Raw genomic sequence first — 72,089 nt, 5'->3', positions numbered from 1 at the left:
GATATGGGATTAGCTGATGTTATACTTGGAATTAAAATCTCACGAACATCAGATGGGATCATTCTAAGCCAGTCACAATATGTGGACAAAATTTTAGAAAAGTTTAGTAAGGATGATTCTGGGATAGCTAAAACACTAATAGATACAAGTCAGCATCTATCCAAAAATAAAGGTGAAAGTATTTCTCAAGTAGAATACTCGAGAATTATTGGAAGTCTGATGTACTTGATGAGTTGTACAAGATAAGACATAGCCTACGCAATTAGTAAACTAAGTAGATACACGAGTAATCCAGAAGCTGATCACTGGAGAGGAATAATAAGAGTACTGAGGTACCTTAGATAGACTCGTAATTTTGGACTGCACTATACCAGATATCTAGCGGTCATTGAAGGATACAGTGATGCTAATTGAATATCTGATATAAAAGATTCAAGGTCCACCAGTGGATTTGTATTCACATTGGGAGGTGCTGCCATATCGTCAAAATCCTCTAAGCAAACGGTTATAGCCAAATCTACGATGGAATCTGAGTTTATGGCTCTAGATAAATGCGGTGAAGAGGCCGAATAGTTGCGCAACTTCTTAGAGGATATTTCAAGATGGTCAAAACCTGTGCTAACAATTTACATATATTGTGACAGTCAATCAGCAATAGGAAGGGCACAAAGTAACATGTACAATGGTGAGTCTAGACATATATGTCGTAGACACAATACCATAAGACAACTACTCTCAACTGGAGTTATCACTATTGACTATGTAAGGTCAAAAGATAACATTGCCGATCCGCTAACTAAAGGGTTAAATAGAGAGTTAGTTGGAAAATCATCGAGAGGAATGAGACTTAAGCCCTAGGAAGGATAAGTCAATACAAAGGAAACCCAACCTAGTTGACTGGAGATCCCAAGATCTAGGTTCAAAGGGACAACCTAATTGTAAAGATTTGATTGAAGCATTGTGGGGGATGTTACCTCATGTCCATTCCGATGATGTAATAGTGATGCCCGTAAGGATGAAGGATAAATAGTAGGCTTTTAATGATTTTTATGCATCATAAATCGAGCCAAGTAATGCGGGTTACTTGTAATAAGAAATCACCTTTGTGAGAAAGAAGTGAGACCACTTCTAAGAGAATTGTGTGGGGCTCAATTCTTAGAAAGTCTCACAGAGCCAGGCGTATGTTCATGGCCAAAACGAACATAATAATGAGAACTGAACTGTGTTAGGAAAAATTCTGTGTGGAATATATCATCGTTTACACAAACGGTAGAACAGTTCAAGGACAACGCGTTTACTGGTCAGCTAGTAAAGTAAATATACTTTCACAAGGGAAGGTTCAAAGGGTAATACCTACCTATTCTATGCACGTTTCAACCGTTGAACTTTATCACCAAATCTCTCGTGTCACGTTTTCGTGTCTCTCCCAATTTTCATTCATGTGGGGGACTGTTGGAAAAATGAGTAAATGGGTCACTTTTGGCATAAGTTTGAGTGGGACCCGTTGGTCCGATTTGGAAGATCAAAGTTGATTTGTGTTCTTCTCCATGAGAGCATCGAAATCATATATTTACTTGCCAAAATTGATTAACGGATGAATGAGAAATTGGAGCTCAAAGTTGGCCAATGGAAGATGGTTTATGTGGGAAAAGTGACATTTGTCCAACATAAGAAAATGAAGAAAGCATGAACCACTTTATATATGCCTATACTTTGGAATGGTGTAATCATGTGTAGCATAGAGGCTCTATCCACGTGCGCTCGCAGGGGGGTGCAAATCTCGGATCAAAATAGCTTTCGAACCTTGAACTTGGGTGCAGACGTGACCTGCTCATACGAATGTCGGACCGAACAAGGCAAAATTCGCTCCTTCGGAGAGCCCACGTTTTGCAATTTTATTTTTTTTTGCTTTCACCAATGACTTTTGAGTTTCTGAAATTGTAAAAAACTCCAATGGACTCCCAATAGTCACAGTATTAATGGGCAATAACTCCAATAGACTCTCAATGGTCACAATGTTAATGTGCAGTATGCCTATAAAAAGGCTCATTCTCCAGTAATCTAACACACTCAAAAATCTCACCTACATTCCTACATACACAGTTTCTTTTTTTCTGCATTCCTTGTTCAGTAAGGTCTTATTCTTGTGGTGATATTGTTCGGATACTAGATCAGTTCACCACAGTAGTATCTGCAATGCTCAGATTCTACTATATACCCTTATATCCTGGGAAACAGATGCTCGGATTAAAACTCAAGCACGTACGGTGAGAGGGCGAATCTGTTTTAAGGACACTGTGTTTACACAGGCCTCGGGTTAAAAGTTTATATGAAGTTATAAGCATGTCGTTAAATTTTTTTTAGTCTCTGGAATTTCTGTTAATTTTTAGCTTTCCCGTTTAGATTTATTAAATTAACGTATTTTACATAACTTAATATAATTTAGTTGTAAATTAGATTAATATATTGTGGTTTATGATAATTTAGTTAATTGTGTAATTAACTAATATTATAAACCGGTATGAGAAAACCCGGTATCAGTCCACCAACATTATTTCCAACAATAAGTCCAATATCTTTGAAGGCCTTCATAGTACCTGCAATTGCAAGATTCAAACAAAGTAACACTATGCTAGGCCCTGCTTAACAAAGAGAGAAACATAAAGAAAGCCAGATTTTTCTAGTAAGCAATCTCGTACAAGTGCATTTTTCCATGACCTCAATAAAATATGCCAAGTCACGCATTTGTGCCTGTAAAACAGACCGGTTGTGTAGTAATTCTAAGTTGCCTGACAAGTTCATATGCTTTCAACCTCCTTTTTTACTGTTTTGTCTCGTACCTCTTTATGAGGAAGCTTATCACCCTTTTTAGATACTGCACACGAGAGAGAGAGAAGATGGATTTGTAAGAGAGGGGGATTAGAGCAGTGGATTTGAGTTCTTCATAAACCGAGTGTATAGGGCATCCCAAAAGCATGTTACATAGATCAATTTCATGCCTCTTAATTATGTTTCGTCATATTCGAATTACATTTTTAATCATCTTAGAATGCACTAGGCAATGAAAACTCTCAAAAGAATAAAGGTTATGATAGTTTTTCTTCGCATTTATGTTCTCAATACCAATGGTAAGATGGAACACGCCACACGTCATGCCACACATGTGGACAACATGCACCTTAACATATCACCCATGTGTCGAAAATTCATAAAATTTTGAGAAAATGGAAGTCCAACATGGCGTGTTGGATATGTGTTTTGAGATCTCTAAATCCCATAATGGTGAAAGAAGGAATACCGGTAATCGCTCTAGACTTCAGTTATTGTTCTCGATTACATTTATCTTCAATTCTATCTTTATGTGCGAGTGGAAAAAGTTTGGGCAGATTTTTGAAAAATGTGTAGTCGTTTGCGGACCTTCATGAAATTGGGAGCTTAATACACTGATTTAACGTTAGGAACGTTAGAAAACATCTATTCATTGCAAATGTTGGTTTCTTTTATTTTATTTACAATGTGTGTGTAGGCTACTCAAGGTGTCCGATAGGCGTACGAAGCCGACACCCCAACGCCAACGCCAACGCAAGTTCCAGTGCCAGTGCTAGAATCATGTTGGTGCTTCCTAGGTTTCGAGGGTGATGGAGGATTGGAAGTCAATGTATCAAGGGGCCAGCACGAAAGGGCCAACTGATTTCTATATAGTGATGAAGGTAATAATGGACGATGAGATTGTGAGCTGTATGGCATGGGGATTCATAAGAGATACCTATCATTGCTTCTTCTACAGGAAAAGAAGTTCATAACCAGAGGCCTTCTACCTCCATGAAGCATTGCTCTGTCAGGCTTTCACCCAGCACGGAAAACTTTCCACTGCTGCCTTCGCCTCTCGGACCAGCTACTTGTCCTGTTTGTAGTAGTTGTCACCAATTGTCGGCTCATAGAAGTAAGAAACACACCACTTCCATAAATCAGAGTAAGACAAGGTTAGGACCAACGAAAATAAAAAAAAAAAACTATCTCACTCTTGCCGCTTTGCATTTACTTAGAGTCTGTTTGGCCTCCAATATTTGAATTTATAATGGAGGGAATAGTATTTTTCTGAAGATTGTGTGGTTGAAAAGTTTTTGATTTAAGTGTAATATTATTTTATTAAAGATTGTATGGTTGAAAATAGGAGAGAGAGAAAATTAAATTAAATTGAAGAGTTTTAAAGGGACTTATTGAGAGAAAAAACCTAACAAGAGGATAGGAGGTTGGTGAGTTGACTTTCATTAATTATGTTTCTTTCTCTTAGAATGTAAGTAATTTACATGCTGAAAACTCTCACGAGATAAAGCTTGTGAGAGTCGTTCATTAAATTCCATCGCCCTAGTTCTCAATACAATTGGCAACATAGGACACGCCACATGGCTTGTCGGACATATGTCTAACATAAAGGTTGAAACCCAGTCCTGAGGGCCCTCACCGTCCCGTTCCTAGAGCTTTGTGAGGGAGGTAAATCAAGGGATGTACCTCAGCAGGTCAGGGAACAAAATCTGCCTGTACACTGCGCCTCCAAGGAGTCCAATTCCATGTCTCAGGAATCGAACCCCCACACTGCGGCTGCCAGCAAGGCGTGAGATAACCTCACTCCTGTCCTTTGCACCACTAGGCTATGCCCCGGGGGGTGGACATATGTCTAACATGTATGTAGGGCATGTTAATCATGTATATCAATAATTCAAAAAGAAATAAAAAAAAATAGGACATGTGCCAGCACGTGCACGAGGCATACATGGCTTTTTCTTATCACAAATTCACAGGCATATATGTCCACATGATCAGTAACGTTAAATTTATAGAGATTAGATAATTTCATTCTAGAAGATTTATCTGCAATTTTCTCTTTTTTTGGATCAATGACAAATTTCTTCTTGGGGTGATTGGATACTTCCATTTTTGAGATTTATCTGCCATTTTCCCGAGAGGTTGGATTAGAAATTCTTTACTACCTCTAGGGGATGAATTGCATGGTATTTTGTGTTGCTACAAGAAATATCAACCTATAAGACAAACAACAACCTTATGCCACTATATTCATATGAAAGATCAAGAAAATCGAAGATTTTTGTGACACGGCCAGTTTTGTTCTTTATGATAATAATGTTATTAAAAAGTGCAGAATATAGAAAAATATATTTAAGAACAAAACAGGAAATTAACAAGTATGAGGAAAAGGAAAATTTGAATCACTGATGCGAAGAAATTAGAATTGCAAGCCGAGGCCTACATGATGTCCTTAAAACAAATTCGTCCTTTAAAAGTAAGTGTTGTTTGTAGAGACGGATTTGGGGGGGGGGGGGGGGGGGGGGGGGGGGCCCCCCCCCCCCCCCGGTCCAGTCCTAGCCCAAGTCCAAGGTATTTGTGGGAATTTTTTATTTTTTCATTAAAGCAGCCCAGTTAAACATTGAGTCAGCCCAGTTTGCTTCTAGTCCACTCCAGCCAAACTGCCAAAGTCCAAACTCCATTCTTTATATATTCTTTACAGCCCACCAGCCCAATAAATGCCAAAGTCCAAACTCCACCAATTTTTTAAAACCCTCATATAATCATATTGCCTGAAAATTGAAATTGAAAATCTCTCTTCTTCGGTCTTCTCATTCTACGGGTCCCGCCGTGAAGCATCAGGTTTGTCTCTTTTCTCTTTCACTTTTTGTCTTTATATTATTATATATAATTTTCTTCTTTTCATTATTTTATTTTCAATTTTTGCACTATATCATAATATGTTACGGTTTAAGTTGGCAGTGACTTTAGGGCTAAGAAATTGAAATTGAAATTGAAATTGGAGAGTGGAGGGTTTTTTCATTTGTGAATTAATTTTAAATTCTTTGAATGAAACATTTTGCTATATAGTATATATTAATTTTATTGGTTGTATTTATAGAGAGTTAACTTTTTATGCTTTATGTATAATCTTTAGAAAAAATAATTTATTCTTTAATTTTTTTTTCTCAATTTACTCTGCCTGTCTACCAATGCCCAATGGGGAATTTTCAAATTTATAAGCATGTTGATTGATGGTTGTAAGTTGTAACAGGTTGTTTACTTGTTTATGTGTAGAATGAAAAATTGTGTTGTTTTTCTCCCTTATTTTGGTTATACAACTAACTTACTTCATTGGTTATACAACTAACTTAGTTAATTATAATTAATTATTCTATTAAGATCTCCAAGAAATTTAATTAACTAACTTAACAAATAAATTATTCAGGTTGAACAATCTAAAATTTGATCAAGTAAAAGTGGACCCGCGTGAAGATTTTGCATTATATTATTGTTGCCTTGTCTCATTCTTTTTGTCTCCTATTTTCAGCACTTACAAATGGAAGATCAACATTCATCAAAGAGAGTAAAGACACTATTTTCATTCTTTAAAAAGACTGACGATCAATCTAGTGAAAGTATATCTCCGAAAATTGAACACCCCTCAACCTCAACTCCCATGCAACATCCTCCAAATTCAACTCCAGAAATACAACATTCGTCAGTCTCAACTCCGAAATTGCAATCATGTACTAGTATTGAACGGGATCTGGGAAAAAGAAAGCAAATATTTGAACATCCTGCCAATCTACGAGATGAGATTAGAATTGCATATATAAAAGTTGGACCTTATCAATTGAAGCTTGAGGAGTATCCAAGGGTAGAAGGAAAAAAACAAGCTCGTCGCTTTCAGAAAAAATGGTTCACAGAATTTTCATGGTTGGAGTATTCTTCTACAACTGAAAAGGCATATTGCTTTTACTGTTTTCTTTTTCAGAAAGAGGGTAATTCTTCTGCCTGTTCGGGATTGGTTACTGAAGGATATAATAAATGGAAGAGGGTGAAAGATGGAAATAAATGTGCATTTCTTGTTCATGCTAATCTTAGATTGGGATCAAGTGGCGGTAAACCTTTTGCTGCAGAAAATCAGTTTACTTTCTCTTTGCGCAATGATGAACATGTTGAATATTCTCGAGGAATATGAACTATAGAAAATATAGTTATTTAAGGCTATACGGATAGTGCATGACGATGGATCATTGAGACATAGTTAAGGACTTTTGTGAAATTTCATATATTTCATTAATATAAATTCTAACTTGTACACCAAAGAATATACAGAGAGAGAACAAAATAACTTCCTAAGGTTTTGATAAGCAACCGACCAGAACAACACGATTAATTGCTGTATTGAGAAGTGTTTCTATTGAATGATTCAGGAATTACAAGAAATTAAAGACTAGTAAGCCTATAGAAGGCTGTAAACAAGAATTAGACCCACAAACTACTCAATTTCTGCCTACCGAGCTCCTGCCTCACTATTCTTATTTATAGACTTTAACTAACAGAAAGTTGTTACTCCATATTCCCTCAACAGAAATTAGTTTACCCTTTTCCCGCCTCCACTTGCGAGACCTGCTTCTTTGCCCTTCTAGAATAAGTGTAGTGAATCGGTGGCTTAACATTACCCCCGCCTTTCAGAGATACCTTGTCCTCAAGGTGGAAGTCGGGGAAGTGTTGCAAGATTGATTCAGCTAATTCCCAAGAGGCTTTAGATTGGGGCAGACCCCTCCACTGCACAAGCACTTCCATACTAGTCGGTCTGTGACGGGTTTCTAAAACCTTTTCAGGTTCCACGACCCATTCCAAATTACCTGAAAGATGTGGGGAAAACTCCTGGCTTGCACCTTGTGCCCCAAGCACCTTTTTAAGTTGCGAGACAAGGAACACAAGATGTATAGCCGTAAAAGGTAGCAATTTCACACGATACGCCACGGGCCCTATCAGTTCTTCAATCTCAAACGGACTGAAGTATTTAGGGCCCAGCTTCTCATTGGGTTTTCTTGCAAGGGAGCAGAGGCAATAGGGCCAGAGTTTGATGTATATCAAGTCTCCAATACTCAATTGGACATCTCGCCTGTGACGGTCCGCTGACTCCTTCGTCTTTTCCTGGGCATGATGCAGATGAGATTTCAGCTCCTCCAACATATGATCTAGGCCTATAATTGCTGCTCTATTGATTGAATTGTAGTGGTCTGGCTATCGTAACGGATGGGTGGGGGAGGGTCCCTTCCATAGACTGCTTTGAAAGGTGTTGTATTTGTAGAGGAGTGGAAGGTGGTGTTATACCAGTACTCTGCCCACGGAATCCAATTGCTCCAGCTCTTTGGTTTGCCATAGGTTGAGCATCGAAGATACATTTCCACACACCAATTAACCACTTCAGTTTGCCCATCTGATTGCAGACGGTAAGCTGTGCTTTGACGGAGGATAGTCCCCTGGAGGCGAAAAAGTTCTGACCATAAGTGACTAAGAAACACTTTGTCAAGATCTGAGATAATGGATCTTGGAATACCATGGAGTCTGACAATTTCCTTAATGAAGACTGCAACTACTCCCTCTGCAGTAAAGGGATGTTTCAGTGGCAAGAAATGGGCATACTTACTAAGGCGATCAACCACCGCCAGCAGGGAATTATAATTTCCAGATTTTGGTAGGCCCTCTATGAAGTCCATTGAAACATCTTCCCATATAAGAGCGAAAATGGTAGGGGCTGCAAGAGGCCTGCCGGGGAAAGTGCAAGACTCTTACTTTGTTGGCAAATCGGACATTCTTCTACAAACTTCTTAATGTCCCGTTTCATCCCCACCCAATATAGCTCACTGGTAAGTCACTTATAAGTGCGGAGGAAACCTGAATGCCCACCGGCCAAGCTACTGTGGAATTCTCTCAAGAAAATCAAAATTAGTGGGGAGGATTGGGGAAGTGCTAGACGTCCTTTATAGAGTAACTTCTCGTGCTCCAATGAGAAATGTGGATACACATCTGGGTCTTCCTGCGGCCCCTTTTTTATTTTAGAGAGGTATGGATCCCTATGTACTTGTGCATCGAGCAACTGATTGTCCACAACACCTTGGCTGGTTAAGGTAGCTAACTCAACCGAGGGATTTAGGCGCGACAATGCATCCGTCGCCTAGTTCTCCATTCCAGGACGATAGTGGATCTCCAAATCATATCCCATCAATTTTGTCACCCATCGCTGGAAATTCTCAGGAATTACACGTTGTTCCAACAAGTACTTTAGGCTTCATTGATCAGTACGCACAACAAATTTTCTCCCCAACACATAATGCCTCCATTTTTGGACGACGAGGACAATGGCCATTAATTTCCTTCATAGATGGATTTATGTAGAGATTTTTCGGATAATACGTGATTGTAATAGGCAATAGGGCAAACTGAACCACCCCTAACCCATGGCCCGAGGCATCTGTCTTAATAATGAAGGGCTTTGAGAAATCTAGAAGAGCTAATATGGGTAATGCCGTCATAGCCAACTTCAGTTTTCGAAAGGCAGTTTCTGCATCATCGTACTTGAAAGCATCCTTCCATAATTGTTGCATAAGAGGCCATGATATTGCACCATAGCCAGCTACAAACCTCTTATAGTAGCCAGTCAATCCCAGAAACCCGCGAAGTTCCCGAATGTTAAGAGGGGTTGGCCATTGTACCATTGCTGCTTTCTTGCTAGGATCTGCTGGTACTCCTTCAGCTGAGACGAAGTGCCCCAAATATTCTATCTGATGCTGCCCAAAGTGACACTTTTTTGCATTAGAGTAGAGATGTTTTGCTACCAAGATTGTCAATACCTCCTGCAGGTGTTGCTCATGGGCTTCCAAACTCTTGCTATAGATCAGAATGTCATCGAATTAGACCAACATAAATTTCCTCAGCTGTCTCCGAAAGACCTGATTCATCAGAGATTGGAATGTGGCTGGTGCATTAGAGAGGCCGAAGGGAATGACCAGGAACTCGTAGTGCCTCTCGTGAGTCCAGAACGCCGTTTTATAAACATCCTCCTTTTTTATCTGGTGGTATCCCGACTTCAAATCCAGTTTGGAGAAAATTGTAGCACCATATAGCTCATCCAGCAGTTCATCAATGATCGGGATGGAGAACTTATCTGGAATGGTTGCTTTTTTTCAGGGCCCTGTAATCCACACAGAACCACCAACTCCCATCTTTCTTCTTCACCAGTAAAATAGGGCTGGAGAACGGGCTGACACTAGGCTGTATAATTCCAGTAGTTAGCATCTCCTGGACCAATCGTTTAATCTCGTTCTTCTGAATATGGGGATATCTGTAAGGCCTCACGTTAATTGGTTCAGTCCCCCCTTTAAGGGAATGGCATGATCAATATCACGGCTTGGGAGAAGCCCTGGTAGTGTAATAAACACCTGTTGATGTTGCTGCAATATCCCTTGTATCCCTGCAGGTGGTACTCCCCCTCCCTTGCTGATTTCGATTTCACCCAAAGGGTCCTTCCATTCTACCAATACTCCCTATCCTTCCTGCTGTAAGGTTTTCACCATTAACTTTAAGGATATCCCTGATTTTTGAAGGCTGGGGTCCCCTTTTAATAGCCTCACTGAATTCTCCAACTGGAACCTCATCGACAAGCGTTTCCAGTTGACCTCAATGTCACCTAAACTTCCTAACCATTGCATTCCCAACAACATATCCGTACCTCCTAACTCCAGCGGTAAGAAATCCTCCACTATAGTTAGCCCTTGGGGTCCCAGAGCTACTCCCCTACATATCCCCTTCCCTTGTACGGATTTACCCGACCCCATTACCACTCCATAATTAGTCGTTGCTATTGTCGGAAGATCTAATTTCTGAACCAGCTCAAGGGATATAAAGTTGTGGGTTGCACCACAATCAATTAATACTGTCACTCCACACCCTCCTATAACCCCTTTTAGCTTCATCTTCCCTGGTGTAGTCAAGCCGACCACAGAGTTGAGTGATAGTTCGACTGTGTCTCTTACCTCGATGGGCTGCTCTTTCTCCACCCAGACATCCCCTTCTTCCTCGTAACCTCTCTTTCTTTCGACCAGCAGAACCCACAACTCATAGTTCCGACATTGATGGCCGGTCACATACTTCTCGTCACACTTAAAAAACAACCCCTTGTCATGCCTGAGCTGTCATTCAGCTTCGGATAACCTCTTCAATAGCCTGGTTGTGGTCGGTCTCTCTCTGACTGTGATGGTCTTCATTGGAAATCTCTCAAATCGCCTCGCATCTGCCCGACTTGAAGGGAAAGTGGGCTTAAAAGACTTATGGTTCATGGGCTCCTGGATTTTTTTAGAATCAGATTTCTATCTTCAATTTTTCGGGCCACCTCCATAATTAGGCCCAACCCCTTTGGACCCAGTAGCCTCACTTCAGCCCTTATATCAATTCTCAGCCCATTAAAAAATGTGTTTTCTAGCACTTCGTCAAAGATGCACTTCAGGGTAGCGGCAAGCAACTTGAATTCTCGATGGAATTTCGCTACTGTCCCCCTTTGTTTTATAGCCAAAAATTTTCCACAGAGGTTTCCCTCTTGCATAGGCCGAAAACGCAACAGTAACGCCTCCCGAAATTGTTGCCATGATTGGATGGGTGATCTCGCTTCTGCCCATTGAAACCAGGACAGTGCATCTCCATCCAAGCTGACCGCCACTGCTCCCAACTTCTCTCGTTTGGTAAGCCCATTTACTTCAAAATACCTCTCTGTTCAAAACAGCCACCCATCTGGGTTTTCTCCACTGAAGATGGGCATCTGCAATTTTCGCACCCTCCTCCAACTATCTTCATCTCTGCTCTGGAAGGTGTTCGTTGAGGGCCTCCCAAAGCTAGCTCCTTCTATTCCTTCCTGCCATTTCTCTGGTTCGTCTACATGCTCGACCTTCTCCACTTCTGATTGCACTGATCCTTCCATCACACTAGCCTTTCCCTCTCTCTTGGAGTTTTGGCTCAGCCCTTCCACTTTGTGTATTAGAGCTGCCACGTTCTGGACAAGCCACGCATCCCTTCCAACGTCTTCTCCAAGCCACGCATCCCTATCCTCATCTCCTCCATGTCCTTCTCTACGGTGTCAACTCTACCCTCTGTCTTTTTCTGTGCCATGGAAAGAAACTGCTCTGATACTAGTTGATAAGAAATTGACCAGAACAACACAATTCATTGTTATATTGAGAAGTGTTTCTATTGATTGATTCGGGAATTACAAGAAATTAAAGATCAGTAAGCCTATAGAAGGCTGTAAACAAGAATTAGACCCACAGACTACTCAATTTCTGCCTACCAAGCTCCTATCTCACTATTCTTATTTATAGACTTTAACTAACAAAAAGTTGCTACTCCATATTCCCCCAATAGAAATTAGTTTACCCCTTTCTCGCCTCCACTTGCGAGACCTGCTTCTTTGCCCTTCTAGAATAAGTGTAGTGACTTGGTAGCTTAACTGGTTTCCTCCTCGAGGCAAGCTAGCCATATGGGCTTTAAGCTCTTAAAATTTTTAACTACGGTACGATAAAATGTAACCATATCCTACTCAAAATTACATTGTTGTTTCTGTGTCCGCGACATGTATTACCCGAGTTGGGATTGCCATTAATAGAATTTCATAATTTTGAGTAGGATTAAAACATAAAAACATTCATTTTATTAGTTTTTCTTCCTATGACAGTGCAACTAATTGATCTTACAAACATGTATAGGAAAAATACTAATAAAATTACTAATTGAAAAAGTGGCTAACTAGCGCACGAATGCTTCACTATATGTCTTGTCTGTTTTCATACATATAAATGGCTTCACTATCTGATTCTGCTATCCTATTTTCTTTCAATTCCTTTCAAGTTGGCTAAGTAAATATGCATTTGAATGAAAGCAACACTAAAATGTGTAAATGAGAAAATTTATAGTGACTTGAATGTAGCTATATTATTTGCTAAGTGATTCATACAAGAAGAGAAACCTTAAGAAATCAAGATTCTTCTAGTAAACAGTTTTTATAGGAGTATTTCTCCATGTTCGCAGCGTTCATTAAAAAGAGGATAGTTATCCTCAAGAGTCCCTTCATAAGCCACAAGAATACCAATCGCCTTTACTCCATTGGAGTTCAAGTGAGTGGCGACAACAACCTTCTGCAACTATATGCTTATGAAAGATCAAGAAAATCAAAGATTTTTGTAACGCATATGGGTACATGCAAGTGAAGACAAAGGTGCTTGTCTTTTCTTCTATTTTTTTCTCAAAAGGAAGAATTTGTAGATTTTGCTGTTGATATGCTCTTCACATTGCACAGTGATTTGAAATTAAACATCCTTAACAAATAATGTGATTATTCAGAAGATTTTAGAGAGCTTAAGAATTTCCAGCATTATTTCTTTCACATTTAGAGAGGCAGTGAATGATGTAGAGTATAAAGGTAGGCTCACTCTTAAATGAACACTTAAATGCAAATATATGATTGTGCACTATGAATCAAAAAAGAATATGTAAAATTTGGTTTCAGGTTATCTTATTCCAAAAGGTTGGAAGGTTATGCCTTTGTTCAGGAATATTCATCACAATCCAGAGTTCTTTCCTCATCTCCAAAAATTTGATTCTTCAAGATTTGAGGTACCAGTTTATTGTACCAACATGTTGGTTAGATCTATAATTTGAAGATTAAGGTTATTTTCATTTATGTTCAATATAGGCTGCTCCAAAACCCAATACATTTATGCCATTTGGCAGTGGAGTACATGCCTGCCCTGGTAACGAATTTGCCAAACTAGAGATGCTCATTATGGTGCACCACCTAGCTTCTCAATTCAGGTGTTCTTCTTAAACTAAAACACGTGACTTCATAATTAGAATGCTGTCTTCTGTTTTTCACAGTAATGTCTTCTTAAGCTAGTTTCAAGTGATGCATTATTTAATATCTGACAGTAGCATTTTGCTGTGTTTGATAATTGTGGTTTTCAGGTATGAAGTGGTGAGACTTGAAAATGGAACCCAGTATGGGCCACTCCCAGTCCATTTACATGGTTTTAATTGGTGGTAAACATTTTGCTTCAGAAAATTAGCATACTTTCTCTTTGCACAATTGATGAAAATGTTGATATTCTCAAGGAATATGAACTATAGAAAATATAGGTATTTAAGGGTATACCGATAATGCATGACGATGAATCGTCGAGACTTGGTTAAGGACTTTTGGGAAATTTCATATATTTCATTGATAACAACTTTACAGCACGAATACTACAAAAAGGTTAGCGTGGCCATGTCTGACAAATGTCAAACATGTGTCGATACTAACACTTTTCGGACATCCTACGGTAATCATTTTTTTTTTTTCTACTAGAAATTGTAAAATTATTTTTAACTTAAAAATTATTTGTAAATAACAAAAAGGAACTCATATTTAAAATGTTTCAACGACAAAAATTAATAACAAGTATAAAGAATTTAATTAACATGTCATGTCAATACGTTTTTGAAAAATTGCGTGTCGATGTGTCTGTATCCGTGCATCATAGGATATCAACAACGTCTATACAGAGAGAAAACAAAATTAGTTTCCTAAGCTTTCCCCTTATGGTAAGCTAGCCATATGATCTTTAAGCTCTTAAAATTTTAACTATAGTAAGATAAAATATAACCATCCTACTCAAAAATATATTGTTGCTTCTCTTTCCGCAACATGTATTACCCGAATTGAGATTACCATTAATAAAATCTCATATTTTGAGTAGGACTAAAACGTTAAAACATTCATTTTATTAGTTTTTCTTCCTATGACAGTGCACCTAATTGATCATACAAACCAGTATAAGAAAAATACTAATAAAACTATTCATTTAAAAAATTTCCTTAAGTAGCTAGAATGCACGAATGGTGCGCTATATATGTATCTTGTCTGTTTTCATACATAAAAATGGCTTCACATTTTATTCTGCTTTCCTATTCTCTTTTAATTCCTTTCAAGTTGGCCAAATAAATATGCCTTTGAATGAAAGCAACGCTAAAATGTTTCAAAATTACGATGAGAAAATTTACAGTGGCTTGGGCGGATATATTGCTTGCTAAGTGATTTATACGAGGCCTCTAACCTATCAGAGGAATACTGGAAATTTAAAGAATTAAGTCCCATACATCTTTGCAGGCCTTCAGAGTACCTGCAATTGTGATGATTGAAAGTAAGAAGCACTCTATACAATTTTTTGCCCTGCTTAACAAGAAGAGAAACCTCAAGAAATACAGATTCTTCTAGTAAGCAGTCTTTACAAGAGTATTTCTCAAGACTCACAGCGTTCATTAAAAGGAGAGTAGTCATCCTCAAGAGTCCCTTCACACTCAACAAGGGCAACAATCGCCTTTGCTCCATTGGAGTTCAAGCAATAGGCAACATTAAAACCAGTCTAATTCATGCGATGATTCAAGTTCAGCATGAGAAATTGTCTTCTTGTCTCAACAAAACATGCCAAGTCACGCATTTGTTATAAAAGAGAGAGCTCTTAATTGCAACAAGAGTAACAATCGCCCTTGCTCCAAGGTGCGTAACAACTTGTAATCACGTGTCTTCTGAAATAAGAACTCCCATGGTCACTCGCATGTCTGTTCCCTTGTAGAGGTTTCACAGATCATACAAAAGTATGGCGCAGGACGATTCCACATATCGTGGTCGGAATGGGATCGGGTGTTTACACATCTTACCATAGTGCTCGGTTTGTCTTGATTTCCACAGGATTATTTCTATGGCAGAATTAGTTGCCCTACTGTGAGAAAGGTAACTGCTTTCATAGCAGCTCAACCAGTAGCCGGTGTAAGCAATTGAATCATCGTAAGAGTTAAGTTAGCTTTTTTCTCCGTCAGACCGGCACATAATACCGCAGACATGCTAGTAAACATGACTCTTAAGATTGTGAATCTTAGCAAGGCAAAACAGTCTGACAAGGCTAGTATTCCAATGAATGAATTCTTTCTAGTGTTCCAATGAATGAATTCTTGCAAACGAAGAATACAAAGATTTAAATAGTCTAACAAGAAAAGTGACTAAGTACCCTAAACAAAATAGGAAGATAACATATTACCCTTCTAGAAATATAATCATAAATACACTAACAAAGATCATTCTCCAAACCAAGCTTAACTAGTTCATATCCTTCTGACTTCCTGCTTGTGCTGTTCAAGGTTAATCCCTTCATTGACAAATTTTTTCCATGACCAGGAAACTTCTTCAGTATAGTACCCAATAGCTTTCAACCCCTTTTTGTATTGTTGTCTCATATGAGTTAACATCTGATCGGCATCTGTGAAGCAAACCCACCTATAAATCAAACAAAAGAACCAATTAATGAAGGATTTGCAAGTGTTAACTTCAAGAAAGTGAAAACCAAAAATTGAAAAATTGAAGAACGACTTTTCCCTTTTTGATTCAGCTCAGAAACTCGATCTACACCATAAAGGTATCTTCAATTTGAAGGTCATTATTAGTCACAAAGACAATTTCACAAAAAAGGCAGAGGAAGATTTGTTTTGCACTAAGCAGGAGGAGAATTTCTTTTGTTTTGAGATGAGAAAAATGAAGGGTGAAGGCTCCAATTTATGGCCCATAGGGGAGAACGGATTTCTCGAAAATCTTGCAAGAATAGGATAGAAAATTTGCAAGATTATGTTAATTAAAAGATAGAGCTCATCCAAGACGAGATAAGGTAGTTGAAGAAAGATATGGATTATATTTATCTATCTTTTCTTGTGATTTCCAAATTACCTCCAAGTTGGGTATTGAACATCTAGCCCAATAGACTAATTACCTCTAAATACCCAACATAATTGGGCTACTTCAATTGTGGTGTGGATTTAATTCTTTAATCCTGGGCTTGCCTCGATTTTTCATCATCGCTCAGGGGATTTGGGCATCACTTACCATACATGTCCAACAACCTCCACCTTGATGCCAAATCATCCTACAAGTCAGATAAGATAACAAATAGCTTAAGGGAAGATACTTAAAGTTTGTACCGATGTTTAGAAGATCAATACAGTTTCTAATCTTTACCAATGTGAACACCTTAGTTTCTATATCTGCAGGATTATATTCTGAAAAGACTTTCTCAAGTTCTTGAGAAACCATATTTCTAATGAAATGCAATCTAACATCTATATGTTTAGTACATTCATGAAAGACCGAATTTTTGCATAGGTGAATAGTAGATTGACTATCAGAATATATTGTCACATTGTCCTTAAAAACACCAAGTTCATTTAATATACCTTTAAACCACAAAGATTCTTTAAAGGCTTCTATAGCAGCAATGTATTTTGATTCAGTAGTGGATAATGCAACAACATGTTGAAGTTGTGATTTTCAACTAACACACGAATTACACAAAGTAAACATGTAGGAAGATGTAGATTTCCTATTATCTCTATTGCCAGCATAGTTAGCATCAGTAAAACCTTTCAATTTTATTTGTTTAGTACTAAACTTCTATATTAAGCCAACATTGCATGTTCCTTTCAAATATCTAAACAACCATTTCAAAGCCTCCTAATGTTTGGGACCCGAGTTGGACATATACCTGCTAAGTGTACTAACAGCAAAGGCTAAGTCAGATCTAGTACACACTATTAGAAACATCACAGAACCTATGGCATTTGTATATGAAATTCGTTTCATATATTCTTCTACTTCTTCATTAGCAGGTGATTGTTCTTTAGATAATACAAAATGATTAGCTAAAGGTAATGTAACAGGTTTACATTCATTCATGCCAAATTTCTTCAAAATTTTCATGATATATGGAGCCTGATATAAAAATAAAATTGATTTAGACATATCTCTTTGAATTTCCATGCCTAAGATTCTTTTAGTATTACCTAGGTCTTTCATATCAAATTCATTACTTAAAGTAGTTTTTACATCATTTAACAACTTCAAGTTGGGACCAATCAAAAGCATATCGTCCATATATAGCAACAAAAACACAGCCATTATTGTTTGCATTACTTTGATAGTACAAGAAATGATCAAATTCACTCCTTTTAAAATCAATTGTTTTAACAAACGAATCAAAACGTTTATACCATTGCCTAGAAGATTGTTTTAAACCATGTAAAGAGCGTTTAAGAAAATACAAATGATCAGGTTTTTGTTTATTTTCAAAACCTTTAGGTTGATCCATGAAAACTTTTGATCAAGTTCACCATGCAGAAAAACAGTTTTAGCATCAAGTTGTTCAAGTTCCCAATTGAAGTGTGCAACTAATGCAAGCATAGTCCTAATTGTGGTATGCTTAACAACTGGAGAAAAGATTTCATTATAATCTACCCCTGCCTTTTGTGTGTAACCTTTGACCACAAGTCTAACCTTAAACCTTAAACACTCTCCTTTGGTAATTCCCTCCTTCATTCTAGAAACTCATTTATACCAAATTATTGACTTGTCTTTAGGTCTTGGGACTAATTCCCATGTTTGATTCTTATCGAAGGAATTTATCTCTTCTTTCATCGCTTTCACCCAATCCTCAAATTGTTCACTCACTAAGTCTTCTTCATACGTGTTTGGTTCCCTATCAACTAGTTCTTCATAACTAGCATAAGAAAGTTCAAAATCAGACTCTAACCTTTGAGATACCCTATGTGTTCTTCTAACTCTATCCCTAGCTAACTGATAATCAGACAAAGGATTTTACTCTTCTTGATATTCCTCTATAACTTCAACTCTCTCAATATTTTCACTCTGATTATCTTCTAATTCATGATTTTGATGCTCCACCTCGATTGAGGTGGTGGGGGTTTGAACACTTGAGGACCTTAAATTTACTTGAGATTCATCATTAATGTTTTCTTGTTGTTTTTCTCTCGAGGTGTCATTTTTTATTTTAGACACGGTATTTCAGATTCATTAAATGTAACATCACGACTTATGATGATCTTAACTCCATTTTGACTTCTATCCCAAAGCCTATACCCTTTAACTCCTCAGGATATCCTAAGAAAACACATTTCCTAACTCTAAATTCTAGTTTTCCCTCATTTTGATGAGAGAAAACAGCACAACCAAAAGTTTTTAGCATAATAATTTATAGTTGTCAGACCCGACCCGGATGCCGACCCAGACAATGCTGTAGGTCAATGGGTCGGTGGTTTGATCGGTGACTTGGTGGTTCAACCGGAAGGTCAATTCCTATCCAAAATATTATTAACAATTTTCATTGAATAATATTTTTTTTCCCATTTTCAACTAAATAACTAAATTAATCTCATATTATTTTGTTAACTAAATTCACAAATTTTAGATCATACATAGTAAAATATGGATCTGAAACATAAAAAAGAACAATCAACGGATTTGTGTCTTATCGAATTCTTCTGTTTCTTTGTGTGTGTGTGTGTGTGTGTGTGGCAATATGTTTATTTTAATGAGGAACAAAAATAGGGGCAAAGTCTTATTCAAATGGATTCGTACTTGGCAATTTTCAGCAGCAGGTTCTTCACTTTTTTCTTCAAATTTATTTATCTTATGTTTTTTCTTCGTATTTCACAACTTCAGGAAGAATCTATATTTTCAGCTTTTTTATTTCAATTGAAGAATTTTGTGGTTACTCCAAAATAGGTGAAATACCCAAAACAAAAGTGACTTTCATTTGAAAAATCAGTATAGGTGAGATACCCAAAAATTGAAGTCTATCACGTAAACAAAAGGGACTACTTCAACCAAAATAAGTAAAGTGAAAGGGGTAATTTTAGATTTTCATCAACCGAAGAACAGGTTCAAAACGGGCCAAAAAAAGGACTTACCTCGGTTACCGGTTCTTCTTTCATATATTGAAACTTGAAATTGGAGATTTGGATTTTCGGAGTGGTTGAATTGCAAAGAAATTGAGAGACCCAGCAGAGATTTTGTAGGTTTGAAAGTTTGAAAAAGCCCTAACATGAGGAAACAGGAGGAGAATGAACTTTATAAAGGGCTGAGACGACCTGAACGGTTCAATCAATAAACGGGCCAGTGGGTTACTTAAAAAATCTTCAGTTCCATGGGTTTGAGGTGGGTCAGCCGTACATGAATAAATATGTCTAACTCGGATCGGACCTGGGTCCGGTTCACCGATTTTCAGATCGAACCGGACGGTCCAATCTGGGTTTAATAACTATGCATAGTAAAGTCAGCACAGTTACCATACCATTTTTCATGTGAAGTATCACCATTTAATGCAGTAGAATGTGTTAAATTAATCAGATAACACGCAGTGATAACAGCTTCACTCCAAAATGATTTAGAAATTTCAGAACTCAACATCATACATCTAACTTTGTCAAGTAAAGTATGATTCATACGTTCAACCACCCCGTTTTGTTAAGGTGTATAAGAAACAATTTTATGTCAAGTAATTCCACATTTTTCACACAAATCATCAAAATCATTATTACAAAACTCTAGGCTGTTATCAGTTCTTAGATATTTTATTTTTTTGCCAGTTTGAGTTTCAACTTGCAATTTCCATATTTTAAAAATTTTAAAGGTTTCAATTTTATCATTTAACAGATAAACCCACACCCTACGAGAGTAATCATCAATTATAGACATAAAATATCTATTGCCACCATTGTAGGATTAGTAGCAGGCCCCCATAAATCAGTATGAATATATTCCAAGACTTTAGTAGTTTTATACGTACCAGATAATAAAGATGACCTATGATGTTTACCAAGTATACAATGATCACAAAAAGGCATTTTAGACACACAGTATTTTCCAAATACACCTTTATCATTTAGCAGTTTAAGTCATTTATATTTATGTGAGCTAATCTATTGTGCCACTTGTGTGTGTCATCAGTGTTGGTCAAATTTTTTTAACAATTTCAGCAGTGGTCACATAAATACCGTTTCTTTTAGTACATTTACATGTGACAAGAGCACCCTTAATCATTTTAAGCATGTTGTTTCCAATTTTACCAGTAAAACCATCAGTTTCTAATGCTTCTATTGAAATAAGATTCCTAACCATTTTAGGAATATATCTAACTCCATATAATTTAAGCACATAACCAGTGTCAAATTTTAATATGATATCACCAACGCCAGCAATTTTATATGCATGATTATTGCACAAAATAGCATGATCACTTTCAGATTCTTGCATATTTTCAAACTAGTCTTTATGTGATGAAACATGAAATGATGCATCAGAATCAAGTATCCATTCATTTAAATGTGATTTCACAGTCAAATTTACTTCAATAGGTTTAGAGTTTAATAACACATATACTTCAAAAAATTCATCAGAGGAAGTAATAACATTTGCCTTATCATGAACCTTTTCCTTTCGTTTGTTTTTCTCAACATAACAATCTTTAATGAAGTATCCAGTTTTACCGCACTCAAAGCATTTTCTACCTTTAGTTTTACTTCTTAACCTAGAAAAATTTCTACTTTTCTTTTTACTACCAGACACGTATCCACTTTGATTATCACGGCTTCTAGACTGAGACTACCCCTCATTATATGAATCTCACCACTTTTTCTCTCGACTCTCTAGACTCGCATTTCCATTTCTTTACTTCTTAACGAGATTATGACAATTTCAGGTGTTAAATTATATCTCCCGTATTTAATGGCAGTTTTAACTTCTCTATAAGTTTCAGAGATAGCATTTAACAAAATTATTGCCTTATATTCTTCAGATACATTTTCACCACAGTTAGTGATATCTTGCACGACATCCAAATTATCATCCAAATCTTTTGAAGAATCGATTTTGAAGCTAAAAAAGTTTTCAAGTAGAAAAAGTTTGTTTGGAGTTGACTTAGACACATAAAGTTCCTCCAATTTTTCCCAAAGTTCTTGAGCTGATTTTAATTTACCAACTTTTCTTAATACCGCATCAAACATGTGTAATACTATAGAAGTGTATGCAAATTCATCCATATTCTCTATTTTTTTTCATTAGTCAAGTTTGTAGGAAAAGAGTCATCAATAGCTTTGGAAATTTTTTGTTGAACAAGAATACCTTTCATTTTTTGTTGCCAAATTGAAAAATCTCCTTTACCATTAAAGACGCCCAACTCAAAGTGACGTGTCGACATTTCACCAAAAAATGCACAGAACACAGAAATTATCTATCTTTTGGTATTCGTTTGGGTGTATCAAACACACCCTTAGGTCAACATCCAAGTACGTCTACCCCAACATAGGAATGAAGTGAAAAAGGCTTTCAAAATTCATTATTTTTCTACTCTTAATGCAAAAGGGAAAATGTGATAGGTAACATAATCTCGAGATATAATTGTAGAAAAGAATTGGGTCAGATATGTAAAAGTCATAGGTCACACAAAGTAAGAAGATTCCTATGATTTCATAATAATACGCTATTCTAGAACCCTAGGGTGTCATGAGAATCGAGTTCTCAGATCAAGGGAAGAACTAGAATATGAGTCCAGGTACAAGTCTAAAATAATACGAGATAACACAATGACGTTCAACAAATTAATCTAATGATGAATAAATAATTTCACTTAGAAAATTAAACAGATAGTGGCAAGTAATCCTGGTTCTATCAACAAGCAATGGTTGTCAAACAATGGCAATCCCCAATCCTAATGATCACCCCACACAATGATCTGCTAGTGCGATAATGTAAAGTTTCAGCCAATTTATCAAGGCGGACTTGTATGAGTCCGTAAATTACGAGAGATATGAATTTACTACTTTAGGGCCACAATTTCGACCTAAAGTAATTCAGTAAGTATGTGGCAATTTCGACCGTTGATCCACCAAGGGCAAAATCGTCCAACTTTTTCCGTCTAACCTGAAACGGAAAACTTCCAACATGAAAAATGTTAGAAATAATGTGAGGAACAAACTACTTGAAGACAACTTTCCCAAAATCGACGCCATGGGCCCTTACGCGCCGTCGCTGGGAACACGTGCTGCACATCCAGCGCCGCCTCCACCTGCACGTCTCAAATGGACTTCTAGATTGACGGAAAATCGAGTTTGTAGTTGTGATTTTTTGTGCAAAAATTGGATAGTTCTATTTTTCTATTTTTCTACCGATTTCTGATCTGTTTTTGGCCGAATTTTCACCACCACCAAGCTTTGATACCAATTGTGAAGCAAACCCACCTATAAATCAAACAAAAGAACCAACTAATGAAGGATTTGCAAGTGTTAAATTCAAGAAAGTGAAAACCAAAAACTGAAAAATTGAAGAATGATTTTTCCCTTTTGATTCAGCTTCGAAACTCAATCCACACCACAAAGTTATCTCCAATTTGAAGGTCATTATTAGTCACAAAGACAATTTCAAAAAGAAGGCAAAGCAGGATTTGTTTTGCACTAAGCAGGAGGAGAATTTCTGTTCTTTTGGAATGAGAAAAATGAAGGATGAAGGCTCCAATTTTATAGGCTCATAGGGGAGAATGAATTTCCTAAAAATCTTGCAAGATTAGGATAGAAAATCTGCAAGATTATGTTAACTAAAAGATAGAGCTCATCCAAGACGAGATAAGGTAGTTGAAGAAAGATATCGATTATATTTATCTATCTCCAAGTTGAGTATTGAGCATTTAGCCCAATGGACTGATTACCTCTAAATACCCAACATAATTGGGCTACTTCAATTGTGGTGTGGATTTAATTCTTCAATCCTGGGCTTATAGCCTATGAAGTTAAAATGGACCTCAATTTTTCATTATCGCATAGGGGATTTGAGCATCACTTACTAAACATGCCCAACAGCATCCCACCCTTTTTTCTCATATCGCTCAGGAACAACTGCAGTGATTCCTCTCTCATGGAAGCTGCAACATTGGAGTTCACAAACAGAGTTTCTGTTCAGGATGATTGCGCCTAAATATCATGAGACATACTGACAAATGCATTGGAGAAGGCACCTGAAGCAGAAGCATGTATAATAAATTAGGTCCTCTTTACTTGAGAAATGAAATTATGGCTTTGATAAGAAATATAGAAAAGGAAAATGAAAAGTGCATTCAGCGTTTTTTTCCTTTTGTTTGAACATTGGCAAAGGTCTACCGTGTCCATCTCTGTGATCAAATGACTGAGATGCATTGTGCGTTAGAAATTAGTGAAAGCCTCGATATGAGCTAATGAAGCTAGAGTAATCCTTGTTATATCTCTTTTCTTCAAATTCAATTGCCCACAACTTGCACATATATGTTTAATTTATATCCCAAGTTTTGCATTCAAAAAGTGTATCAAATTGTGGTACAATGTTTTGTTATTTATAATTTCATTTGTTAATCAGAATTTATCAATTATTACGTAATTGTATATTATGGAGTGATGGTTTTAATAAATTAGGACTTTCATCATAATTGGCTAATTAATATAGGGTATGCCTCAATATGGATCATCTTCAATCTATATCTATTGATATTTGTTGCCACTTTTGCTGTCACTTTTGTATTGTGACTTTAAGTATTAAAATTAAGTCTATGTAATGTTTATTTTTGTTATTAAAGTGTCCATCAAAGCATGGTATTAATCTATCAAAAGTATAGTTGTAGTTGGTAGTCAACAACATGGTTGTAATCCTTTTGTATCTTATATGTATTGGCAGCCGGTTATAATGAAGATCGTAGCTCATTTTTGTCTTTAAGTTTTCATCTTTTTCATCCTCTCTGTGATAAAATTCCTTCAATATCTACATATTTGAATTAGATTTTTGGCATCGGAGAATGGTTTTAAGTGATGGAAAATGTTTGAGTGCAGAAAATCACAGCTTTCTTCTCTTTGCAAAAACAATGGATATGTTGAATATTCTCGAGGAATTTACAAACTATAGAAAATATAGGTATTTAAGGCTATACAGATGGTCCATGATGATGGATCATCGAGACGCATGGTTAAGGACTTCTAGCATGGGAATGATATCTGTGTTCTTATTGGGTGCAAAAGCTGGTGGACTAGGTAAACTTGACAGCTGTTGGCACCGTCTTATTTTATGAAAGCGATTGGAATCAAACTTTAGACTTACAAGAAATGGACAGAGTTCATCATCTGGGTTAAACTAACGACATTTCTATTTATTCACTTGACTTTTGAACATACAGGGAAGGAAGAAAATTTGCGGCGAGCTAGCCAGTAACATGATGCATTGATAGATAGAAGAAGAAAGGAGCTACAGAGGGCATACGAATTGATGCAGAGGGAGATGCATCTTTGGATGAATTAACTGACCAGAGTGATATGGTACTGAATATGAGCCCACCTATGCTGATAAAGCAAAGTTCAATAATAAAAAGGGAAAAACAACCTCGGACAAGAAAACTCAACTGAAACCAAGGGCTCAAAAAACTTCGAAGTGCAGTTTTCGAATGAAAAAGTTAGAAGATAAATTACACCAATTAAAACATACTAGTTCAATCAAATTCAAAGAAGCAAGAGCAAAACTATAGAGCATTATTTATGACTTTCATCATAATTGGCTAATAAATACAGAGGTATTTCTCAATATGCATCACTTTCAATCTATTTCTGTATTTGAATTAGATTTTCGCCATCCTAGAGTGTGTTCCATGTTACGGAAAATGTTTGTGTGCATAAAATCACTATTTTCTTCTCTTTGCACAAATGGCAAAATTATTGAATATTCTAGAGGACTGTATGAACTATAGAAAATATAGGTATCAACAAACTATCCAAGAAGATGGGTCGAGATATGATTAGGAACTTACAGCATAGGAATGATATGTTTATGTTCTTGTTGAGTATAAGAGCTGGTGGAGTGGGTCTAATCTTCATAGCTGCTGACGCTGTCTTATTTCTGGAAGAGATTGAATCCATCTTAAACTTTGGGTTTATGGGTAACAGACAGAGTTCATCAGCTGGGTCAAACTAAGAAAATTTCTATCCCTCCCTTGATTTGTAAAGAGACAGTTGAGGAAAAAATCTTGCAGAGAGCTAGTTAGAAAAACACGGTGCAAAGGGCATATGGATTGATGCAGGGCGATTCATCTTTGGAGGAATTTACAAGCCTAAATTGCAGGGTACTTAATCCGAGCATGCTAATGCAGATAAAGCTAAGTCCAATAATAAAAAGAGGAAAGCAGCCTCGAACAAACAAACTCAACCTAAACCAAGGGCTCAAAAAACGACGACTCCTTGTCTCCTAGAACATTGCCAATTGACTATGAGTTGGATGACTTCCCTAATAACATGGATTAGTGGACACACCACAACAAAGACCGACGAGGTTGAAGAGGCCCAAAAAGAGTGTTAACGAGAATATTGAGGTATTTACAGCTACCCCTACCACTGTTCAAGTCCAGAATCATTTGCTAGAAAAAATGTGTAAATGGCTCAATTTTCGGTGGGATCTGTTGGTCCAATTTGAAATATCAAAATTGATTTGTGTTCTCCTCCGTTAGAACATCGAAATCATATATTTACTTGCCGAAAATGAAGCTTGGATGAATGAGAAATTAGAGCTCAAAGTTGATCATTGGAGATGGTTTATATGGGAAAATTGGATTTGTCCCACATAGAAAAATGAAGAAAGCATAAACCACTTTATATATGACTACACATTAAAAAGGAGTAATCATGTGTAGCATAGAGGCTCTTTCCACGTGTGCATAGGGGGGTGCAAATCAAGGACCGAAATAACTTTCGGACCTTGAACTTGTGTGTGGGCGCGACCTATGTGCATAAATGTCACATCGAATGGAGCAAAAACTGGCACGTTTGGAGTGTTCATGTTTTGCAATTTTTTTTTTTTTTTTTTTTTGCTTTCTCTAACTGACTTTTGAGTTTCTGAAACTGCTGTGAAGTTGGTCTGTCTGCATACATAATCTCATTTTCTGTCAGTATCGTCTTGGTGGTGATATTGTTCGGATACTAATCAGCTCGTCGGAGTAGTATCTGTGGTGTTCAGATCCTACTGGTTTTAAACAGATGCTCGAATTAAATCTCAAACACTTACAGTGAGGGAGCGAATCTGTTTTAAGAAAACTGTGCTCACACAGGCCTCGAGTTGAAAGTTTATCTGTTATTTATTTAATTCCTGGATTTTATCTATTTTTGCAATTTATTCTTGTGCTTTATATAATTTACAATTTTAGTATTTTTGTCATTCTATTTATGCTTTAAATAAAATCAGGTTAACGAAAGAAACGAAATACAGTTTCTTCAAAATTTTCTGAATACTGCATATACAGTAAACTATTACAAATACGGTATGCTATTGCAAATACAATATGCTGTTTCAAATATGGTATACTGCATATACAGTAAGCTGTAACTATGATAATTTATATACACAGTGTGCATAAATACGATATGTTACATATACAGTATACATAAATCCAATGTGTAAATTGCATATGCAGTATGAATGAATATGATTTCATCCACTAACACTTTATTCCAACATCATTAACTGCATAGGCTCGAGCCATAAATACGATATGTTGCATATACAGTATACATAAATCCAATATGTAAATTGCATATACAGTATGAATGAATCCGATTTCATCCACTAACACTTTATTCCAACATCATTAACTGCATAGGCTCGAGCCTTAACTTGGTGGTGGTCTCTGACTATGAGCTGTCAAATATATAGCAAGGAAGGACTCATCAAGTGGTGATAATCAGCTGCAACACGTCTGCCCCGAGTGCTTATTCAAGTTATGCATGGCAGTCGAAAATGGGCACTAGTAGAGAATAGCTGAACTCGAACTACATTGAAGCCCGAGTTGTATAATAGTGATGCGCAGATTATTTGCTTCCATATTCTATACCAGAAATATAGTGCTAATATATAGTTAGAATTACACACACACACACAAATAATAATAATAATAATTTGACAGAATCTCACAAGAGTAAACTCACAACTCCTCATTGCTTTTCATTCTCTCAATTTTCAATACCATGGTTAAGTTAGGACACACCAAATGGCATGTCGAACACATGCAAACATGTGCGTAGTGTGTGCTAGGAAAGTGTTAGTTGCAGTCAGAAATTTCAAATAGGTTACCAATTGTGTCACACAAATGAAACGAGCCTATACAAATTGTTGGATGTGTATTGAGCACCAAAGATAACCCAGGATCGGTTTTTACCAACTTCCAACACCACAAGTTGACAACAATGACCCAAGACAATTAGGGCTGGAGCGAGGATTTGTGCTCAGTGCGAGCAGCATTTTTCGACGCCACTTCGAGGTTTTGGTCATAGATTTAATGATGATAAAAAAAATAAAACAATATTACAACAATACTAAAAACGGCATAATTTATATATTAAACTTGTTCCTTGTGAGTTTTCATATTTTTATATCGTCTACAATAACTTCATTATCGAACTTCAAAAATATATATTTCTCTACATAAACAATTGTGCTATCTTTCATCCACTGATTATCCATCCGATTGCACAATCTATCCTTTATAATGCTCAATGCAGAAAAGACTCTCTCCACAGTAGCGGTAACAACCGTTAAAGTCAAAAGTCTATAAACCAATGAATATACCTTATCTTTCTTTGTCAAAACTAACTTTTTCGCAAGATCACCAAGGTCATTCAACCCTTCAAACTCTTTGTTAGAGTGTATGTCAAAAATATAAGTCTCAAGTTAATCATTAAGTACAATGACATCTATTAAAGAGAAATCTAATGGATAAAACTCAACAAGTCTAATCAAGCTTTTCTTGTCAAAAGAAGAAAATGAATCTTGTGGACATAAACAAGCTACACAAAAGAGCAACTATGTATTTACCTCTGAGAAACGATCATTCAATTCTTGAAGTTGTAAATCGATGACAGAGTAGAACAAATCTACTTGGTAATGATGTCAATTTTAATTTCTGGAGAATTACGTTGAGGGAGACCATGAAGTACAAGGCGTACAAACATATCATCCATGTTGGGTACATGAATGTAATGTTGTTGACAAAAAGAATATACTTCTTCCAAAAAGGAGTCACACCCTTTGTCTCTTATTATTTGGAGTCAACGTTTGCACAATCTCACCAATTGCATTGCATTCATAATATCTTGATCTTTCCTTTGCAATGCTTTGACAGTTCATTTGACATTCCCAAGACACTTCTCATCAACTGTAAATTAAATGCAAAATCAAATTTTTGTATCGACTCCAATAAATTTGTTGCATCAGATCTTTGATCACAAGAACAAGATTTATCTTCAACGATCATTGCAAGTACATCTAAAACAGAAGAGAACATGGCAAGCAAGTTGATCAAAGAATTATAATGTGAACTCCATCGTGTATCACCAGAGCGCTAAAGGGTCGTTTCTTGATTAAGTCCCCATCCACTTAAAATTTCACATTTTTCCAATGCCTCAACAATAAAGTCTAATTGTTTTTCTCGAAGAAGATCACAATGTTTGGAAGATGTTCCAATAGTATTTATCACGTCCCCAACCCCACAAAAGAAGTTAGTAATAAGGATGTTCTTCTTTGCCACAGCCACAAGCGCAAGTTGGAGTTGATAAGCAAAACAGTGAATGTAAAAGGCACATGAGCTCTCCTTCAAAATGAGTGTTTTCAGACCATTAAACTTACCTTGCTTATTACTTGCTCCATCAGAACCTTGTCCTCTCAATCTAGACATGCTCAAGTTATATCAAGAAAATACCTTATCAATTGCGGCCTTAAGTGATAGAGCCGTGGTACTTGTAACATGTTCAATCCCTATGAAGCGTTCATTGACATGCCCATTATTGTCTCAATAACGTAAAACAATAAACATTTGCTCCTTCATTGACACATCACGAGATTCATCAACTAGAATAGAAAATAGTAAGTCGCCAACATCTTTGATAATAACATTGATCGTTTTAATAGCACAAGCATTTACTATATCCTTTTGAACATCAGGTGATGTCAATTTGCAATTGTGAGGAGCATTTCCCAATGTGACGACATCAATAACTTCATTATGAGCAGCCAAAAATTGCAATTGCAGTAAGAAGTTACCTGGATTGAGAGAATCCTCATATTCATCATGATCTCGAAATGAGTGCCCTTGTCGCAAAAGAACTCGAACACAATTAATAGATGCATTAAGACGTGTAACATATACACTTATTGCTTGTTCTGACTATTTGTAGAAAACTGATTGAATGTGTTGCTCTTGACTTATCAACAATTCACACTTAATGCGAGCTTAATTATGTGCACTATCATGAAGTCCAACATGAGTATGAAGCTTTTTTTTTTTTATCTTTCCAATATGTAAAACCTTCGCCAACAAAAGACTCACCTCCACCTTGCTTTCCAGAACTTGTTCTGAAAAGATAACAATACAAACAATAAGCAGCATCCTTCTCTACACTATACTCCAACCAGCTATCGAAATCTTTAAACCACAAAGGATTGAATCGTCTAATTGTTACTCCAAATTATCATTTTGGAAAGTCATGATCTTGGAGCTGACAAGGACCCTTTAACATATATGCTCTTCGAACTTCATCTCGGATGTTAGCATTGTAATCCAAAATAGGTATCCTTAGACCAGGATCAGTTGGAAGTTTTGTGACGTCAAATTTCACATTATTCGATACCCTTCATCAACGTTATCTACGTTCTTTTTTCGTTAAAAGTATCTATTCATTTGATAGCTGGATTTAAACATTTGATATCCAATTATTATTGGGAGTGAGTAAAAATAATTCATAATGACAAAAGGATCATAAATTCACAATTTCAGTTTGCAGTGCAATTCACATTTCACAATCCAATTCACAATTCCACATTATCAATCCAATTTCACAATATCAATTCACCTTCAAATTCGCAATTTCACAATGCAATTTATACTATTTCACAATCCAATTCACAATTTCACATTATCAGTCCAATTTCACAATATCAATTCACCTTCCAATTCGCCATTTCACAATGTAATTTATACTATCAATCCATTGAAATCACATTTCACAATGCAATTCACAATTTCACATTATTAATCCAATTTCACAATATCAATTCACCTTCCAATTCACAATTTCACAATGCAATTTATACTATTTCCAAATCTTAAGCAACTGGAACTTACAATTTCACACAATGGTTCGCAATTTCCAATCCAGAGCAGGTACCAGTGACGGTTCCAAAATCGAAAGCTAGTGTTGCACTTGTCGAATGCAGTGGAAGTTAGCAAGTATTATTCCGCTCAATCCCAACTATTTCTGCTAAGTTACTTCTTCTCAAACTACAAATTCATGCTAGCTTGAAATATGCAGTATCCCTTAGCTGGACAAAACCATTAGTAAGGTAAAAAGCCAGGGAAGAAAGCTCTGAGGTTAAAAGAAGACCAGTACTGGATGGAAGCGGAGAAGTCTGCTGTCCGTGCCTCTTTGAGCAATCGAAGTCCAAAGTGCTATATTTATTTCATATGTGAAAGACAAAAAAAAAAAAATTACAATAGACACAAATCAAAATAACAACAAATAAGGGGGAAAAATCAAAATCACTATGCTGAAAAAATTGAAATTGGAGGCTGAAATTGAAATTAAAATCAAAATCACCTTCTTCGTTCTTCTGGCGGCTTCTTTAGTTCTTCTTCTTTTGTTGGGCTGGCAGGCGGTTGAAGTGTTGAACTGTTCTGCAGTTCAGCTATTCAGGTGGCAGCAGACGGCGGTTGGATATTAAAGTTGCGTTGGGGAGGGGGATTGGGTTTTGGACTTTGAGGTTACTACTTACTAGGTCGGAGATTAGAGCCCCTAATCTAGGAGATGCTGGCTGCCGGTGGACTAAAACTAGAAGTCGACGACTACGAGTCAGATTGGCGAGAAGTAGGGCGAGAGTCGAGAGAGATGCGATTCAGGCAAGGGTTTGGTTTTGATTTCAATGAAAATGGGTTAATTGAATCAACATTCTGGGTCTGGGTCAGTAAACGGGTCATGGGCTGTGGGCAATTGGGCTTACATCTGAGTTGGAGATTGAACCAAGCTTTACAAAAAATAAAAATAAAAAAATGGGCCTACTTTAGCCCAAAAGTTCAGTGCGGGCAGGACTTAATGGAGCTCCACCCCCTGAAGACAATAATCAAGCTTCCACTTCACATTGCCAATGAGATATTTCACTTAGAAAATCACAAATGTGCTAGAAATCTTATTTAATATCACCACTAAGATAGGAATCACAAAGAGACAGAAAGAGTAGAAGGAAGAACACGTAGAGGCCGGCCGAAAATGAGAGGCTGTGAGAACGTCTCTCACTTAAAGAGAAAGATACCAATATATCTTGTAACCATTGGCTCAAATAAGGTAAGTATAGGCAGGTTAACCAATGGGTCAAATTAGAGGCCCAAAAGATAGTTAAATAGGCTCACATGTTTTTCTCTCAATTAATGGTCATCCAAGGAAGTGGATTGGGCCACGAGCAACACTAAAATATTTAGGTTGCTTAAAGTGGCCCAATTAACCTTTGGGTCATATCGTTTTGAATGTAGTGTTAGATTCCCGTTCAATCATTTGGCTAAGCCGACTGAAAAAATAAACCGAGTAACATCATAGCTCGGGGGAGGTCATTTGACAACAAATTGCCCAACACAAACTTATTAGATAAGTCCAGATTGTTTTTTATTGATATATTAGTAAACCTAGTCACGAGCATGCGTTGCCACCCTCAGTCCTAGCGTGAAAGTGTTGGTGGCCTTAAGTTAATTAGTTTTCATCACGTCTTTAATTCTTTATATGAGTGAGGTTAAACTATTTTGTGAATTCAGAATTTGCAACGATTAATTTACTTTTTGCTTACTTTTGTTGCGTGTTGAAGTGGGGAGATGAATGAATTGTACATGGTTATATTTTTAAATTTCAATTAAGTTATTAATTATTCACCAACTAAATCTGATAACAGCAGATTTTTAACCATATTGTATAATTTTGATGTGTTTTTAGAGTATTACTTTTTTGAATAAGTTTGACAAGAAATAATTTCCGTCGTGCCTAGAAACCAGTAATGGAATAATAGTACTCTGAATTCTAAATTAGATCAGTCACATAAAATTGAAGAGTAATTATGTATGCTGAGAAACAACTTAAAATCATTACTACTTGAATAAGTATTCAAATTCTCAATTTTACAAACAACATGAAGTCATTACAACAACTTGAAACAAGGATAGGAAACAAATTTAATATTGTTAACCAGATGAACAATCCAAATCAACTCTATTATTCAGTCATGAATAATAGACAAGCATTTTCAATCTCAAATTTCTTATCATGAATAATTTGAACAAAATAATTCCTCAATATCTGAAAACCACTAAAGAATTTTGTGAGATTTCATATATTTCATTGATAAATTCTAAACAGTACAAGAAAAGGGGCGGACCCACATGGGACCATGTAGGGTCAAATGACCCCACAAAATTTTTGGATTTTTTTTTTTTTTATATAACCTAACAACTACCCGCTGCCAATTGCCAAACCCAATTTCCCAATAGTAGCCCACACTTATGAAAGCCCAAATTCAATCATTATATCCATATCCATAATCCCATAATCCATTTACTGATTTACCCAAAACCAATCCAACTTATATAATGAGTTACAATATTTCCACTTTCCAGATTTCTCTTCGCCATCGGCCCTCCACCCGGCCGTCCCTCAACGGCTTAGCCCCCTGCTATATAGTTCCACCCCTGCTACTACTTAACTACGGACTATGGTGAAATTTTGAAAAAGGTATGTACTATGTACGGTTTGGATCTGTATGTTTAAAATTGATGAATTGAAAATGGATGAAAGTATTTACTAATTTGGTATGAAATAATGGAAATATGGAATTGATCTTTTACAATTTGGGAACAATCATTTAAAATTACAGTTTAAAATTTTCATTGTCGTGGAGCTGCCGAGCTGGAAAAGTGGAAATATTAGAATCCATTCTCAAAAGTAAAATCTAAATTCCAATTCCAAGTAAGTAATGACTTTCTCTAACTTGGTGATTTAGATTTTTTTATGGAATTAATTGTTGAATGTTACGTTTTGATGAAAATGAAATATAGTATTTATTTATTTATTAGTGTATTGAGTTTGTTTTTTTAACGGTCATGGAAAAATATTTTAAACAAAAATCCGAATGTTCGAGTGGAGGGCAAACTATTGCTGAAACGAGTATTCAAAAAAAAAAAAAAAATGGCCAAGAAGAATCAGATACTAGGAGTCAAAGAGATGTTCGGGATAAAATTGATTTAGCACAACTGCCTTCGGATCCTGGATTAAGAACTCCAATTGCAAAAGGTACAATATTGATATTCCCAATATGGATGATATTTATGTTTATACCTCTAAGCCGTTCACAGCGTAACACTCAAGAAATGACAAATATACATCATTTTCGTGAGGATTTCTTCTATGCTATCATCGATATGCAAATTCAAGAGTTGAATGATCGTTTCTTTGAGGTAAATAGTGACTTACTCCTTTGTGTTGCATGCTTGTGTCGGATAATTCATTTTCTGCTTTCGACACGAACAAGTTAATTCAATTGTGTGAGTATTATCTCAAAGATTTTAAACTAATAGAGGTCTTGGCACTTGAAGAGCAAATTCAGACATATATTATTGATATGCACCCTCATGAAGATTTTGAAGGGTTACGAGACCTTAATCATCTTGTAGAAAAGTTGGTTACGACGAAAAAAATGAGGTGTACCCATTAGTTTACAGGCTTATAACATTGGCGTTAATTCTTCTAGTTGCTACTGCTACGGTAGAGAAAGTATTTTCTGCAATCAAGGTTGCCAAGAATCGAATGCGTAATCGGATAGGAGATCAATGGTTAAGTGATATTTTGGTTGTATATGTTGAAAACGATGTACTTGATAATATTGATAAGGATGTAATTTTACGACTAATGTTTTGAAAATTAGCCCGGTCATTGACCCGAAAAGTTGAAGGGTCAAAATGTTCAACCGAGATCGAACCGAATGCAATAAATACATATAAAAATAATGAAATACTATGAAAACAATAATTTTTAAAAAAAATTCTCATATTAATAATTTGTTAATTAGATTAATTATTCTATAACTTGTTAACATTTAGTTTATGAAACTATTGGAGAGAAGTGTATCTATAAATTGCACTATCCCTCGTTGAAAGTTTATAAAACCATTTGAGAGAAGTGTATCTATAAAAGGAGCTTGTCATCAAATATCTCTACGGGCCTTTGAATGGTTCAGTCATAAGCTATTAACCAAGCATTATTGGCTTAATTCCCATTTTACTAGTTGAACAGATTGGGCGGGCCAGTTTTGATAACATTTTATACGACGTTTTTAGAGCATGAAAACGTGTAGGCTACAATTATAGTAGCATATTGCTTTATTTTCATTAATGATATGTTGTTCGAAAAAATTTTGAATTTTCATTTTTGACCCCACATTTCGAAATGTCTGGGTCTGTCCTTGCACAAAAACAAATATATAGGAAAGTAAACTAAACTTCCTATAATTTCTCATTCAATAATGCCCTAACATCTATCCTCTAACATCTCTCTTATATTATGCTAATTAAGTCCATTATAGATAAAGGAATACAACAAATTATAGGCATTTTCCACACTCTTCCTATATAATGATTTCTAACTTGCTAACACGTGGATAGAAAGTAGGTTTTGACACACGTTTGATAAGAAAATGGGCTAGATGTTCCCTTCTAGAAATAAATTGCATGCTAATCTGTTTTCTTTTAATCTTCTCTTCGATACAATGTCTATCAATTTAACATTCTTCGTCGTATCATGTTGAACAGGATTGTGAAGCCTTGTTAATTTCCTCTTGATGAACACATAATTCCTTAGAAATAACTTTTAACCAAAATAACTTAATAACGTCTTGAGCCATTGCTCTAAGCATGGGTTCAGCACTTGATCTAGCTACCATAGTTTGTTTTTAACCTATCCAAGTAACCAAGTTCCCTCCAACAAATGTACAAGACCCACATGTGGACCATAGGAGAGTAAATATTTGCAGGAGAATGTTAAAATCGCAGAATTTGCGAAGTGTAAACTGAATATTACTATTATAAACTAGGAAAGGACCCGGATTTTAGAAATGATTGATCTTGATAATTCTTGATCAAAAAAGAAGTTTTTTTCTTAAGTAGTTCGCATAATGCCCGAACTGTGTGCCTCTTCTGCTTGAAACCTGATCCACAGAGGCCTCTCCATGAGACTGGGATGATAAGAGTTTGGGCATCTCATGGAATGCTCTTATTAATTTGAGAAGAATAATCATGTGAGAAAAATCCAATCGCATTTGGTAAATATCCTGATGATTTGCTTAATATTTAATGACAATAAATAAATTTTTATCTTTTTTAGTTCTATGTAAATCAAATGAATAAATTTTTTGGGCACCACAAAAACATGTCAGAGAGATTAACTGTTTCTTCATATTTTGAATTATGTTTGCATCGTCTTACAATGTGTTCAGGTTATGAAAACTCTCAAGAGATGAAGCTTATGAGCTTGTCTATTGCACCACAAAAAATTATGTTCTGATATTGTAGCCCTTTTTTTTTTTTTACGGGAAGCAGGATGGAGATCGTGTCACTTGCTTCTTTTGCTACCAATTCTCAAGTCCTTCGGCGCTGGGTAGATTGTATGCTGTTTTGCAGTTACTTATCTTTATGGGAATTTATTTCATGATCCAAAAAACTAAAATCGAGTTGGAGAAGGGGAGAATTCCAGTACAAACAAACTGCACCAAGCCTACATTAGTTGAATTCTTGGTTTACAACTAAAATTTTACAATAAGAAAAGAAATGCACAAGTGCCCTTGAAAGTTCAGTTTCCTGTGCCTAATTCATTTCTATGTCCTCTTCCGGATGATCATGATCTCTCAAGGTGGCTTGTGCATTCATTAAAACTTGAAAATCAGAGAAATATTATTCAATCTTGAATTAATCAGATGACCTCGAGATTATGATCTGCTGATACTTGATTTTGCTCCTGCGCCATCATTTTTCTCATTTTCATAGCCCACTTGATCCACCCCACAACATGATCATATAATCCAAGAGCAATGTATATCCCAATCCCTCCAATAATTCCATTTGATATGGAATAAGTTAGAGGCATTAGAATCATGGTGAAAAATGCTGGCACTGCCTCCCTAATATTGTTCCAATCTATATCTTTAACCACTTTCATCATCAGCACTCCAACCATTACTAGAGATGGACCTATTGCCCATGGAGGTACACTAGTGAGCAAAGGACTGAAAAACAACGATAACCCAAAATATATTCCGATGATCACGGCTGTTAATCCAGTTCGACCTCCTTCTCGGATCCCAGCTGATGATTCGATGTAGGTGGCGATCGGAGAAACTCCAAGAGCTGACCCCACAACGGTTGAGCCTGCATCTACCATGTATGCCATGTATTCCCCCTCAAAAACTCCTTCCTCATTTACAAAACCTCCAATTTCTGCCATGGTATACAATGTACCAGTGGTGGCTAGCACATCTACATATAACAATGTCACTAGAGCCACCCAAACTTCACTCCTGTTGAAGTTAGTTAAGCTAATTATCCCAGCAGTGGACCTAATTTTATGGAAATCAATTACTTTCTTAAAGTACTTATAATTTGAATCTCCAAGTGGGGTATTAGGAAAAATTGTCACATTAGTGCCTCTAATCCATGAAATTAATGTAACAGTAAGTATTCCATATATCATGCTACCTTTAATATTCTTCATTAAACCATAAGACATGATTAAGAATCCCAATGAGCCAAGCCAGAAAGTTGGACTTTGCATTTTCCCTCCAGTGCAGTCCCCAGTTACTGGATTTGTACTCTTGCAAGCAGTGATTGTTAGCAATGTTGATGGGTCGGAGCCGATCAGGCCCACACCCTGGTGGGCCTGTAGGCCTACAAATGCAATGAAAAGCCCAATGCCTGCAGCACAAGCCAGACGAACCGGCTGTGGGATGAACCGAGCCAGCTTTGCGCGAAGCCCAAAAACAGCAATGGCTAGAAATGCACAGCCTTCAACTAAGACTACAGCCATAGCAGTCTTGTAAGAAATGGAGCCAGACCCATGGAAGCCCACCAAGTTGTAAGCCAAGTAAGCATTTGGGCCCATACCTGGAGCCAGGCCTAATGGAAGGTTGGCAAATAAGCCCATGGCAAATGACCCTATCATAGATGACAAGGCTGTAGCAATAATAAGGTCATTCTTGATCTTGGAAAGACAGTTCTGGTAACCTGCATTAGGTTTCAGCATGCAATCTGAACTAGCAGTTTGATTCACAGACACAGAGCAATCGGAAACCGAACACGTCCCACCGGAGTCGGCGAGGATGGTAGCATTAACAGTTATAATATATGCCATGGTGAGAAAAGTGGCAGTGCCGGCGCGCAACTCCCTACTGAGACAGCTCTTTCTTGCCTCCAATTTGAAAAACTTCCCAATAATGCTCTTTGAAACTGCTTCATCTATGCATTTTCCCATTCTTTTCCATGGCTTGCTTATTGTGTTGCAGAATCCACCACCCATTCTTGCACACATTTCTCTCCCCATCTCTCTCTAGAGTGTTTATTATGCAATCATATAATAGATGAGTATTGAGTGATGACGTTTTATCGTAAGTTTTGAGTTTATGTACATGTGAAATAAAGCTGCCTATGGGATTTTATATTGGTCTAATGTGCTTCATGCAGACTGATTTTCACTAAATTGCAGATATTGCAAAGAGAGAGAAAAAATAATAATAAAAAATCATGTCTTTTGAGGAATTGGGTTGTTGCTAAAGATGGAAGGTATAATTAGGGCATCCAATTAAATTTAGCACTACGAGGGAAACTTTTTTACCTTGATTTTCGTACCTTATGACATGTTAAAACTGCTTGATAAGAAAGAATACTGCTTGAAAATCTAATTTGTTTTCATGAGCAATACTACATGGTAGTTTATAAAACATTAAAAAGATTCTCGTTCAAAAAGGTATTTTGATATCATTAGAGCATGTTAGAAGATGAAGAGTAGATCAAAATTAATATGACATTGTTGAGTTGTCAAGGATTTAATTAATTTGCGAACTTTCACCAGATAAAATACTCAATTAAAGGTAATGGAGCGACAAAAATCTCCATATAATCCACTCGAATTAAATAAAAATAAAATTTATTTTTTTGTCATAATACTTTTATTCGTGGAAGTCTTTAGTAATGCTAAGATTTGGGCACGATATACAAAGATTTCTGCAATCATCATGAATTTTATTGAGCTCTCAACTATTTTCAATCGTTTTGAATCTTTGGTTAATTGGTTCTTGACCAAACTTCATGACTATTAGACCTTAGCAAATTTGATTAGGGTTAATTTATCATATATCTTTTATTGTTGGAAGAAAACCTCAATTTCAGTTAATATTTTTCCAGGAAAGTGAATAGAGATTAAAAGAGATCGTTTTTTTTTTTAATGTTTTCTACTAATGCTAGTATTTCAAATATCATGTTAAATCGCTATTCTTGAGTTTAGAATTTTAAAATGGTCGACCAAAGTAAATATAATATGAAGTCATCATGTTTCTATGCTCTATGTGACACATTAGTTACAACGGCCAAATTTAAAACTAATTATAACACCAATTGTTTGTTGTCCTATTATTTAATATAACATATATATTTGATGCTGCTGAGAAAAAAATCTCATCATATCTCTTTTTCTTGTCTCTTATTTCATTTCATATAGAGAAAATAATGAAAATAATTTTTTAAAATTAGAAAATAAATAATAATAATAACAAAGCCAAGAATGATTGAAGGTTGAAATTGACTGGTTTGGTACTAGTCCTTGTCAATTAAACATTGACCAATTGATGCCAAAAGACGAAAGAAATGTCTTAAATTTAGTGATTTTATTACACCCACCAAAGATCGGTCCTTGGATGTTTTTTGGCCAAACCCATTAGAAAATGTACTTTCATGATTTCAAATATTTTTGTTGAAAGACAACCAGATTCCCATTATGTAGAACCCTAGTTGAAAAATCGAATCCAATCTTTGAATCCATCGTATTCATCATGTGGCCTAACTTGCTTAAATTACGATCGTAAGCAAAGTCATTAAACAAGTAGTGGGTTTTTGTAAGGAAACAATGACAACCTTTTTAACATTTTTAAATAAATAGTGTGTATGCTTTAATCGTTACAAAAAATGTCGCATGATGATAAGATTTTGTTCGGCTTTCATTTGTTAAAATTCATTTTTCTTCAAACTTATTTTTATTAATCACACATTTCATTGTACGGGAGGTTGGGCTGTGGGAATTTGCCTGTGTGATGGCACATTATTAAATATTTTCTATGAGGTGTAGAGGGAGTTCTTGGGTATTACTTTGGGATCTGTCTAACATTAGTAGGTAACAAATTGAAAGGCAGGAGATGTTAGTTTGGAAGGGTCTGTCTGGTATGAATTAAAATTAAATAGGGATGTTGCGGTTCGAGATTTGGTCGTGGTTTTTGGGGCGGTGGCGGCAACATTTGGTTCACGAAGGGATGGGATGTTTGAGCCCGTGGTGGCGGAGGCTTTGGCTCTATAGCTGGTCTTTCTTTTGCCACTATATTCGAATATCAGTTGAAGAATGCGATGTCCATCAACTTGTTAAAGAATTTTAACTGTTCTGATAAAGAGGAAACAACCAATGCGAAACCAAAAAAAAAAAAGGCCTTAAAATGTGTTGATTCTGAATAGTACTTGCGGATTTTGGAAGTCAATCCATAGATTTTGCATAACAAATTCAACAAGAAAGAAGGATGCTACACAGTCAGGGTAGAGCCTACCACTTTAATACAACTTTTTTGATCCCGTTGGAGGGGGAGACCCAATATTATACCAGCATCTCTTTCGATTCTTCGGTCATCCAGAGGCGGTGGCCTCTCCTGTTGTTTCGCGCTATAAGACAAGACGGCTATGGTTGTCCTAAGAAGCTATGACAATCATGCGAGGGCTGAATACTGTGCACCTCACAATGAGGTGTGTTAGCATTTTTGTTGTAATTTTTTATTACATAAGGGTCTCACATAGGGCCCATTTCATCATGAGAACCTGCAAAGAGTCTGGTAAAATCAGCCTGACATCTTAGCATTTTTGTTTAAAGAAACTTGAATAGCAAATTTTAAGAAATTGGAAATAAAGCCATGAATTAAATTGAAATATCAGACTGTTATTTTAGTTAAATAATAAAAAAGGAAATAAAAAATAATCAAGAACGACAAACCTCGCGAAATTGCAATCGTTTCATCCTCTCAAAGTTTGATCTATTTCAGTATACTAAAACATGTTATCAAAGTTATTTACGAGACGTAAAATACAGTTTAAAAAAGTGAAGAAACCCTTATCCTATTAATGGTCCATCCCAAGAAATTAACCGTGCGTACTTGCATTACTCCTCGTTTCTTGTAAGATTCCAATTACTGATTAATTAGAATAAGGATTAATATAATAATCATGCTTTTTTTCATTGCACTGTAATAAAAGAGGCTGACACATCTTTATGGGAATATGTACAAAGTTAGTGGAAAATACAAGAAAAATATTTGGGATTATCGTAATTTAGACATGTCTTTTCTATCTGATAAATATATTTTTATTGCATGCGTAAATCACTTCATTTTCTAATGTTATTGTGACTTTTGATCCTAAATGGGTTATTCTTTTAAGACAAACATGGTTGAATTATTTCTTGTTTCATTTGCTCAGTTCAATTTATATAGAATTCTCTCTCTTTTCTTGCTCACTAGCACCAAGGAGGGGTCTGGTTGAAGTCTCGAAGTCGAACCACTTGTCACAACTTGAAATTGCGCTAAAAGTGACCAAAACTTAGCAACAAATATATACGAAACTGATCTCCTAAACATCGGTGACATGACACATCATTTAATTGGTAAATTATCCGTACATGTTAATAATAACCAAATTCCATATTATGCTGTTAACAATATCCATTTCCCTATTCTTCTTATTTTTACTAAAAATATCTAGTGGTATTGAGCAATTTGGAAGATAATTATATATAAATTTTGGGTCAACTCGTTCAACGCTCTCATGTCTAGACATTTGTCAATTGAGTTAATCAAATAAACACGTTCAACTTATCTAGTTAGGTAAATAGAGATTTCAAATCTCCAAACTCGACAATTCATCGAGTTGATACATTACCTCCACCACTTTAAGAAAAACTTTTAAATGACAGATAAGACATTTTTCACTTTGAATATTTTCATTATTTTATTTATCCATTCATTTATTTCAACAAATCGTCTCAAGTTCTTTCTATTATCACAGTTCACAAGCAATTATTGTAACTCAGTTTTGACTGAATTTTGAACTAAGAATGTATCAAAATCTATCCAAGTATTGAAACAAGCACTGATACATCAGATATCGAGTCGCCTATCAAAGAAATACTGTGGATGGAAGACGCGTTAAATATAAACACTATCTAAATAACATATCTGGAAAGCCAACTCCAAGACACGATGAAAATGAAATTATCTGTGTCGGGTTTGGCACGCAAGCCTCCTTATAGTCGTCTTATGTCAAATATTTCACCATGTAAGGGCCTTCAAGCTCATAGCCCAACTTCCTGTAGTAATGCCTTGTTCCCACACCAGAAATGACAGCTAACTTTGTTGATCTGTGCTCTCTGCGGGCAATTCTCTCGGCCTCCTCCATCAGTAGGGTACCATAACCCTGGTGTTGCAGTTTATCAGAATCTCGTCCGTGGACGGGAACGGCTGTCCCGTAAACATGTAGTTCACGAACAATAGAACACTTCCCCACGAGTTCTGGGCAAGTTACATTACGTCCACATTTCCGCAAGCGCAATAACCCAACAAGAATATCCTGCACAAACCAGATTGAAACGTTATGCTCAAAAGACTTAATTTTCTACTTTCAATGTAATGCCATAACTAGTGAAACTTGAAAAGATGATCTAGAACTATTATATTAAGGGGATGAATTTAATTAACTTCTAAATCCTTTGGTAGACTTTTCAAGGACTGACTACTAAACTTCATGAAGTTCTATTGACTTTTATAGATTTTTCCCAGCTTTTAATAATTTGAATCTTTTTAATTACCAAATGAAAAGTCTAGAGACACTTTGCAATAACTTATTTAGTTGCGTTAATATAAATTCATAAAATATTGTTGAATGGACAATATTCTAATTATTTTCTGCGAGAATAGCATGCTAAATTGAAGTTAAACCATATAAAAAGTCAATGACATGAATTATTGACTCTCTCTTTTTATCTTTTGGAGCAAGCTGATTAATGAGCTTCCAAATGGCTAGTAGGTAAATTCAAGAAAATATAGCATGTGGCACCTTTTAAATAAATGTTTCAACAAAATTTCATCCAAGTTACTTATTATACTCAATAATCTATAGATAATCAATCAGATAAATAACCAAAATACCAATTTTTTTTAAAGCGCTTCAGTCCTCTAGAATAAAAAAAATTGAACCTTCTTAAATTTTCAATATTACCATTGTCATCGCTCCACATATCAACTATAGTAGCCCTCACTCATTTAACATATAGACATTGTTTGAACTGCCATTAATGAATACCTAATATTTTCATACAATTCTTCAATCTATTTTATCTCTACTTCATCTACATGCATATTGATACAAGACATCATATAAGTTGAACCAACTCGAAGGAAAATAGACTAGAACTTGTGCATGTAATAAAACTCATTTACAAAAATTTGTTACGTGCACGTAACGAATGTTCATGCTATTTTCTTTTCAGGTAATTCTATTTATATAATGTCTCGTATCAACATACATGAAGATAATGAAGTACAGAAACAAAATATGGAAGAAGAATTGTATGAAATCATGAGGTGACATTAACATCAATTTAAGCAATTTATTAAATGCTAAATGAATGGAGGGCTATTATAGATGTGAATAAGTGGAACGATGTTTGGTGCATTGATAATATTAATTTAGTAAACACGTGCTATCTTTTCTTGAATTTATTCGCAAGTAATTTGGAAGCTCATTAAGCAGATTAATCCAAAAGAGAAAAACCGACTCAAAGCAAATAATTCGTCTCATTGACTTTTTACATAGTTGACATCAATTTAACACTTTTTTCACACAAAATAAACAGAATATTGTCAAATTTTAGGAATATAATAATATTAACACAATTTAACAAGTTATACAAAATATCTCTAGACTTTTCATCAAAGTTACAAAATATTTCTAGGCTTTTCAATTGGGGCATTTATGTTATTATATTCAAGACTTTCCCAAAAAAAAAAAAAAAAAAAAAAAAAAATGTTTTGTAAAAATCATAGAGTCCATAGAAGTTCATAAAGTCTACAAAAATCAGTCGTTTAAAAAAAATAATAATAAAAAATAAAAAAGAAGTCTATCGAAGTACTTAAAAGTCTAAATTAAATACATCCAGTAAATCTGAATCCCTTTGTCAGTTCTGAATCTATCCATTTGAAATCCGAGCAGGTGAACATGTGATAACAATGAAATATATGTTTTATTGCAGACTTTTGATTTTACCCTTTCATGTGTGCTGTTACATTTGTAGTTTTCTTTTAGAGAAAACACCAGACATATCAGGAGAAAGAGCAAAGCAGCATGACAGTTGACACACTAGAAGAAAAAAAACACCAGATATAGAAAGCGAAACAGCAAAGAAGCATGACAGTTGACACACCTGATGTGTATCTTCATATGAAAGAAACGTTTCCCATCCCTCATTTGCAGTATAATCACGGCGAACAAGTTGAACTTCTTCGGGCTTTATATTATTGTGAATATCCTAATCTCATTCAAAAGATTATCAGCCACAGCATAAGATAACATAGATTTTTCAAATGAAAACAAACTTTTATACATACTTGGATCCCAGCTTCACGTGTTCGAACATCACGGCACTTCAAGCCCAAATCATTCATCCGAGCTAAAGCTAGCTCTCGTAGATTCCCCTTCTCAACACCAGAAGAAACTAAAGGCATAGGAATATCTCGCTGAACTCTATATACACGAGTCCACGGGGGGACCATTGCCAGAATTCGAGCAACAATGTCCACAAGCTGTTCCGGTGGATAATTTCTATACCTGAGAACAAGGTCATAGCAACATATTAGTAAACAATCGTGATATTCAAACAATAATTGACGTTTTATAATACGGTGTTAACCACTGTAGCTCTGGCCTCCAACTGCAACGATCAAAGAAAGAGAGAACATTATGCCTGTAATGTGTAAAGTAGAAAACGTACCTTCCAGTTTTCCAAAGTTCATACAGACCAGTACCACGAATCACAAGTGTAGGATAGATTTTAAGCCCATCTGCCCTAAATGAAGGGCTCTCGAAGAACTCCTTGAAACTTTCCAAGTCTCTCTCAACTCCAACATTTGGAAGGTCAGGCATCATGTGAGCAACTACCTATCATAAAATGTATGGAACTTAGCACCATGAAAAACAAAATAAAACAAGATCTATAATCAGAAGTGTGCAAAATTAGAGCCATGGAAACAGCATTGACTCGCAAACCACGTTGAAATGCAAAATGGCAGCAGATATTGTGCTGCATTATAGGTATTGCAATACCTCTGTCACAAGATCATAAGAAAACTATCTTTTCCTGACTTCTTCTCTTCATTTTAAAGATGTCAATATATTCAATAAGCAAAATAGTAGTAAACATTTCCCATTACACAAAGGAAGAAAGATACTTCCACAACACAACCTTTAAGTTGGCACAATATGGAGGACCTGCAAGGATGTTGAGTAATGACGGTTTTCAATTGATTCACAAGGAGTTTACAAGCAGCAGCAATGAGAGTTAAAGGGTATTATTTTAAGACACTAAACTGAATGTTTTAGTAGGTGCAGTTTTAGGGTTCGGAAGCCATGCCTTTAGTTTGTGTACTTAAGATTTTGAGTGCGTTTAAGTTTCATTATAATCTCCTTGGTCCCATGAAATGTGTGAATATTAAGTGGGGTAGTAGTTGTGACAACGTGGTTAAAAATAAAGTTTGACTATAAATTATTACTAACTTATAATGTTTCCCAATCATAAGATTTGACATGCCAAGTCCTGGTATGTGTGAAGGACCTCCGAAGCTTATATGTTATGTGTAGGGCCAGTTTGGTATCACTTATGAGAAGCAAAAAGCAGCTTTTGAGGTTTCATTATAATGAGAGGAGTGGTGGTCCCATAAATGTGTAAATATTAAGTAAGGCAGTAGTTGTGAATGTGGTCAAACTTGACTTTCATTCAATATCAATTATAAGTAACTTATAATATTTTCCCGAACATAGGCTTTGACATGCCAAGCCCTAGTATGTGTGAAGGGCCTCTGAAAGCTTTTATGTTACATGTAGAGCCGTTTGGCATGGCTTTTCATGAGTCAAAAAGAGATTTTGAACCCATTTGATTACTTTTATAAATATATTTCTTTTAGCGCTTGTTTGAGCCCCTTTTTTGTCCAAAATGCATGTAGAATAGTATTTTGATGAAGAATGTGGGGTTAAAAAATAAGAAAGAGTTTTGGGCTTGCGTGTAATATTATTATTGAAAAATGTGTAGTTGAAAATAAGAAGAAAAAATGTGTTCTGAAAATAATGGGGACCAAACAAGGGCTTAATTAGAAGAGTTATTAAAGAAAATTGGTCAAATTTAGCTCTCTAAAAACTCTTCCGGAAGAGGAAGTTTTTTTAGAAATTAATTTCCAAACATCATTTAAGGTCACTTTCACAAGAAGTAGAAGAATGCCAAACGGGCTTGTACTCTTTTGAAATCAAGGGAAGGGACAATTCCCAAACAGTTTTGACCCAATATTAAAGAACAAAAAGGTCGAGAGTCTCAAAATGTGGATTAAATCATGATTCTCTAGCTGGCAAAAGTCCACGTCAGCGATCTTTGTAGCAATTAGATATCATAGGTCAATCTAATGGATATTTTGACATTGATAAAAAACACAGACTTCCATTAGATAAGATCGCTACTCCTGAGTCCTGCAGTACCTTGTTGAAGCTCTTTCCTATGTGGTAAAAGGCTAGGGAAAAGGTCTATCAGATTATCGAACTATTTCCAAGCTTTCGAGGCTTTCTTGATGTCATTGCCTAGGAATGCCTTACTAGTCAAGGAGTGAGTCAAAGGTTTCTTCTTTCTTCAATTCCGGAAGAATCACCAATTGCAACTTAAAACTAAAGTTCTTGTCTCTTACCCATCAAAATCATCGCTTAACTTGCTTCTCAAGAAGGCAAAAGTAAGCAAGTTTCAAAACCACATAACTAGGAGAAATGTTTGGACGCTACTACTTACTTCAATTCCATAAGAATCACCAGATCCCAGAACTTAAAACTAAACTTCTCATTGCTTTACCATCAAAAATATCAACCGTAACTTGTTTCCCGGCCGAAGGCAAAATTAAGCAAGTTCCGAAAGCAAAGATCAAGGAGAAATTTCAGATACCACTACTCACTCAAGAGCCTGCTATTACCTTTAGGAAGCCCTGCCCATTATCTATGAATAGGCTTTTCCATGCAAATATTATATTAACTGGGGAACATCTCTGCAGGGAGCTAAGCCTACCTTTACTAACTTAGGGAAATATGGGAGGAATTGCTTCATTCAAGACAAAGAACTCTAAAAAAAGATAGTTGAGAGAAACACCTTGAAACCAGCATCCTTTGCCAAGCAAAAGCAATCAGCCACAGCTGCCACAGTGTGACCCCTGTTGGTGTCACGGGCAACATCCTCGTATGTGCTTTGCACTCCGATCTCCAGTCGTGTACAACCATAAGAAAGCATCTGCCTCAAATGGGGTCCAAGACAGTAGTCTGGCCTTCTGTTAGATCACAACAAATGCTACTCAGTCACTTAAATGAGCTGTCAGTGTAGCAGAAAATCACACAACAAAATATAAAATTCCCACGACCAGACATACAAAGAGAAACTGTTTTTCCAGTGAAGGTCAACATCTAGCAGTAGGCAGGGTAAAGAATAATAAAGTTATTCCACTTTATCTCCTCCCTTTCAGGGTTTAATTATAACTTGACAATATACAAGAACTAGTAGAAGAATCACTATTCACATTACTCTATGATTCCAACCCATTCCCAGTAAATAACATTCTTGAAAACCTACTCACAACTGAAACAATGACAAGGTGTGAATGGATGGATTGTAATATATCCCCAGAATAGAATAAAAGATCAATGTAGCTCACGTTTCAATAGTCATTCCAATACACTTTACAGCACTGTGCTCAGAGTAGGTCACTGCCTCTTCAACATTGGCAGAAGTATGACCTGACAATGCATCATGAAGGTTTCTTACAAAATAGTCACGATATTCTGATAGAAGTGACATAAAGGTACCACCCATCAAGATGAACTCAACCTGAATTGGAACATTCATGAGAAACAATGAATTTAATAGGTTCTAAAACCAAATGGACAAACTCCAGCATGAGCAGATAGAGCATACCTTATCAACACTGTGACCCAATCTTTTAAGCTGATCAATTCTGCTTCTCGCCTGGACATATGGGTTATATCTAGAACATGAATACCAATTACCAACCAAGTACTTCATTTATATCTTTTTGTTCTTTCTTTCGCAAAAAATACAAATTCATGTCACTTAACCAAACTATTTTCCTGTTTGGGAGCGATTTTTTCACACAAAAAATTGATTTTTTTACCGTTATTTCACTATTCCAGCCGTCGTAACTTTTCTCCTTACAATCAAAAAATCAATTCTCAAAATCACGCTCAAACAGGCTCTTTAGTAACTCCAAACATAAGGGGTAACGTTAATTGGTCAAATGTTAAGCAACATTAATAAAACATTGACCACTATCTTCAGTGGTGGTTATTTTAGAAAAACCAACAACGGTGAAGGACCAGCAACGGCACCACAATTGCCCTCTCCCTCCTTCCAGCAATTTTCTTCCTTTACTTCTATTATATGATTTTCGGTGATGAACCAATTTAGAAAAAATTTCCCGGCATTAATAACCAAGCATAGAAGGCTCGATCAAGTGAATACGTTAAAAAAAAAAAAAATCTTTATACTAAGATGGCAATTAAATACTTCAAGAAAGATATGCTATAATTATACTTCAAGCTTCAAAGCTTGAATCTTGGCTCCCAAAAAATAAAAATCTTACCTTGCTCGAATAGCTCTCATGCTGGTGGGCTCGTATCCAGTGTAAGACTGCGTACTGTACTCAAAATCCGAATCCGGCCCACCAGGGCAGTACACGCAAATATTTCCGGTGGTGGCAATATGCGGGCACCTGTGGGGCTTCGACATAACGGCCACAACAGCAATCCCGGACGCAGTGCGGACGGGCTTGGCCCTGAGCTTGGGCAAGAGGGATTCCCTCTCGGCATCCGGCAGGGCTGCAATCATCTCTACTAATTTCGGGGCCTTCGACAGCCCGTACTTCCGACACACGGCGGACTTGAGGGCGTTAAGGTCCACGTCTTGGCCTTTGCGCGAGAGATCCACCATATTGTTTACGATTTCAGCGATTGCCCGGACGCGGGCCTCCTCCTCTGATAGTCCGTGAGGGATCACTCCGCCGCGCCCAGGCCGCGGGACCTTCTTGGCCTCGGCTACTGCCGCAGTCGCCATGGTGGGAAGAGAAAAGACGTTTAGAGTTTCTGCGGAATATGGGATAGTACCATCAACGACGTCGTTGGGTTTTTAGGCGAGGGCCGCGAGGCCAGGAGGTACGTGTAAAAAGTTTGGACTACAAACGTTCTCTTTATAGTTAATATTTAATTTTACCATTTTCAATAAATATTTATTTGTTATAAAATGGGAGAAAAAAAGAATAGAGAAAACTTAAAGAGAATAGAGAAAACTCAATAAACTTTTTGTGTATATTATTGAAAATCAAAATTCTATATTTATAGGTAAGAATCAGGGATACAATGGTAATAATTTTTAGAGCTATAGGGGTATAAATGTCATTCACCAATAAACTTTAATGGACTTTTCATTTACAACACTCCCCATCGAATGATATATTACAAAATATCTATCTCGTTAAAACCTTGTTTGATAAAAACCCAATGGGAAAAAAAATCAAACGAAGGAAAAAGAGTACAGTTATTTTGGAGTATTAAAATTAAATGTTGCCTCATTAAAACCTTGTTAGGAAAATTCAATGGGACAAAACCTAAGCGAAGGAAAAAGAGTACAGCTACTCCCCCTAATGTTGATCACTGAAAATCTTTGAGTCAACGCATTCCAATCTCATGAACTAATTTTTTGAATGTAGATGTTGGCAGCGCTTTTGTGAATAGATCAGTCACATTGTCACTTAAGCGAATTTGTTGAATATCAATGTCACCATTCTTTTGAAGTTCATGTGTATGAAAGAATTTTGGAGAAATATGCTTCGTCCTGTCGCCTTTGATATAGCCTCCCTTGAGTTGTACGATACAAGCTGCATTATTTTCAAACAAAATTGTTGGACTATCTTTTGTTGAAATCAATCCACATGATGATTGGATATGATGGGTCATATTCCTCAACCATACACATTCTCGCCCTGTTTCATGGATTACAATAATCTCAGAATGATTTGAGGACGTTGCTGTCAAGGATTGCTTCACAGATCTCTATGATATAGCTATTCCTCCAGGTGTAAACACATATCCTGCTTGTGATTTAGCTTTATGTGGATCGGAGAGATAACCTGCATCTGCATATCCCACTAAAGCAAATCCTGACTTTTGAGAATAAAACAGTCCCATATCAATAGTACCTTTTAGGTAACGAAAAATATGTTTAACATCATTCCAATGCCTTTGAGTGGGTGTAGAGTTATATCTTGCAAGGAGATTTACAGAAAAAGCTATGTCGGGTCGAGTGCAATTTGCAAGATAAGTTAATGCTCCAATTGCACTAAGGTATGGTACTTCAGGATCAAGAATCTTTTCTCCATCTTCCAATGGACGAAATGAATCTTTTTTCACATCAAGTCATCGAACAACCATAGGTGATGGCAATGGATGTGCATTATCCATATAAAAGTGTTTCAAGACTTTTTCTGTATAAGTAAATTGATGAACAAATAATCCCTCTGGAAAATGTTCAATTTGTAATCCAAGACAAAATTTGGTTTTCCCCAAATCTTTCATCTCAAATTCATTTATCAAATAATCTGCAGTTTTGTTGAGCTCTTCAAGAGTTCCAATTAAATTTAAATCATCAACATAAATTGCCACAATTGCAAATTCAATATTTGTTTTCTTTATGAAAACACATGGGCAGATATCGTCATTTTTATAACCCTCTTTCAACAAATATTCAATAAGGCGATTATACCACATGCGTTCGGATTGTTTCAATCCATATAATGATTTTTGCAATTTAATTGAGAACATAGTTCTCGGACATGTATCATTTATTCCTGGCACCATAAATCCTTCAGGGGTTTTTATATATATGTCACTATCAAGTGAACCTTATAGGTAGGCAGTTACTACATTCATAAGGCGCATATCGAGCCCTTGTGACACGGTCAAACTAATTAAGAACCTAAAAGTGATGGTATCCATTACGGAAAAATATGTTTCCTCATAATCAATTCCCGATCTTTGGGAGAAACCTTGAGCCACTAGTCGGGCTTTGTATCTTGTAATTTCATTATTCTCATTTCTCTTTCGTACAAAAATCTATTTGTATACAACAGAGATTACATTTTCAGGTGTTCGAACTACTAGTCTAAACATTTTTCGTTTCTCCAAAGAATTCAATTCTGCCTGTATGGCTTCTTTCCATTTTGGCCAATCATTTCTATTTCGTCAGTCATTAACAGACTGTGGTTCAGGATCCTCATTTTACATAATATCAAGAGCCATGTTAAAGGTGAAAATATTGTCTATAACAATATTATTCCATTTCCATATTTTATGAGATATCATATAATTTATTGAGATCTCATTATTTTCGGACACCTCTGGTTCTTCAGGAACCGTACATTCAATATTTGATTGATCAATCTTTTCTAATGTGATTTCTTCTGAAGTTTTTGGTTGGTTTTTCTCCTGTACTCTTCTTTTTCGAGGTACAGAGTCTTTTGAATCAACTGATCGACCATGCTTCTGGCGTATTTGAGATTCATTTGCCACAGCAGATTGTCCTGTAGGGACATTAATTTTTGCTAGAATATTTTCTGTTGGAATATATGACTTTGTCACTTTTCTCGTGTCAACAAATATATCAGGTAGTTGAATTACAACTCTTTGCAAGTGAATGATTTTTTTCAACCTCTTGTTCACATTGATTATTGTGGGGATCAAAGTGAGATAGAGTTGTCTCATTCCAAGAAATTCTATCTTGTTTTTCAGGATGTAGTTTTTTTCCTCCCAAAGTTGGGAAAGTCATTTCATCAAAATGACAATCTGCAAAACGTGCAGTAAATAAGTCACCCGTTAAAGGTTCAAGATATCTAATAATAGATGGTAAATCAAAACCCACATAAATCCCAAGTTTTCGTTGGGGACCCATTTTAGTACGTTGTGGGGGGTGAAATAGGAACTTGGATAGCACAATCAAAAATCCGTATGTGAGAAATATCAGGTTCATGACCAAATGCAAGTTGCAAAGGTGAATATTGATTATGGGTAGTTGGTCTTATACGAACCAATGATGCAGCATGTAATATGGCATGACCCCAAACAGAAGTTGGGAGTTTTGTTTTCGTAAATAATGGTAGAGCAATAAGTTGTAGACGTTTAATAAACGATTTCGCTAAACAATTTTGTGTATAAACATGTGCAACTAAATGTTCAATTTAAATCCCAATTGACATACAATAATCATCAAATGCTTGTGATCTAAATTCACCAGCATTGTCAAGACGAATAGTCTTCATTGAGTAATCGGGGAATTGTGCTCGCAATTTTATAATTTGAGCAAGTAGTCTAGCAAATGCTACATTCCTAATTGAAAGTAGGCAAACATGTGACCATCTTGTAGAAAAATCAATTAATACCATAAAATAACGAAATGGTCTACATGGTGGGTATATTAGCCCACATATATCTCCATGTATTCTTTTCAAGAAAGTTGGAGATTCAATATTGACCTTTGTAGTTGGAGGTGTAATGACTAACTTGCCTTGCGAACAAGCTACACATGAATAATCATTAGATAAAAGTATCTTTTAGTTCTTTAAAAGATGTCCATGTGAGTTGTTTATTATTCGACGCATCATTATGACTCCTGGATGTCCAAGTCGATCATGCCAAAGTATAAAACTTTTTGAATCAATGAACTTCTGGTTCGTAACATTATTTGATTCGACCATTTTTATAAATGTAAAATACATGCCAGACGGGAGTACATGAAATTTTTCTTTTATCTGCATTTTGCCAGATATAAAAAAAGTGATGCAAAAATATTCAACATTATTTTCTTGCATCGTTTCAATGTGATATTCATTACAGCGAATATCTTTAAAACTAAGGAAATTTCTTCTGGATTTACTAGACTAAAGTGTATCGTCAATATATAATTTAGTATTATTTGGTAAAATAATACAAGCTCTTTCGGAGCCTTCAACGATATTCGACGCACCCGATATCGTGTTAACATTATTTTCAGCTAATATTAAGTCCAAAAAGTATTTTTTATCTTGAAAAATAGTATGTCTAGTTGCACTATCAATTAAGCAACTGTCTTGACTATCCATAATGAATTTATAAATATAACAAAATAAACAAAATTTTAAAAAAAAAATTTGAATTTAGATTTAAAGAAGTAAACATTACTTAATATCATGAAATAAACGGTGCATAATATTTTTTTTTGTGCGGAAAAGTAAAAACATATTTCAAACTGAATTTTTAAAACGAAAAAAATACTAGTAAATTAATCTATATCTTTTATCACATCACCCCCAACCAAATGATCAATATTTTCATTTGGATAAGTAAAGAAATCGGAGACATCCAAATGAATCACATCAATTGGACCATCATAATCAGCAAAATTAGTCTCCAATTTTTCTTTTCCCTTGATTGATCTCTGGTAGAGATCCACAAGATGTTTTAAGGTACGACATGTACATGCTCAATGCCCTTTCATTCCACATCTGAAGCAACTTTCTTCATGCTCCTTTTAGATTTGCCACTCTCGTTTGCTTTGTGCCTTTTGAATTTATTGTCTTGTTGTTGATAACTTTGTTGATTATTTCTTCCATGATTTATTCCACGTACACATCCGTGTCCGTGCCCACGTTCAAATCCGTGTCCACGTCCACGTCCTTGTCTTGATATTGTATTTGCTTCAGACAATGATACAGAACCAGTTGAACGTAATCCATGATTTTTCATCAACAATTCATTATTTTGTTCAGCAACTAGTAGGCAAAATATAAGTTTTGAGTACTTTTTGAAGCCACGCTCACGATATTGCTGCTGCAGGGGCACATTCGATGCATGAAAGGTGGAGAAAGTTTTTTCCAGCATATCTTCATCGGTGATTTTTTCTCCACACAAAGTCAACTTTGAACATATTCTGAATAATTCAGAACTGTACTCACTAACCGTTTTAAAGTCTTGCAAACGAAGGTGCATCCACTTATAACGGACTTTGGGGAGGACTATAGTCATCTGATGATCAAATCTTTCAGTTAACTTTTTTCAAAGAACTTGTGGATCTTTCTCAGTGAGATATTCAATTTTTAATCGATCGTGAAGATGGTGACGAAGGAAAATGAGTGCTTTTGCACGTTCCTGTAGGGATTCATTGTTTCCTTTTTTTATTATCTCTCCTAGACCCTTCGAGATGAGATGGATATCAGCATCCAGTATCCATGACAGATAATTTTTACCAGATATGTCAAGTGCAGCAAACTCAAGTTTCGTAATGTTTGCCATTTGTTTAACTATACAATAAAAAAATACAATTAGTTTCGAAAAATATGATTAATCATCACATGTTAATCAAATAGTCAATATCAACATGATTTTAAATTACGTGTTTTCCTCTATGGATAAATACTAATTTGAAATAATATGTTCTTCGAAAAATATGCTACTTCTAGAGCATATTATATTTTGCTATTATTTTTTCAAGTGCAATATGTCAATATTTTTTTGGAATATTGAGAGTTATAATTTATGTTCTTCGGGAGCAAATAATATTCTTATAATGTTGTGCTACTTCTGGAGCAACGACGAATAGATCTATGATTAATATTCTTCTGGAATATTAATTATAATGTTGTGCTACTTCGGGAGTAACAACAATTAAAAATAAATTTAATGTAATATTTCATAACTAAACATAAAAAAAATGATAATACATACAATTGCTCACCATTAATTAATATACAAACACATGTAAAATATTATTTTGAATTAATAACGTGAGTCGAGTGAAACAAAAAAAAATAAATTTGGTGACATGTAGAAACCTATTCACATATTATGGCACGAAATTTTAATTATGTGCAATTAAAATAATTGAATTAATATTAACCAATTAAGGCATGAAATTTGTAGAAACCAATGGATTTGAGTGAAAAGATGAGTTGGTACAGTTATTTGTTAATTGTATATTATATATATATATATGGAATTAGTCAAAATAGAGATCTAGAATTGAAGCTTGTTTACAAAGAACATTGATCAATTAAACCAAAAAAAATTATAAACATATGTAGAACGTAAATGGCTAATCTAAATATAAAAAGGGTATAGGAATATGAATTAATGCATATCAATTGATTTAATATAAATATATCCCCATAAAAATGCACATGGATTGATGTAAAGGAATAAAAAACATTAATTAATTCAAAGAGAGGTACAAAGAAAACATAATGATCGAGAAAGATGAGATCACGTATTGCAGATTCAACATATGTATATGTAAAATTCACGTATTATCAAATTAATTTTGATATACGTGATAGATGATTATGAAAAAAATTACTACCTTCTAATAGTTTCGTGCTGATAACGTGTTATAAAATGAGAGGAAAAGAGAATAGAGAAAACTCAATAAACCTTTTGTGTATATTATTAAAAATCAAAGCCATATATTTATAGGTAAGAATCAGGGATATAATGGTGATAATTTCTAGGGCTACAGGGGTACAAATGTCATTCACCAATAAACTTTAATGGATTTTCCATTTAAAACATTATTATATTTTTATCTTTTATTTTAACTAACTTTTTTTTCTAAATTATTATATTATTTTTTTATATTGAAAAATGAAATACTTTGAATGCATTTAAATATAAAAATTGAGTTTGGCTCTCTGAGCATGATTTTAAGGATTAACTTTATATAATAAATAGTATCTCATATTTAAAGAGTTTTTTAAAAATGTTCTTATTGATTATTTTTTCTAAAGCAACAAAATATCCTCAATTGCCAAATTATTAAGTAATTTATAAAGAGAAAAAAAGGATTAAGCCCCTGTTAGACTCCGTTTAAAAATAAAATAATTTAGAATACATTTGATTGCGAGCGTGAAATTTGTATGAAAAGAAAATAAATTTTAAACAATTTTAATTGTCTATAACTTATTTGTATGGAAATTATTAATTAAATGTATTTAATTGATTTAGTTTTCAACCTAGAAAATATTACACTTGTTCATTTTTTATTGATGAGTAGATGAGAGAAAGTAGATAGATTATAGAGAAAAATAGTGAATTACTTGAAAAATAAAAATTACCATTGCCTGAAAAAAAAAATATTTCCTTGTATTTTAGAAAAATATGGCCACACGACCCAAAGTGAAAAATAAGCCCCTGTTTGATCCCCATTAAATTAAATTAAATTATATTTCATTTTTCTTTCTTTTGTTTTCAACCACACAATCTTTCATAAAATAATATTACACGTAAATCAAAAAAAATTCTTCTTTTTCAACCACTCATTTTTCTAAAAAATACTATTCCCCCCATTTTTATTTTCAGGTAATGGGGATCAAACATGGGCTAAGTTTCATGGAATAATTTGTCATTAACACACTCAAAAGTAGGAATTTGGATGAAAAATGACTTTTTTCATGAAAAAATAAATCAATCAAGCACGGTCTATTTTTCACACTCAGTTTTAACCATATATTCACAAAATAAAAATAATTTGCCTGTAATTTCAAAAAAAAAAAAAATCCTCACTTGTTACCCATAGATTCTCCCAAAAACTATTGTTCAAAATATCGTTTTGACACAATTGTTTGAGGGGCTAAGTAATTTTACAAGATCCGTGAATAATGAATAGTTATTAAGAATGTTGACCGAAGTTAATTTGTTTGACTCTTATTATTTGGGAAAAAAATTATTTAGGCCCCATTTGGGAGGGATTTTGAGAATTGATTTTTTGACCGTTAGAAGAAAAGTGGGGTCCACTTATGAGAGAAGAAATAAAAAAATATGACTGAAATAGTGAAATAACGATCAAAAATCAATTTTTTGGGTAAAAAAAATTACTCCCAAATAGGCTATTAATAGTGAATTTTTAGGTAATATGTCGTTAAAATGTTAAAATATAGAGAAGAAATTTTATTTTACATGTAAAATCATTTTATTGAGAGAATATATAATTGAAAATAATTTTGAGAAAAAATAGATCAGTGAATAATAGAGCTCAAACATGGGCTTAATGTTTGATTTTGGGCGATGAGGAAAATATACCTATTACCCATTTTTCGTCAATAATTCATATAATACTTTCCCATTTTTTTATCCTATTCATGCTGACTTTTTATAAAGTAATATGAAATATTATAATCAACCTAAATTAATAATTGACTATTTTGACAACTTATATCACGCTACCAAATAAGCCCAATCAAATTACCACAATTAATGTTCAACACCCCCAAAATAACTTGTCACAATCAAAAAAATAAATTAAAAAAAACCCCAATTTCACCTTATCCATCCTCGACTAAAATTGAAATCCAAAACCATATAATTCAAAAAATCACCAAACATCCCATAGATCACTCCACTCCATATCCCATCCTGAAAAAATAGGTATGTGTGTTTCAACGAAATGATGGAATTTCAATTAAAATTCAACATGAATTTGAAGAAATCAAATTACTAAATGTGTATAGTAGATAACAAACATAACCACATTTTTTGCAATCATGATTGTGGCCTCTTCATCATAAAATATGTGGAATTCATTACGCAACATGAGATGGATGTGTCTAGAAAAAAAAATCAATTCTAACAGATCAAGGTTGCAATTGACGGTCCAACTTTACAAACATGGATGCAAGGATACAAAATGGATTTTAACCTGTCTCACGTAGTGTGAGGAGGGAGAGGAAGCTACGGGCATCGACAAATGTGTAATTTTGTTAGTTTATGTCTCTTGAACAACGATATTTGTTCTACACAGAAAAATACATTAGTGATTGTGTAGCAAATTTGTTTGATTTCTTTTCTCAGTAAATGTTGGTAATTCATTCTGTCCATCGATCTTAGAGTGATTTAGAATGAATAAATGAAATGTCCAGGTGATGGTAATGTATTTTGAATGCAAAACTATGTTCTCGTTTAGAAATTTAAATGAAGGCTAGTTATTGAGTATCTTATCGGTACATAATTTTCAGGTTTTATCAAATATGCTACTCATTTCATTGGGTATTTTGATGGTTGAATCTTGAATTCTCTCAGATTTTATGTTGTTTTAAGCTAATCAACATCAGTTCTACCATTTCACTCTCTGTGCAGTTTAAATTATACATTTATATAGTGATAAGTGTATTTTATACACTTATTCGGTACCTTAAAATGAAGATATTTGATGGTTCTTTTGACAAATTATATTCTAAATTGTTGTTTCTTATTTTTTTATAGGTAAATTCTATGAATGAAATAGGGAATTGAAGGAATGAAGCAAAAAAATAGCGAGATCCAAAAGTTGGGGACCAAGTTGTAACAATTCAATAGTTGATCCGGACCACGAATCGAAGATTGAAGAATTTGGAGATCAAATTTCAAATTTTGGGAAATGAAGGACTTGAATTGAACAAAAGAATACATGTGTTGCAAGAATAAAAGGAATCAAGGATTGAAATTTATTATATTGAAGGATTGAGGACTTGATGGCCAATATTACAATAAAGCATTTGAATTGTAGTCAAATATAGTAGGCTATGGAGTTGCTATAGAGATACATTTTATTTTATTTTATTTTATTTTATTTTTTATTTTTTTATTTTGATACCTAGGTGTCCCAGCTTCGCCAGACTAAATCCTGGACCTCTAGTCACCGGCCCCTCAGTGACTCGAGGAGGTAAATTGCAGGTTATGCCCTTGTTGGCTCCCAAGTTCCCACTTGGTTTATACTCCTGGCCCCAAGAGAATCCTCCTCACTACGTTGATCAGGAATCGAACTTTCCACGCTGATGTTGCAAACCCGTCATAGTGATTGTTCCACCAACTCGGATGTGCCTTGGGGGGCAATTATAGAGATACATTTTACGTAGGAGAGAGGAGAGAGAAGGGGGAGGAGTCCTTTTTTATAGTCAACTAGGGTGGCTACTAGGTTTTGAGACTAATATATATATATATATATATATATATACACACACACACATTCCATCCCAGAAAACGAGAGAAGAGGAAAGAGAGGATTTAAGAGGAACCAATTTTATATATATTTAGAGAATTGAAGGAGGGAATTTTTGGGACAGAGAGACGCACGGGAATTGAGGAGAGATTCAACCATTATTATAAAATTTACACACATATTTCACATATTTGAGAAGACATGCACGGAATTGAGAACAGCCAACAGTCTATATTTTATACATATTTAGGGGCTGCAATAGGGCATTGACAGAGGAAAATTGCGGCTGCTTGGGAAGAAAATTCATTGCTGTCTGTTGAAATTAATTACACACTCGAACAGGGATACAAAAGACGGCAGAAGACACGGTAGAAGACGGAGATTCACGTTCCAAAAGTCTAATCTGGTGATGTCTTTCATAAGTTCTTGTTTCTCTCTCAATAATATGTGTAGCTAAATTTAATTTTAGGGCGAACAATATAATCTATTTATGACCTTTATTTCTTTTATTTGAGATTTTTGTTCTTTTACATTTTATGTGTAAATTTTAATTATATTTTTAATGCTTGATATTTTCTGGCCAAATATTCAATGATTTCGTGAACAATAATTATGAGAGATGCGGATTTTTGTTTAGACCACATATTAAAATTCGGCAAATTAACATAACATGTAGAGATATCTATATTAATTACTGCGGTCCTATAGAAATTTCTAGAACTGTTATTTTGTTTAATTAAATTTAATTTGCAAAGAGATGGAATTGAACTAATTAAATAGGTTCGACGAGAACTTGAGAGAGGTAAGTTGAATACAATAGAAGAATTCGACCGAACACTATTTTAATTTTATGAATCTCGATATTAGAAATTAAGGTGACCAATAGGTGAAGTTGTTCCGCCCTAATCTCCATTTATTATTTGAATTCTCACTAATTTTTTGTTGCATTCTCGATATTTTTAGTAGTTAGATTTAAATATTTATTTATATTCATCAAATAGGAGTTAGGAATAATAAATTGAATACTAAAGTATAGTCCTCGTGGGAACGATAATCCGGACTCAAAAGATCCATTTTACTACTTGTTACGATCCGTCCACTTGCGGGATAAAATCGACAACAAGTTTTAGCGTCGTTGCCGGGGACTATTATTTTTAGTTTTAATTTTTTTTATTTTTCTATCTAATTTTTAAATATTATTTGATTTGCTTGTTTTCTTTTATTTACAGAAAATTGTGTTCGTTGTATGCTCCGTGCCCAAGGCGACAATCTTGAACCGTTTGATTCGAAAATAGAACGTACCTTTAGACAAAGACGTAGGGGATACAAACAAAAACAGCAACATCAAATGGCTGATAATCTAAACAATCCTAACCCTATACAGCCAATTGGACAAATGGCCGTGAGAGCTCAACAGCAAGAGCAAAGGGAAGTAAATGAAGGGGACTTGCCAATTTCTATGTTTTTGACGCCTATAGGAGCACCCGCGCGGTCCAGCATATTATATCTAGATTTTGGAGTAAACAACTTTCAAATACGGGCTGATTGGATTAATTTGATGAACAACACTCTACAATTCTATGGGTTACCTCATGAGAATCCAAACACACATATCTTAAGGTTTCTCAGGAATTGCCAGAATTGTCATGCTCCTGGGGTTAATGAGGACGCCATCAAGCTACGATTATTCCCATATACACTGAGAGATGCAGCATTAGAATGGTTGGATGCCGAACCGGATGGAATTATTACCACATGGGAGGAACTGACTAGGAAATCCTGCAATAAGTTCTTTCTACCAGCTAAAGTAGCAAAAATTAGACTCGAAATCCAAACTTTTCAACAGAAAGATGAGGAGAGCTATCACAAGGCATGGAATAGATTTAAGGAGTTGATGAGGAAGTGTCCAAATCATGGGATCACTATTGGAAATCAAGTGCATTATTTCTACACGGGACTTTCACCACTATCCAAATCTCAAGTGGATTCCTCTGTAGGTGGATCGATCATAGGAAAATCAGTGCAGCAATGTACGGATCTAGTTGAGTTGATTGCCACTACTCATTCCATATTTTCATCAGAAAGAGTGGTGCCTCCAAAAACAGCTGGAATATATGAATTAGACAGCACAACATCTACCAACGCCCAAATAGCAGCATTAACAAAATAAGTAGAGTTATTGGTGAAGTCACAAACAAAAGGAGTGTAACTGGCCCATCTTACGAAAACTGCGGGGCAAATCACCTAACAGAAAATTGCACATCTATGGGCTTTCCGGAGGAACAAGTCAACTTCATTCAAAATGACTCTCGAAATTTTAATCCCTTTTCACAAACATATAACCTAGGATGGAGACAACACCCAAATTTCAGATGGTCGGATAATCAGCAAGGGAACGATTCAAACAATGCACAACAGGAGAAAACGCCAAGTTTGGGAGAGATGTTCAACCAGTACATATAGAAGACAGACAAGGTGTTCCAGCAGATTGATACTAACTTTCAGAATCAGCAAGCATCCATTAAGAAGCTGGAAACTCAAATTGTTCAGATTGCTCAACAGCTTATCGAACGCCCACAAGGGACATTGACAGGTAACACAATGGTTAATCCAAAAGAGCAAGTGCAAGCTATTACAACTAGAAGTGGAGTGCAACTTCCGGAGACATATGTGAAGAGACCAGACAGAAAGGACAAAGAAGTAATGGTTGAAGAGGCTGGGATAGAAGCAAAGTCTGAACAACCAACTAACGAGGAGGATAAAAGGAAATAAACACCCACAATGAGAGCACCCAGCCCGGTGAAAGCTTATGTGCCACCAATTCCCTTCTCTCAGAGGCTACAAAGAAAGAAGTTGGACAAGCAGTTTGCCAAGTTTGTGGAGATTTTCAAAAAACTGCACATCAATATTCCATTTACAGATGCAATTGCCCAAATGCCCAGCTATGCTAAATTCTTGAAGAAGATCCTATCTAACAAAAGAAAGCTGGAAGAACATGAGACAGTCTGCTGATAAGTATGTTTTTACACACTTATTTGGTTCACAAACATGACTTAAACATGGATAAAATGGTTGAAATGTGGCTTAATCCTATTAAATTCATGCAATGTAGGTATTTCAATGGAAATTGTGGAATTCAGGAGATAAGAGCCGAAGAAGGACCAAAACGCAACAAAGTGATAGTTCGAGGACCAAATGTGCAAATACTGAGAAGTTGAGCTAAATGCAAAACGAGAGTAAAAACATGCCAAGTATGAGCTCAATGACAAAGCAAAACAATTGGAAGAAGAAAGTATTGAAGAGGGACTGAAATGAAGACAATTGAAAGTTGGAGGACTAAAGCGCAAATACTCAAAAGATGTGCCGAATGAGTGGCAGGAGATTTGATGGTGTCAATCATCAATTGGAAGATAAAATTTGTTGAAAAGATGAAGAAATCGAAGAAAGAAGTCAAGAGAAGCAACAAGGAAGTTCATGGACCAAAATGTAAAAAATCACATAGTTGGTTATATCTATGCGACCGCATAGTGTAACCATCTATGCGGTCGCATAGATGGATGCAGGGAAAATAATGGGGCATTTCAAATGACCTATGCAACCGCATAGGATCCTTCTATGCGGTCCCATAGAAGAAAATAATGGGGCGTTTCTGCAGTTTCCTTTTTCGACTCCAACTCTTTTTTTTTTTTACCTAATTTGGACACGCTATATATACCCTAAAATACGTCCAGAACTAGGGTAGACAATTTTGGGAGAAAAGAGGCACACAATAACATCAAGATCTAAGAATTTATGCAAGAAGAAGGAGGATTTCATCAAGATTGAAGATTTCAAGCATCAATTATAATAGGGTGATGTCTTCTCCTTTATTGAATCTTTGTAATTTTCTTCAAAACATGATAGACTAATTTTTTATTTCATTGGGAGTCGATGAACCTTTGATTTGCTTATAAATTTTATATTTCATGAGTTTAATATAAATTGTCTTTGGAATAAATTGTTTGATTTATATTGCTTTGATTGAATCCATGATTTATTGGCCATTTATTATGTGATTGTGATGGTTTATTCTTTACATTCGAAAGAAGTAGAATAGACTCGATATATATAAATTGACATAGGGTCCGATAGGGGATAGAAATATACCCTTATGCATTATGCAATTCGGTAATTGTTCATAGAATTTCATGCGTTTTTGTATGTTACATCATCCATAGAAATATAGGCTGATGATATGCAGAAATAGATCTAATATATATCGAGAGAGTATATTAGATAGGTGTAGGAACATTGAATTGACAATTTTCCATTGATTAATTGGATTTGTGAAATTAGGGTTTATAGAAATCAAACGGGGATTCGATATCCCAGTGATTTTATTTCAACTTATTTCTACAATTTCATTTACAACATTGCATATTTACATTTTAGTTGAGTTGTTGAGTCATTTAATTAGTGGAATTTCGAAATTAGGGTTTTCTTCAAAATTAGGGTTTTTAATTGGGGGTTTCTTCCAAAATTAGGGTTTTTCACATTTAAACCAAATTTTCATTCAATTAGATTCGGTTAAGGTCACATTAGTCTAATTAGAGCTAATTCAATCCTCGTGGGAACGATACTTGGACTCATAATCCATTTTGCTACTTGTTAACAAATCGTACACTTACAGTGGGTTTTAAAATTGAAACAAATAAATACGCGAACAAGTTTTTGGCGCCGTTGTCGGGGATTAAATTTTAGATTTAATTCTATCTTTTGTGACACTAATTCGAACTTATTCATTTCAGTACTTGTTAATTTTATTAGATTTATTTAATTATTATTTATATTGAATTTTTGTGTTAATTCTGCCATATCAGGGCTTGCATGCAAGGAGCACCTGATCAAGACTTGGTCCCTATAGATCCAGAGATCGAACGCACATTCCGTCACAGGAAAAGGAAAGCAAGAGTGGTACAACAAATGGCTAACGAGTAAAATCGATCGAGAATTCCACTCAACGAAGGTTTGACAGTGGAAGAGGATGGAAATACGGTACTTGGGGATTTCATGGCACCATTGGTGGTGCAAAGTCAATCTAGTATTCTGTATCCTCCATTTGGGCAACCGAACTTCCAACTGAAGACAAACGTGATTCAACTGTTTCAGAATGGACATCAATACCATGGGATGGCTAGTGAGAATCCGCATACACACATATCTCGATTTCTTGATATGTGTCAACACTTCAGATACCAAGGTATCTCCGATAATGATATAAGACTGCGCTTGTTCCCGCACACCTTGAGGGATAAAGCACTTGAATGGCTGGATTCATTCCCTATCGGAAGCATCACTACTTGGAACGAGCTAGCTCATAAATTCTGCACCAAGTTCTTCTCGCCAGCTAAAGTAGCTAAAATGCGGCATGACATCTCAATATTCAACCAGATCGAGTCAGAATCATTTGAAAAGGCATGGAACCTTTTCAAGAACATGTTAAGGAAGTGCCCGCAACATGGCTTTGACAAGAAGACCCAGATCAGGTTTTTCTACACTGGATTACTCCCATCATTCAAGAGTATGGTGGATGCATCATCTGACGAGTCTATCTCTACAAGAACAATTGACGGAGCCTGGGAGCTGTTTGAAAGGATGGCTACAACTTCAGCTATGTGGTCTACAGATCGAGTAGTTCAGAAGAGAGCACCTGGGGTGTATGAAGTAAATACTTACTCAGCACTGTCGGGAAAAATAGATTCCTTATTCCATAAGGTTGAAAGCTTTTCACAAACCGCCACTCCTAAGCAAGTTATGAAGCAGAGTTGTGAAGAATGTGGAGCAGATCACAGTACTGCTACTTGCCTGATTCTAGCACAAGGAGTGGAACATGCAGAATTCGCACAATGGGGTCAGCGCCAGCAGAATAACCCACATTCAAAAACCTTCAATCAAGGCTGGAGAAAACACCCAAATTTCTCTTGGAGCAACCAGAATCAAAATAGACCACAAGGGCAATATCAGCAGCAAGACAAAAAGCCACATTTGGAGGATATGTTCGAGAAATTTATGGCACACACCAATCAGTACATGGAAGCCAATAACCAATTTATGCGAAGGACGGAAACAACGCTTCAAGATCAAAGTGCAGCGATCAAGAACTTGGAGACACAAGTGGGACAGATAGCAATTTCCATGACAGGTAGAGCACCGGGAAACCTACCCAGCAATACTGAAATTAACCCTAAGGAACATGCAAAGGCTATAACAACCAGAAGTGGAGTACAACTGCCGGAACCGCATGTAACAAGTTTGGGAGCCAACAAGGAATCAACGCCAACCTTGGAGAAAGAAATTGTGGAGCAAACTGACAATGCAATAGGAGATGAGGTTAAGAGGAATTCCAAGACATCACAGGGTAAAAATACTAATCTTGTTAACCCTCATGAGCTTCCTATTCCGTTTCCACAAAGGTTGAGAAAGTATAAAATGGAGTAGCCATACAGTAAGTTCCTTGAAGTCTTCAAGAAACTGCATATCAATATCCCATTTGCTGAAGCACTTGTTTAGATGCCGAGCTATGCAAATTTTTTGAAGGATATCCTCTCCAACAAGCGAAAGATAGAAGAACATGAAACAGTAATGTTGACTGAGGAATGCAGCGCCAGAATCCAGAGAAAGCTACCCCCAAAACTGAAAGATCCAGGGAGTTTTACTGTACCCTGCACTATTGGAGACTGTTATTTTGATAAAGCTTTGTGTGATTTGGGTGCAAGTATTAATCTAATGCCTCTTTCTGTTTTCAGGAAACTTGGCTTGGGAGAAGCAAAAGCCACAACAGTGACATTGCAGTTAGCAGATCGATCCCTTACACATTCTAGAGGAATCATTGAAGACGTGCTGGTAAAAGTGGAGAAGTTCATATTTCCAGCTGATTTTCTTATCTTGGACATGGGAGAAGATAAGGATGTTCCACTCATTTTGGGGCGACCTTTCTTAGCCACTGGGAGAGCAATTGTAGATGTTCAGAAGGGGCAGCTGATATTGAGGCTTGGTGACGAGCAAATCTCATTCAACGTGTTCAAAGCAATGAAATTTCCTACTGAGTCAGACAGTTGTTTCCAGATAGATGTAGTCGACCAAATAGTTCAAGACACATTTCGGCTACATCATCCTTCCGATGCATACGAGGCATGCATTGCACATTCACAACCCACCCATTCTGAATTAAGTGAGAATGAGACATGTGCTCGATTTTTGGAGAGTAACCAGCCATATATGCGCAGACGCTACTATGAAGAGCTGGGAATTAGGACTGCAAAATCAGTGCCATCTATTGTGAAACCGCCCAAATTGGAATTCAAACAATTGCCACCACATCTTCGATATGCGTACCTGGGGGAATCTTCTACACTACATGTTATTATTTCAAGCACTGTCAGTGAGGTAGAGGAAGAGAAACTACTTCGGGTGTTAAGGGAGAATAAAACAGCTATTGGATGGTCAATTGCAGATATAAAGGGGATCAGCCCATCTGTATGCATGCATAAGATACTCATGGAGGAAAAATTCAAACCAAGCATTGATGGGCAGCGGAGATTGAACCCACACATGAAGGAAGTGGTTAGAGCTGAGGTATTGAAGTTGCTCGATGCAGGCATTATTTATCCAATATCAGATAGTGCATGGATCAGTGGGGTGCAAGTTGTTCCCAAGAAAGGAGGAATCACGGTGATAGAAAATGAGAAAAATGAGTTGATTCCTACACGGACAGTGACTGGATGGAGAGTTTGCATTGACTACCGTAAACTAAATACAGCTATTCGAAAGGATCACTTTCCATTACCGTTCATTGATCAGATGCTGGAGAGATTAGCAGGGCATTCGCACTACTGTTTCCTAGATGGGTACTCCGGGTATAATCAGATTCCAGTGGCACCAGACGATCAGGAGAAGACCACTTTCACTTGCCCCTATGGCACCTTTGCATACAGAAGGATGCCATTTGGATTATGCAATGCTCCCGCTACCTTTCAGCGGTGCATGATGGCTATTTTCTCAGACTTGATTGAGAAATTCATCGAGGTATTCATGGATGACTTCTCTGTGTTTGGATCTTCATTTGATGAGTGCTTGGAGCATCTAAGTCTTGTGCTACAACGGTGTACGGAGACCAACTTGGTGTTAAATTGGGAGAAATGCCACTTCATGGTACAGGAAGGTATCGTACTAGGGCACAAAATTTCAGCGAAGGGTATTGAAGTGGACAGGACAAAGATTCAGGTGATCGAGAATTTACCACCACCTACCTCAGTGAAGGGTGTTCGCAGTTTTCTTGGGCACGCTGGATTCTACAGAAGGTTTATCAAGGATTTTTCAAAAATTACCAAACCTCTGTGCTGTTTACTGATGAAGGAATCCACATTTGAGTTTACTAATGAGTGTCTGCAGGCCTTTAACACTTTGAAAGAGAAGTTGATTTCAGCACCTGTAATTATCACACCGGATTGGAATCTGCCATTTGAATTAATGTGTGACGCCAGTGATTATGCTGTGGGAGCCGTGTTGGGTCAACGAAGGAATAAGGTATTTCACGTGATCTACTATGCAAGTAAGACTTTGAACGATGCTCAGTTAAATTATGCCAGAGAAAGAGTTTCTTGCTATAGTCTATGCATTTGACAAATTTCGATCATACCTTGTGGGGTCGAAGGTCGTAGTCTACACAGATCATGCCGCTATCAGGTACTTAATGAAAAAGAAGGATGCTAAGCTACGTCTCATTCGTTGGATATTACTACTTCAAGAGTTTGACTTGGAAATTAAGGATAAGAAAGGCAGTGAAAACGTGGTGGCGGACCACCTATCTCAGCTTGAGGACACAGAACGGACAGAGACAGTGGAAATAAATGAAATCTTCCCAGACGAACAGATTTTTGGTGTGATGGAAACACCCTGGTATACAGATATAGTTAACTATTTAGCCAGGTCTATCATACTGCCAGATTATTCAAGTCACCAGAAGAAGAAATTCTTCGCTGAATTGAAGTATTATTTTTGGGAAGATCCCATTCTCTATAGGCGGGGGGCAGATCAAATTGTTCGTCGCTGTGTACCAGAGGAAGAGGTGCCTTTGATATTAGAAAACTGTCACTCATCTATATATGCAGGGCATTTTGGTGCTTCGAAAACAGCTGCGAAAATTCTTCAATCAGGTTTTTACTGGCCTACACTCTTTAAAGACGCTTTTGAATTTGTGAAAACGTGCGACCGATGTCAGCGCACGGGTAACATATCTAGAAGAGATGAGATGCCTTTGAATAGTATCTTAGAGGTGGAATTATTCGACGTCTGGGGGATCGACTTCGTGGGACCATTTCCACCATCTTTTTCAAATCAATACATATTAGTGGCTGTGGATTATGTATCGAAGTGGGTCGAGGCTGTTGCACTACCTACTAATGATGGGAAAGTGGTGATTGAGTTTTTAAAGAAGAACATTTTTACCCGGTTTGGAACACCAAGAGCCATAATCAGTGACGGGGGCACATATTTCTGCAATCATCAGTTCGAGCAGTTGTTAGCAAAATATGGCGTTAAGCACCGTATAGCCACCGTATACCATCCCCAAACCAGCGGACAGGTCGAAGTATCAAATAGGCAATTGAAGCGAATACTCGAAGTCACAGTCAACTCATCACGAAAGGATTGGTCAAAGAAACTGGATGATGCCTTGTGGGCCTACAGGACTGCATTCAAGACCCCTATAGGAATGTCACCATATCGACTGATTTTTGGGAAAGCATGTCACCTACCTCTTGAGATCGAACATCATGCCTACTGGGCAATGAAGAAGTTGAACTTGGATTTGAAGGCTGCGGGTGAAAAACGGCTATTACAACTGAATGAACTGGATGAGCTCAGAATGGAAGCCTACGAGAACTCAAAGATCTACAAAGAGCGCACCAAGAAATGGCATGACATGCATATCCAGAGGCGTGACTTTAAGGTGGGACAGAAAGTGCTACTCTACAACTCCAGGCTTAAACTGTTTCCAGGAAAATTGAGATCGAGATGGTCTGATCCATATACCATTACACAGGTGTTTCCACATGGGGCAATTGAGATCACTCACGACAGTAAGGGGACATTCAAAGTTAATGGACAGCGTTTGAACTATTATTGGGGCGGTGATTTCTCAAAGGACAAGTCAACCGTCCATCTTGGATCGCCAGAATGACACAATATGGTAAAGTCGAGCTATCGACTTTAACCTAGAGCTGAGTGGGAGGCAACCCACTGTATCCTTAAATTTATTTTATTGCATTGCATTAGTTTAGGAATTTGTTTGAGTTTAGTTTGTTTCGTAGGTCATCAATCATATTTTGCATCATAGCCTAGGCATTACACGTTTAATGTTGCATGAATGGGTGCTAAATGAAGTGTTTGGGTGTTCGAGTGTGTGTCACGCATTCCGATGTGCGAAGATATTTGTTTTGGTTAAGTTTGCAGAATGCGGGACAACATTTATGAAAAATCGGTTTTGGTGCCAAGTTTTCGATGAGCATATTCCTCTTTTCGAGTCAAAATTTTCAATTTTTCCAGGAATATAGCGAGGCGAGTCAAATTTTTTAAGTGAAAAACCGATTTTGGGGGAGTTTAAATTTTAAGTCAATTTTAAAAAAAAAAAATTGGACAAAAATGGCACTCTTTTTATTTTTTTTATTTTATTTTATTTCTTAAAAAAAAATAAAAATTTGTCTATGCAACCGCATAGACACCAACCGAAAATCAAAATCCAAAATTCTTTATACCTATGCGACCGCATAGAATATAACTATGCGGTCGCATAGATAAAAAAAAAAACCCACGCCCGTATCTTTTTTTTTCACTTCCCATTCATTCATCACCCATTCTCTCTCGCCCAATTTCATTTTGGATCCACTTTCCACACTTGATTACATCACAATCACCTACACTACACAAGGATCTCGGATTTAGGGTTGATAATCATCTTGAAGGTATTCCTCTTCCCTATCTCCTCCATTGTGCTCGAGTATTTCATTTATTTCGATTTGATTTTCTGCATTTTGGGGTGCTTGGGGAGTTGATGATGGATGGAATGTATTGGTTATAATTCAATTGTGTCATGGGGTAATTCGAATTTTTGAGTTATTGAGTTTTATATGGTTTTCTTAGGAATGCATGCCATGTGTTTGATAAATTGCCAAAGTGAATGATTTTTGCGTACCCTTTGCCTTCAATTCATTTGATTGATGGGTGCATATGGGCGTGGTGAGTGAATTTTGAACGGGGAACTATGTGAACTAATCAATTTTTTGCTAGTATATGAAGATCTCACATTGCACACAACATGTTCGATAAAATGCACATTTGTGGTAATCTTTTACATTCACGAACATCTAGCATGGCATTTGACTATTCGATGAATGGAGTAACTCGTTGTGACGTATTACCAAACAATATGACTTAGACAACATTAACACACACATGTACGAAAATAGCTAAGTCATAGCATGCCCAAGCACCCTCCGTCCTTTATTTTACACTACTATTTGACACACCAAATGAACTCCGATTGGGCTGAAATTTGAATATGTGCTAGACCTCATTACATACTTCCATATGCCTGGAGGATGCCCAGGACAACCTTGATAATTCTCGATGATGCCCGGGGCCGAAGGTGTACACTCAACAATAACTCCAACCCTTTAACTATGAGCATATTCTTCCAAAATTTCCTTATATTTCCATGTGGACTATACATTTATACTACTCTAATCATCATACATTGTTTATTACACCGTGGTAGTATACATGCTTATTGAAACAAGTTTGGGGGATTTGTGCTTTTCGTACTTTTCATTTCATGCGATTTCTCATTGTATAACAAGATGGCTAATGCTTGCTATTTTCCAACTTTGCAGGATGTCACCAAAACGAACTTCAAAAGGGAAGGAGAAGGTCGGCTCATCATCCGGCACGGCACGCACTCGTGTGCTTGAAGGAGGTATACAAAGATTTTTAATTGTCGAGGCAGCAGCCCGTTATGAGAACATAGTGAGTCGATGGACAGTGATACCAGAAAGGGCTGTTAAGTTAGAAGACTTTTCTGGTTTCGAGCTAACTACTTTGGTGCAGAACTGTGGATGGCATAAATTAGTGGAGCAGCCACATCGGAGTTATGAATTGTTGGTGGGGGAATTTTACGCCAACTTCAATACTGAAATTGACACACCAGGGTCCGATCACTTACATCAGACTTGGGTCCGGGGAAAATGGATCACATTCTCACCCGAAGTTATACAAGACTACTACCAGCTCACGTGGGAAAACATAACGCCTGTACCAGGTGACTTCAATTGGCCTGAAGTGGCGGAGATCTTATTGGGCCAACAGAATGCATGGCCACTCCCCACTACCGAGTGGCATCAGATTGAGCTTACACGTCTATAGCGATCCTGTGGCTGTTCATGTGCCACAACATTGAGCCTACCTCTTACAGGACCACATTCACAGATCCCATAGCTGGATTCCTTTACCACTTGGTGCGAGGTAATAAGGTTGATCTTGCCACTCTTTGCTATGATCAGATACATCATGTGGGTACTTTGGGTGATAGACATAGC

The 72,089-nt window shown here is 36.0% G+C and overlaps 5 protein-coding genes across 5 annotated transcripts; 1 reads left to right on the top strand and 4 right to left on the bottom strand.

Annotated features, from left to right (window-relative positions):
* Positions 1-8,024: 8,024 nt before the first annotated feature.
* On the bottom strand, positions 8,025-10,119 carry LOC111395327. The gene is made up of 5 exons (XM_023021308.1): positions 10,041-10,119; positions 9,774-9,988; positions 9,159-9,677; positions 8,700-8,998; positions 8,025-8,589 (listed from the first exon to the last, which is right to left on the bottom strand). Exons 1-5 carry the CDS (start codon positions 10,117-10,119, stop codon positions 8,025-8,027), a joined length of 1,677 nt encoding a protein of 558 aa, XP_022877076.1.
* Positions 10,120-27,539: 17,420 nt separating this feature from the next.
* LOC111395326 lies at positions 27,540-28,752 on the bottom strand. Its single transcript, XM_023021307.1, has 4 exons — positions 28,707-28,752; positions 28,607-28,665; positions 28,217-28,456; positions 27,540-27,620 (listed from the first exon to the last, which is right to left on the bottom strand). Exons 1-4 carry the CDS (start codon positions 28,750-28,752, stop codon positions 27,540-27,542), a joined length of 426 nt encoding a protein of 141 aa, XP_022877075.1.
* Positions 28,753-36,495: 7,743 nt separating this feature from the next.
* Positions 36,496-38,635, bottom strand: LOC111396287 (adenine/guanine permease AZG2-like). The gene has a single exon (XM_023022675.1). The coding sequence runs from the start codon at positions 38,401-38,403 to the stop codon at positions 36,781-36,783; it is 1,623 nt and encodes a 540-aa protein (XP_022878443.1). The 5' UTR covers positions 38,404-38,635; the 3' UTR covers positions 36,496-36,780.
* A 3,507-nt stretch (positions 38,636-42,142) lies between these two features.
* Positions 42,143-49,615, bottom strand: LOC111396286 (elongator complex protein 3-like). The gene is made up of 8 exons (XM_023022674.1): positions 49,055-49,615; positions 48,370-48,439; positions 48,110-48,282; positions 47,554-47,728; positions 45,151-45,317; positions 44,768-44,987; positions 44,584-44,688; positions 42,143-42,731 (listed from the first exon to the last, which is right to left on the bottom strand). The coding sequence occupies exons 1-8, from the start codon at positions 49,522-49,524 to the stop codon at positions 42,420-42,422; spliced, it is 1,692 nt and encodes a 563-aa protein (XP_022878442.1). The 5' UTR covers positions 49,525-49,615; the 3' UTR covers positions 42,143-42,419.
* Positions 49,616-60,575: 10,960 nt separating this feature from the next.
* Positions 60,576-62,615, top strand: LOC111396550. The gene is made up of 2 exons (XM_023022962.1): positions 60,576-62,475; positions 62,573-62,615. The coding sequence occupies exon 1, from the start codon at positions 60,707-60,709 to the stop codon at positions 61,628-61,630; it is 924 nt and encodes a 307-aa protein (XP_022878730.1). The 5' UTR covers positions 60,576-60,706; the 3' UTR covers positions 61,631-62,475; positions 62,573-62,615.
* Positions 62,616-72,089: the final 9,474 nt, after the last annotated feature.

The sequence above is a fragment of the Olea europaea genome, chromosome 6 (genome assembly GCF_002742605.1).
Source record: "Olea europaea var. sylvestris chromosome 6, O_europaea_v1, whole genome shotgun sequence".
NCBI classification, from domain to species: Eukaryota; Viridiplantae; Streptophyta; class Magnoliopsida; order Lamiales; family Oleaceae; genus Olea; species Olea europaea.
The sequence above is the reverse complement of the archived record's forward strand: the minus strand, read 5'-3'. Positions and strand labels throughout refer to the sequence as shown.

What these genes read in the sequence shown, in the direction of transcription:
- LOC111396550 (XM_023022962.1), top strand. Translation starts at nt 60,707, where the DNA reads ATGCTCCGTGCCCAAGGCGACAATCTTGAACCGTTTGATTCGAAAATA.
- LOC111395327 (XM_023021308.1), bottom strand. Translation starts at nt 10,119, where the DNA reads ATGCTAACTACTGGAATTATACAGCCTAGTGTCAGCCCGTTCTCCAGC. An exon ending in TCCAATCTCTGATGAATCAG is followed by an intron (nt 9,678 to 9,773) that starts GTCTTTCGGAGA and finishes CAACACCTGCAG; the next exon opens with GAGGTATTGACAATCTTGGT. An exon ending in GGTTTCCTCCGCACTTATAA is followed by an intron (nt 8,590 to 8,699) that starts GTGACTTACCAG and finishes TTTCCCCGGCAG; the next exon opens with GCCTCTTGCAGCCCCTACCA.
- LOC111396286 (XM_023022674.1), bottom strand. Translation starts at nt 49,524, where the DNA reads ATGGCGACTGCGGCAGTAGCCGAGGCCAAGAAGGTCCCGCGGCCTGGG. An exon ending in TGGGTCACAGTGTTGATAAG is followed by an intron (nt 48,283 to 48,369) that starts GTATGCTCTATC and finishes GTTCCAATTCAG; the next exon opens with GTTGAGTTCATCTTGATGGG. An exon ending in CACGTGAAGCTGGGATCCAA is followed by an intron (nt 44,689 to 44,767) that starts GTATGTATAAAA and finishes GAATGAGATTAG; the next exon opens with GATATTCACAATAATATAAA.
- LOC111395326 (XM_023021307.1), bottom strand. Translation starts at nt 28,752, where the DNA reads ATGGATGATATGTTTGTACGCCTTGTACTTCATGGTCTCCCTCAAC. An exon ending in ACTTCATGGTCTCCCTCAAC is followed by an intron (nt 28,666 to 28,706) that starts GTAATTCTCCAG and finishes ATTACCAAGTAG; the next exon opens with ATTTGTTCTACTCTGTCATC. An exon ending in TGAATGATCGTTTCTCAGAG is followed by an intron (nt 28,457 to 28,606) that starts GTAAATACATAG and finishes GATTAACTTGAG; the next exon opens with ACTTATATTTTTGACATACA.
- LOC111396287 (XM_023022675.1), bottom strand. Translation starts at nt 38,403, where the DNA reads ATGGGGAGAGAAATGTGTGCAAGAATGGGTGGTGGATTCTGCAACACA.